Here is a 72,089-nt window from a genome sequence, read left to right as displayed (position 1 = left end):
TTTTAAATAGAGATATTTGCGGCTGAACAGTGAGCGACACACTCAAACTGCTTTTTTTTTAGATACCAAAGGCCCAAAACTGGATAGTACAGCGATTTGACCCGTGGAACTGCGAAACCACACTGGGATGTCGGGCCTACACAAGACTATTTTCAACAGATATATTTTTAGGTCACAACAGTCAGCTAACACTACTGTTTTTCTTTACAGAAAATATACCAAAATCTGAATAATAGAGATTTTTTACCGTGGGATGGCAAAACCACAGTTATTGTTTACTGGGGTATACCAACACTTTTTAAAATAGAGATATTTGCGGCTGAACAGTGAGCGACACACTCAAACTGCTTTTTTTTTTAGATACCAAAGGCCCAAAACTGGATAGTACAGCGATTTGACCCATGGAACTGCGAAACCACACTGGGATGTCGGGCCTACACAAGACTATTTTCAACAGATATATTTTTGTGTCACAACAGTCAGGAGACACTACTCTTTTTCTTTACGGAAAATATACCAAAACCTGAATAATAGAGATTTTTTACCGTGGGATGGCAAAACCACAGTTATTGTTTACTGGGGTATACCACACTTTTTTAAATAGAGATATTTGCGGCTGAACAGTGAGCGACACACTCAAACTGCTTTTTTTTTAGATACCAAAGGCCCAAAACTGGATATTACAGTGATTTGACCCGTGGAACTGCGAAACCACACTGGGATGTCGGGCCTACACAAGACTATTTTCAACAGATATATTTTTGTGTCACAATAGTCAGGAGACGCTACTGTTTTTCTTTATGGAAAAACTACCAAAAGCTGAATAATAGAGATTTTTTACCGTGGGATGGCAAAACCACAGTTATTGTTTACTGGGGTATACCACACTTTTTTAAATAGAGATATTTGCGGCTGAACAGTGAGCGACACACTCAAACTGCTTTTTTTTTAGATACCAAAGGCCCAAAACTGGATAGTACAGCGATTTGACTCGTGGAACTGCGAAACCACACTGGGATGTCGGGCTTACACAAGACTATTTTCAACAGATATATTTTTGTGTCACAACAGTCAGGAGACACTACTGTTTTTCTTTACGGAAAAAACTACCAAAAGCTGAATAATAGAGATTTTTTACCATGGGATGGAAAAACCACAGTTATTGTTTACTGGGGTATACCACACTTTTTTAAATAGAGATATTTGCTGCTGAACAGTGAGCGACACACTCAAACTGCTTTTTTTTTAGATACCAAAGGCCCAAAACTGGATTGTACAGCGATTTGACCCGTGGAGCTGCGAAACCACACTGGGATGTCGGGTCTACACAAGACTATTTTCAACAGATATATTTTTGTGTCACAACACTCAGGAGACAATGCTGTTTTTCTTTACGGAAAAAACTACCAAAAGCTGAATAATAGAGATTTTTTACCGTGGGATGGCAAAACCACAGTTATTGTTTACTGGGGTATACCACACTTTTTTAAATAGAGATATTTGCGGCTGAACAGTGAGCGACACACTCAAACTGCTTTTTTTTCAGATACCAAAGGCCCAAAACTGGATAGTACAGCGATTTGACCCGTGGAACTGCGAAACCACACTGGGATGTCGGGCCTACACAAGACTATTTTCAACAGATATATTTTTGTGTCACAACAGTCAGGAGACACTACTGTTTTTCTTTATGGAAATAACAACCAAAAGCTGAATAATAGAGATTTTTTACCGTGGGATGGCAAAACCACAGTTATTGTTTACTGGGGTATACCACACTTTTTTAAATAGAGATATTTGCGGCTGAACAGTGAGCGACACACTCAAACTGCTTTTTTTTTAGATACCAAAGGCCAAAAACTGGATAGTACAGCGATTTGACCCGTGGAACTGCGAAACCACACTGGGATGTCTGGCCTACACAAGACTGTTTTCAACAGATATATTTTTGTGTCATAACAGTCAGGAGACACTACTGTTTTTCTTTACGGAAAAAACTACCAAAAGCTGAATAATAGAGATTTTTTACCGTGGGATGGCAAAACCACAGTTATTGTTTACTGGGGTATACCACACTTTTTTAAATAGAGATATTTGCGGCTGAACAGTGAGCGACACACTCAAACTGCTTTTTTTTTAGATACCAAAGGCCCAAAACTGGATAGTACAGCGATTTGACCCGTGGAAGTGCGAAACCACACTGGGATGTCGGGCCTACACAAGACTATTTTCAACAGATATATTATTAGGTCACAACAGTCAGCTAACACTACTGTTTTTCTTTACAGAAAATATACCAAAATCTGAATAATAGAGATTTTTTACCGTGGGATGGCAAAACCACAGTTATTGTTTACTGGGGTATACCAACACTTTTTAAAATAGAGATATTTGCGGCTGAACAGTGAGCGACACACTCAAACTGCTTTTTTTTTAGATACCAAAGGCCCAAAACTGGATAGTACAGCGATTTGACCCATGGAACTGCGAAACCACACTGGGATGTCGGGCCTACACAAGACTATTTTCAACAGATATATTTTTGTGTCACAACAGTCAGGAGACACTACTCTTTTTCTTTACGGAAAATATACCAAAACCTGAATAATAGAGATTTTTTACCGTGGGATGGCAAAACCACAGTTATTGTTTACTGGGGTATACCACACTTTTTTAAATAGAGATATTTGCGGCTGAACAGTGAGCGACACACTCAAATTGCTTTTTTTTTAGATACCAAAGGCCCAAAACTGGATATTACAGTGATTTGACCCGTGGAACTGCGAAACCACACTGGGATGTCGGGCCTACACAAGACTATTTTCAACAGATATATTTTTGTGTCACAACAGTCAGGAGACGCTACTGTTTTTCTTTATGGAAAAACTACCAAAAGCTGAATAATAGAGATTTTTTACAGTGGGATGGCAAAACCACAGTTATTGCTTACTGGGGTATACCACACTTTTTTAAATAGAGATATTTGCAGCTGAACAGTGAGCGACACACTCAAACTGCTTTTTTTTTAGATACCAAAGGCCCAAAACTGGATAGTACAGCGATTTGACTCGTGCAACTGCGAAACCACACTGGGATGTCGGGCCTACACAAGACTATTTTCAACAGATATATTTTTGTGTCACAACAGTCAGGAGACACTACTGTTTTTCTTTACGGAAAAAACTAGTAAAAGCTGAATAATAGAGATTTTTTACCGTGGGATGGAAAATCCACAGTTATTGTTTACTGGGGTATACCACACTTTTTTAAATAGAGATATTTGCTGCTGAACAGTGAGCGACACACTCAAACTGCTTTTTTTTTAGATACCAAAGGCCCAAAACTGGATTGTACAGCGATTTGACCCGTGGAGCTGCGAAACCACACTGGGATGTCGGGCCTACACAAGACTATTTTCAACAGATATATTTTTGTGTCACAACAGTCAGAAGACGCTACTGTTTTTCTTTATGGAAAAACTACCAAAAGCTGAATAATAGAGATTTTTTACCGTGGGATGGCAAAACCACAGTTATTGTTTACTGGGGTATACCACACTTTTTTAAATAGAGATATTTGCGGCTGAACAGTGAGCGACACACTCAAACTGCTTTTTTTTTAGATACCAAAGGCCCAAAACTGGATAGTACAGCGATTTGACTAGTGGAACTGCGAAACCACACTGGGATGTCGGGCCTACACAAGACTATTTTCAACAGATATATTTTTGTGTCACAACAGTCAGGAGACACTACTGTTTTTCTTTACGGAAAAAATTAGTAAAAGCTGAATAATAGAGATTTTTTACCGTGGGATGGAAAAACCACAGTTATTGTTTACTGGGGTATACCACACTTTTTTAAATAGAGATATTTGCGGCTGAACAGTGAGCGACACACTCAAACTGCTTTTTTTTTAGATACCAAAGGCCCAAAACTGGATTGTACAGCGATTTGACCCGTGGAGCTGCGAAACCACACTGAGATGTCGGGCCTACACAAGACTATTTTCAACAGATATATTTTTAGGTCACAACAGTCAGCTAACACTACTGTTTTTCTTTACAGAAAATATACCAAAATCTGAATAATAGAGATTTTTTACCGTGGGATGGCAAAACCACAGTTATTGTTTACTGGGGTATACCAACACTTTTTAAAATAGAGATATTTGCGGCTGAACAGTGAGCGACACACTCAAACTGCTTTTTTTTTTAGATACCAAAGGCCCAAAACTGGATAGTACAGCGATTTGACCCATGGAACTGCGAAACCACACTGGGATGTCGGGCCTACACAAGACTATTTTCAACAGATATATTTTTGTGTCACAACAGTCAGGAGACACTACTCTTTTTCTTTACGGAAAATATACCAAAACCTGAATAATAGAGATTTTTTACCGTGGGATGGCAAAACCACAGTTATTGTTTACTGGGGTATACCACACTTTTTTAAATAGAGATATTTGCGGCTGAACAGTGAGCGACACACTCAAACTGCTTTTTTTTTAGATACCAAAGGCCCAAAACTGGATATTACAGTGATTTGACCCGTGGAACTGCGAAACCACACTGGGATGTCGGGCCTACACAAGACTATTTTCAACAGATATATTTTTGTGTCACAACAGTCAGGAGACGCTACTGTTTTTCTTTATGGAAAAACTACCAAAAGCTGAATAATAGAGATTTTTTACCGTGGGATGGCAAAACCACAGTTATTGTTTACTGGGGTATACCACACTTTTTTAAATAGAGATATTTGCGGCTGAACAGTGAGCGACACACTCAAACTGCTTTTTTTTTAGATACCAAAGGCCCAAAACTGGATAGTACAGCGATTTGACTCGTGGAACTGCGAAACCACACTGGGATGTCGGGCCTACACAAGACTATTTTCAACAGATATATTTTTGTGTCACAACAGTCAGGAGACACTACTGTTTTTCTTTACGGAAAAAACTACCAAAAGCTGAATAATAGAGATTTTTTACCATGGGATGGAAAAACCACAGTTATTGTTTACTGGGGTATACCACACTTTTTTAAATAGAGATATTTGCTGCTGAACAGTGAGCGACACACTCAAACTGCTTTTTTTTTAGATACCAAAGGCCCAAAACTGGATTGTACAGCGATTTGACCCGTGGAGCTGCGAAACCACACTGGGATGTCGGGTCTACACAAGACTATTTTCAACAGATATATTTTTGTGTCACAACACTCAGGAGACAATGCTGTTTTTCTTTACGGAAAAAACTACCAAAAGCTGAATAATAGAGATTTTTTACCGTGGGATGGCAAAACCACAGTTATTGTTTACTGGGGTATACCACACTTTTTTAAATAGAGATATTTGCGGCTGAACAGTGAGCGACACACTCAAACTGCTTTTTTTTTAGATACCAAAGGCCCAAAACTGGATAGTACAGCGATTTGACCCGTGGAAGTGCGAAACCACACTGGGATGTCGGGCCTACACAAGACTATTTTCAACAGATATATTATTAGGTCACAACAGTCAGCTAACACTACTGTTTTTCTTTACAGAAAATATACCAAAATCTGAATAATAGAGATTTTTTACCGTGGGATGGCAAAACCACAGTTATTGTTTACTGGGGTATACCAACACTTTTTAAAATAGAGATATTTGCGGCTGAACAGTGAGCGACACACTCAAACTGCTTTTTTTTTAGATACCAAAGGCCCAAAACTGGATAGTACAGCGATTTGACCCATGGAACTGCGAAGCCACACTGGGATGTCGGGCCTACACAAGACTATTTTCAACAGATATATTTTTGTGTCACAACAGTCAGGAGACACTACTCTTTTTCTTTACGGAAAATATACCAAAACCTGAATAATAGAGATTTTTTACCGTGGGATGGCAAAACCACAGTTATTGTTTACTGGGGTATACCACACTTTTTTAAATAGAGATATTTGCGGCTGAACAGTGAGCGACACACTCAAATTGCTTTTTTTTTAGATACCAAAGGCCCAAAACTGGATATTACAGTGATTTGACCCGTGGAACTGCGAAACCACACTGGGATGTCGGGCCTACACAAGACTATTTTCAACAGATATATTTTTGTGTCACAACAGTCAGGAGACGCTACTGTTTTTCTTTATGGAAAAACTACCAAAAGCTGAATAATAGAGATTTTTTACAGTGGGATGGCAAAACCACAGTTATTGCTTACTGGGGTATACCACACTTTTTTAAATAGAGATATTTGCAGCTGAACAGTGAGCGACACACTCAAACTGCTTTTTTTTTAGATACCAAAGGCCCAAAACTGGATAGTACAGCGATTTGACTCGTGCAACTGCGAAACCACACTGGGATGTCGGGCCTACACAAGACTATTTTCAACAGATATATTTTTGTGTCACAACAGTCAGGAGACACTATTGTTTTTCTTTACGGAAAAAACTAGTAAAAGCTGAATAATAGAGATTTTTTACCGTGGGATGGAAAATCCACAGTTATTGTTTACTGGGGTATACCACACTTTTTTAAATAGAGATATTTGCTGCTGAACAGTGAGCGACACACTCAAACTGCTTTTTTTTTAGATACCAAAGGCCCAAAACTGGATTGTACAGCGATTTGACCCGTGGAGCTGCGAAACCACACTGGGATGTCGGGCCTACACAAGACTATTTTCAACAGATATATTTTTGTGTCACAACAGTCAGAAGACGCTACTGTTTTTCTTTATGGAAAAACTACCAAAAGCTGAATAATAGAGATTTTTTACCGTGGGATGGCAAAACCACAGTTATTGTTTACTGGGGTATACCACACTTTTTTAAATAGAGATATTTGCGGCTGAACAGTGAGCGACACACTCAAACTGCTTTTTTTTTAGATACCAAAGGCCCAAAACTGGATAGTACAGCGATTTGACTAGTGGAACTGCGAAACCACACTGGGATGTCGGGCCTACACAAGACTATTTTCAACAGATATATTTTTGTGTCACAACAGTCAGGAGACACTACTGTTTTTCTTTACGGAAAAAATTAGTAAAAGCTGAATAATAGAGATTTTTTACCGTGGGATGGAAAAACCACAGTTATTGTTTACTGGGGTATACCACACTTTTTTAAATAGAGATATTTGCGGCTGAACAGTGAGCGACACACTCAAACTGCTTTTTTTTTAGATACCAAAGGCCCAAAACTGGATTGTACAGCGATTTGACCCGTGGAGCTGCGAAACCACACTGAGATGTCGGGCCTACACAAGACTATTTTCAACAGATATATTTTTGTGTCACAACAGTCAGGAGACAATGCTGTTTTCCTTTACGGAAAAAACTACCAAAAGCTGAATAATAGAGATTTTTTACCGTGGGATGGCAAAACCACAGTTATTGTTTACTGGGGTATACCACACTTTTTTAAATAGAGATATTTGCGGCTGAACAGTGAGCGACACACTCAAACTGCTTTTTTTTTACATACCAAAGGCCCAAAACTGGATAGTACAGTGATTTGACCCGTGGAACTACGAAACCACACTGGGATGTAGGGCTTACACAAGACTATTTTCAACAGATATATTTTTGTGTCACAACAGTCAGGAAACACTACTGTTTTTCTTTACAGAAAATATACCAAAACCTGAATAATAGAGATTTTTTACCGTGGGATGGCAAAACCACGGTTATTGTTTACTGGGGTATACCACACTTTTTTAAATAGAGATATTTGTGGCTGAACAGTGAGCGACACACTCAAACTGCTTTTTTTTTAGATACCAAAGGCCCAAAACTGGATAGTACAGCGATTTGACCCATGGAACTGCGAAACCACACTGGGATGTCAGGCCTACACAAGACTATTTTCAACAGATATATTTTTGTGTCACAACAGTCAGGAGACACTACTCTTTTTCTTTACGGAAAATATACCAAAACATGAATAATAGAGATTTTTTACCGTGGGATGGCAAAAGCACAGTTATTGTTTACTGGGGTATACCACACTTTTTTAAATAGAGATATTTGCATCTGAACAGTGAGCGACACACTCAAACTGCTTTTTTTTTAGATACCAAAGGCCCAAAACTGGATAGCACAGAGATTTGACCCGTGGAACTGCGAAACAACACTGGGATGTCGGGCCTACACAAGACTATTTTCAACAGATATATTTTTGTGTCACAACAGTCAGGAAACACTACTGTTTTTCTTTATAGAAAATATACCAAAACCTGAATAATAGAGATTTTTTACCGTGGGATGGCAAAACCACAGTTATTGTTTACTGGGGTATACCACACTATTTTAAATAGAGATATTTGCGGCTGAACAGTGAGCGACACACTCAAACTGCTTTTTTTTTAGATACCAAAGGCCCAAAACTGGATAGTACAGCGATTTGACCAGTGGCACTGCGAAACCACACTGGGATGTCGGGCCTACACAAGACTATTTTCAACAGATATATTTTTGTGTCACAACAGTCAGGAGACACTACTGTTTTTCTTTATGGAAAAAACTACCAAAAGCTGAATAATAGAGATTTTTTACCGTGGGATGGTAAAACCACAGTTATTGTTTACTGGGGTATACCACACTTTTTTAAATAGAGATATTTGCGGCTGAACAGTGAGCGACACACTCAAACTGCATTTTTTTTAGATACCAAAGGCCCAAAGCTGGATAGTACAGCGATTTGACCCGTGGAACTGCGAAACCACACTGGGATGTCGGGCCTACACAAGACTATTTTCAACAGATTTATTTTTGTGTCACAACAGTCAGGAAACACTACTGTTTTTCTTTACGGAAAATATACCAAAAGCTGAATAATAGAGATTTTTTACCGTGGGATGGCAAAACCACAGTTATTGTTTACTGGGGTATACCACACTTTTTAAAATAAAGATATTTGTGGCTGAACAGTGAGCGACACACTCAAACTGCATTTTTTTTAGATACCAAAAGCCCAAAACTGGATAGTACAGCGATTTGACCCGTGGAACTGCGAAACCACACTGGGATGTCAGGCCCACACAAGACTATTTTCAACAGATATATTTTTGTGTCACAACAGACAGGAAACACTACTCTTTTTCTTTACGGAAAATATACCAAAACCTGAATAATAGAGATTTTTTACCGTGGGATGGCAAAACCACAGTTATTGTTTACTGGGGTATACCACACTTTTTTAAATAGAGATATTTGCGGCTGAACAGTGAGCGACACACTCAAACTGCTTTTTTTTTAGATACCAAAGACCCAAAACTGGATAGTACAGCGATTTGACCCGTGGAACTGAGAAACCACACTGGGATGTCGGGCCTACACAAGACTATTTTCAACAGATATATTTTTGTGTCACAACAGTCAGGAGACACTACTGTTTTTCTTTACGGAAAAAACTACCAAAAGCTGAATAATAGAGATTTTTTACCGTGGGATGGCAAAACCACGGTAATTGTTTACTTTGGTATACCACACTTTTTTAAATAGAGATATTTGCGGCTGAACAGTGAGCGACACACTCAAACTGCTTTTTTTTTAGATACCAAAGTCCCAAAACTGGATAGTACAGCGATTTGACCCGTGGAACTGCGAAACCACACTGGGATGTCGTGCCTACACAAGACTATTTTCAAGAGATATATTTTTGTGTCACAACAGTCAGGAGACACTACTGTTTTTCTTTACGGAAAAAACTACCAAAAGGTGAATAATAGAGATTTTTTACCATGGGATGGCAAAACCACAGTTATTGTTTACTGGGGTATACCACACTTTTTTAAATAGAGATATTTGCGGCTGAACAGTGAGCGACACACTCAAACTGCTTTTTTTTTAGATACCAAAGGCCCAAAACTGGATAGTACAGCGATTTGACCTGTGGAACTGCGAAATCTCAGTGGGATGTCAGGCCTACACAAGACTATTTTCAACAGATATGTTTTTGTGTCACAACAGTCTGGAGACACTACTGTTTTTCTTTACGGAAAAAACTACCAAAAGCTGAATAATAGAGATTTTTTACCGTGGGATGGCAAAACCACAGTTATTGTTTACTGGGGTATACCACACTTTTTAAAATAGAGATATTTGCGGCTGAACAGTGAGCGACACACTCAAACTGCTTTTTTTTTAGATACCGAAGGCCCAAAACTGGATATTTCAGCGATTTGACCCGTGGAACTGCGAAACCACACTGGGATGTCGGGCCTACACAAGACTATTTTCAACAGATATATTTTTGTGTCATAACAGTCAGGAGACACTACTGTTTTTCTTTACGGAAAATATACCAAAACCTGAATGATAGAAATTTTTTACCGTGGGATGGCAAAACCACAGTTATTGTTTACTGGGGTATACCACACTTTTTTAAATAGAGATATTTGCGGCTGAACAGTGAGCGACACACTCAAACTGCTTTTTTTTTAGATACCAAAGGCCCAAAACTGGATAGTACAGCGATTTGACCCGTGGAACTGCGAAACCACACTGGGATGTCGGGACTACACAAGACTATTTTCAACAGATATATTTTTAGGTCACAACAGTCAGGAAACACTGCTGTTTTTCTTTACAGAAAATATACCAAAATCTGAATAATAGAGATTTTTTACCGTGGGATGGCAAAACCACAGTTATTGTTTACTGGGGTACACCAACACTTTTTTAAATAGAGATATTTGCGGCTGAACAGTGAGCGACACACTCAAACTGCTTTTTTTTAGATACCAAAGGCCCAAAACTGGATAGTACAGCGATTTGACCCAGGGAACTGCAAAACCACACTGGGATGTCAGGCCTACACAAGACTATTTTCAACAGATATATTTTTGTGTCACAACAGTCAGGAGACACTACTGTTTTTCTTTACGGAAAAAACTACCAAAAGGTGAATAATAGAGATTTTTTACCATGGGATGGCAAAACCACAGTTATTGTTTACTGGGGTATACCACACTTTTTTAAATAGAGATATTTGCGGCTGAACAGTGAGCGACACACTCAAACTGCTTTTTTTTTAGATACCAAAGGCCCAAAACTGGATAGTACAGCGATTTGACCTGTGGAACTGCGAAATCTCAGTGGGATGTCAGGCCTACACAAGACTATTTTCAACAGATATGTTTTTGTGTCACAACAGTCTGGAGACACTACTGTTTTTCTTTACGGAAAAAACTACCAAAAGCTGAATAATAGAGATTTTTTACCGTGGGATGGCAAAACCACAGTTATTGTTTACTGGGGTATACCACACTTTTTAAAATAGAGATATTTGCGGCTGAACAGTGAGCGACACACTCAAACTGCTTTTTTTTTAGATACCAAAGGCCCAAAACTGGATATTTCAGCGATTTGACCCGTGGAACTGCGAAACCACACTGGGATGTCGGGCCTACACAAGACTATTTTCAACAGATATATTTTTGTGTCATAACAGTCAGGAGACACTACTGTTTTTCTTTACGGAAAATATACCAAAACCTGAATGATAGAAATTTTTTACCGTGGGATGGCAAAACCACAGTTATTGTTTACTGGGGTATACCACACTTTTTTAAATAGAGATATTTGCGGCTGAACAGTGAGCGACACACTCAAACTGCTTTTTTTTTAGATACCAAAGGCCCAAAACTGGATAGTACAGCGATTTGACCCGTGGAACTGCGAAACCACACTGGGATGTCGGGACTACACAAGACTATTTTCAACAGATATATTTTTAGGTCACAACAGTCAGGAAACACTGCTGTTTTTCTTTACAGAAAATATACCAAAATCTGAATAATAGAGATTTTTTACCGTGGGATGGCAAAACCACAGTTATTGTTTACTGGGGTACACCAACACTTTTTTAAATAGAGATATTTGCGGCTGAACAGTGAGCGACACACTCAAACTGCTTTTTTTTAGATACCAAAGGCCCAAAACTGGATAGTACAGCGATTTGACCCAGGGAACTGCAAAACCACACTGGGATGTCAGGCCTACACAAGACTATTTTCAACAGATATATTTTTGTGTCACAACAGTCAGGAGACACTACTCTTTTCCTTTACGGAAAATATACCAAAACCTGAATAATAGAGATTTTTTACCATGGGATGGCAAAACCACAGTTATTGTTTACTGGGGTATACCACACTTTTTTAAATAGAGATATTTGCGGCTGAACAGTGAGCGACACACTCAAACTGCTTTTTTTTTAGATACCAAAGGCCCAAAACTGGATAGTACAGCGATTTGACCCGTGGAACTGCGAAATCTCACTGGGATGTCAGGCCTACACAAGACTATTTTCAACAGATATGTTTTTGTGTCACAACAGTCTGGAGACACTACTGTTTTTCTTTACGGAAAAAACTACCAAAAGCTGAATAATAGAGATTTTTTACCGTGGGATGGCAAAACCACAGTTATTGTTTACTGGGGTATACCACACTTTTTTAAATAGAGATATTTGCGGCTGAACAGTGAGCCACACACTCAAACTGCTTTTTTTTTTAGATACCAAAGGCCCAAAACTGGATATTACAGCGATTTGACCCGTGGAACTCCGAAACCACACTGGGTTGTCGGGCCTACACAAGACTATTTTCAACAGATATATTTTTGTGTCACAACAGTCAGGAGACACTACTGTTTTTCTTTATGGAAAAACTACCAAAAGCTGAATAATACAGATTTTTTACCGTGGGATGGCAAAACCACAGTTATTGTTTACTGGGGTATACTACACTTTTTTAAATAGAGATATTTGCGGCTGAGCAGTGAGCGACACACTCAATCTGCTTTTTTTTTTAGATACCAAAGGCCCAAAACTGGATAGTACAGCGATTTGACACGTGGAACTGCAAAACCACACTGGGATGTCGGGCCTACACAAGACTATTTTCAACAGATATATTTTTGTGTCACAACAGTCAGGAGACACTACTGTTTTTCTTTACGGAAAAAACTACCAAAAGCTGAATAATAGAGATTTTTTACCATGGGATGGCAAAACCACAGTTATTGTTTACTGGGGTATACCACACTTTTTTAAATAGAGATATTTGCAGCTGAACAGTGAGAGACACACTCAAACTGCTTTTTTTTTAGATACCAAAGGCCCAAAACTGGATAGTACAGCGATTTGACCCGTGGAACTGCGAAACCACACTGGGATGTCGGGCCTACACAAGACTATTTTCAACAGATATATTTTTGTGTCACAACAGTCAGGAGACACTGCTGTTTTTCTTTACGGAAAAAACTACCAAAAGCTGAATAATAGAGATTTTTTACCGTGGGATGGCAAAACCACAGTTATTGTTTACTGGGGTATACCACACTTTTTTAAATAGAGATATTTGCGGCTGAACAGTGAGCGACACACTCAAACTGCTTTTTTTTTAGATACCAAAGGCCCAAAACTGGATAGTACAGCGATTTGACCCGTGGAACTGCGAAACCACACTGGGATGTCGGGCCTACACAAGACTATTTTCAACAGATATATTTTTGTGTCACAACAGTCAGGAGACACTACTGTTTTTCTTTATGGAAAAAACTACCAAAAGCTGAATAATAGAGATTTTTTACCGTGGGATGGCAAAATCACAGTTATTGTTTACTGGGGTATACCACACTTTTTTAAATAGAGATATTTGCGGCTGAACAGTGAGCGACACACTCAAACTGTTTTTTTTTTTAGATACCAAAGGCCCAAAACTGGATAGTACAGCGATTTGACCCGTGGAACTGCGAAACCACACTGGGATGTCGGGACTACACAAGACTATTTTCAACAGATATATTTTTAGGTCACAACAGTCAGGAAACACTGCTGTTTTTCTTTACAGAAAATATACCAAAATCTGAATAATAGAGATTTTTTACCGTGGGATGGCAAAACCACAGTTATTGTTTACTGGGGTACACCAACACTTTTTTAAATAGAGATATTTGCGGCTGAACAGTGAGCGACACACTCAAACTGCTTTTTTTTAGATACCAAAGGCCCAAAACTGGATAGTACAGCGATTTGACCCAGGGAACTGCAAAACCACACTGGGATGTCAGGCCTACACAAGACTATTTTCAACAGATATATTTTTGTGTCACAACAGTCAGGAGACACTACTGTTTTTCTTTACGGAAAAAACTACCAAAAGGTGAATAATAGAGATTTTTTACCATGGGATGGCAAAACCACAGTTATTGTTTACTGGGGTATACCACACTTTTTTAAATAGAGATATTTGCGGCTGAACAGTGAGCGACACACTCAAACTGCTTTTTTTTTAGATACCAAAGGCCCAAAACTGGATAGTACAGCGATTTGACCTGTGGAACTGCGAAATCTCAGTGGGATGTCAGGCCTACACAAGACTATTTTCAACAGATATGTTTTTGTGTCACAACAGTCTGGAGACACTACTGTTTTTCTTTACGGAAAAAACTACCAAAAGCTGAATAATAGAGATTTTTTACCGTGGGATGGCAAAACCACAGTTATTGTTTACTGGGGTATACCACACTTTTTAAAATAGAGATATTTGCGGCTGAACAGTGAGCGACACACTCAAACTGCTTTTTTTTTAGATACCAAAGGCCCAAAACTGGATATTTCAGCGATTTGACCCGTGGAACTGCGAAACCACACTGGGATGTCGGGCCTACACAAGACTATTTTCAACAGATATATTTTTGTGTCATAACAGTCAGGAGACACTACTGTTTTTCTTTACGGAAAATATACCAAAACCTGAATGATAGAAATTTTTTACCGTGGGATGGCAAAACCACAGTTATTGTTTACTGGGGTATACCACACTTTTTTAAATAGAGATATTTGCGGCTGAACAGTGAGCGACACACTCAAACTGCTTTTTTTTTAGATACCAAAGGCCCAAAACTGGATAGTACAGCGATTTGACCCGTGGAACTGCGAAACCACACTGGGATGTCGGGACTACACAAGACTATTTTCAACAGATATATTTTTAGGTCACAACAGTCAGGAAACACTGCTGTTTTTCTTTACAGAAAATATACCAAAATCTGAATAATAGAGATTTTTTACCGTGGGATGGCAAAACCACAGTTATTGTTTACTGGGGTACACCAACACTTTTTTAAATAGAGATATTTGCGGCTGAACAGTGAGCGACACACTCAAACTGCTTTTTTTTAGATACCAAAGGCCCAAAACTGGATAGTACAGCGATTTGACCCAGGGAACTGCAAAACCACACTGGGATGTCAGGCCTACACAAGACTATTTTCAACAGATATATTTTTGTGTCACAACAGTCAGGAGACACTACTCTTTTCCTTTACGGAAAATATACCAAAACCTGAATAATAGAGATTTTTTACCATGGGATGGCAAAACCACAGTTATTGTTTACTGGGGTATACCACACTTTTTTAAATAGAGATATTTGCGGCTGAACAGTGAGCGACACACTCAAACTGCTTTTTTTTTAGATACCAAAGGCCCAAAACTGGATAGTACAGCGATTTGACCCGTGGAACTGCGAAATCTCACTGGGATGTCAGGCCTACACAAGACTATTTTCAACAGATATGTTTTTGTGTCACAACAGTCTGGAGACACTACTGTTTTTCTTTACGGAAAAAACTACCAAAAGCTGAATAATAGAGATTTTTTACCGTGGGATGGCAAAACCACAGTTATTGTTTACTGGGGTATACCACACTTTTTTAAATAGAGATATTTGCGGCTGAACAGTGAGCCACACACTCAAACTGCTTTTTTTTTTAGATACCAAAGGCCCAAAACTGGATATTACAGCGATTTGACCCGTGGAACTCCGAAACCACACTGGGTTGTCGGGCCTACACAAGACTATTTTCAACAGATATATTTTTGTGTCACAACAGTCAGGAGACACTACTGTTTTTCTTTATGGAAAAACTACCAAAAGCTGAATAATACAGATTTTTTACCGTGGGATGGCAAAACCACAGTTATTGTTTACTGGGGTATACTACACTTTTTTAAATAGAGATATTTGCGGCTGAGCAGTGAGCGACACACTCAATCTGCTTTTTTTTTTAGATACCAAAGGCCCAAAACTGGATAGTACAGCGATTTGACACGTGGAACTGCAAAACCACACTGGGATGTCGGGCCTACACAAGACTATTTTCAACAGATATATTTTTGTGTCACAACAGTCAGGAGACACTACTGTTTTTCTTTACGGAAAAAACTACCAAAAGCTGAATAATAGAGATTTTTTACCATGGGATGGCAAAACCACAGTTATTGTTTACTGGGGTATACCACACTTTTTTAAATAGAGATATTTGCAGCTGAACAGTGAGAGACACACTCAAACTGCTTTTTTTTTAGATACCAAAGGCCCAAAACTGGATAGTACAGCGATTTGACCCGTGGAACTGCGAAACCACACTGGGATGTCGGGCCTACACAAGACTATTTTCAACAGATATATTTTTGTGTCACAACAGTCAGGAGACACTGCTGTTTTTCTTTACGGAAAAAACTACCAAAAGCTGAATAATAGAGATTTTTTACCGTGGGATGGCAAAACCACAGTTATTGTTTACTGGGGTATACCACACTTTTTTAAATAGAGATATTTGCGGCTGAACAGTGAGCGACACACTCAAACTGCTTTTTTTTTAGATACCAAAGGCCCAAAACTGGATAGTACAGCGATTTGACCCGTGGAACTGCGAAACCACACTGGGATGTCGGGCCTACACAAGACTATTTTCAACAGATATATTTTTGTGTCACAACAGTCAGGAGACACTACTGTTTTTCTTTATGGAAAAAACTACCAAAAGCTGAATAATAGAGATTTTTTACCGTGGGATGGCAAAATCACAGTTATTGTTTACTGGGGTATACCACACTTTTTTAAATAGAGATATTTGCGGCTGAACAGTGAGCGACACACTCAAACTGTTTTTTTTTTTAGATACCAAAGGCCCAAAACTGGATAGTACAGCGATTTGACCCGTGGAACTGCGAAACCACACTGGGATGTCGGGACTACACAAGACTATTTTCAACAGATATATTTTTAGGTCACAACAGTCAGGAAACACTGCTGTTTTTCTTTACAGAAAATATACCAAAATCTGAATAATAGAGATTTTTTACCGTGGGATGGCAAAACCACAGTTATTGTTTACTGGGGTACACCAACACTTTTTTAAATAGAGATATTTGCGGCTGAACAGTGAGCGACACACTCAAACTGCTTTTTTTTAGATACCAAAGGCCCAAAACTGGATAGTACAGCGATTTGACCCAGGGAACTGCAAAACCACACTGGGATGTCAGGCCTACACAAGACTATTTTCAACAGATATATTTTTGTGTCACAACAGTCAGGAGACACTACTGTTTTTCTTTACGGAAAAAACTACCAAAAGGTGAATAATAGAGATTTTTTACCATGGGATGGCAAAACCACAGTTATTGTTTACTGGGGTATACCACACTTTTTTAAATAGAGATATTTGCGGCTGAACAGTGAGCGACACACTCAAACTGCTTTTTTTTTAGATACCAAAGGCCCAAAACTGGATAGTACAGCGATTTGACCTGTGGAACTGCGAAATCTCAGTGGGATGTCAGGCCTACACAAGACTATTTTCAACAGATATGTTTTTGTGTCACAACAGTCTGGAGACACTACTGTTTTTCTTTACGGAAAAAACTACCAAAAGCTGAATAATAGAGATTTTTTACCGTGGGATGGCAAAACCACAGTTATTGTTTACTGGGGTATACCACACTTTTTAAAATAGAGATATTTGCGGCTGAACAGTGAGCGACACACTCAAACTGCTTTTTTTTTAGATACCAAAGGCCCAAAACTGGATATTTCAGCGATTTGACCCGTGGAACTGCGAAACCACACTGGGATGTCGGGCCTACACAAGACTATTTTCAACAGATATATTTTTGTGTCATAACAGTCAGGAGACACTACTGTTTTTCTTTACGGAAAATATACCAAAACCTGAATGATAGAAATTTTTTACCGTGGGATGGCAAAACCACAGTTATTGTTTACTGGGGTATACCACACTTTTTTAAATAGAGATATTTGCGGCTGAACAGTGAGCGACACACTCAAACTGCTTTTTTTTTAGATACCAAAGGCCCAAAACTGGATAGTACAGCGATTTGACCCGTGGAACTGCGAAACCACACTGGGATGTCGGGACTACACAAGACTATTTTCAACAGATATATTTTTAGGTCACAACAGTCAGGAAACACTGCTGTTTTTCTTTACAGAAAATATACCAAAATCTGAATAATAGAGATTTTTTACCGTGGGATGGCAAAACCACAGTTATTGTTTACTGGGGTACACCAACACTTTTTTAAATAGAGATATTTGCGGCTGAACAGTGAGCGACACACTCAAACTGCTTTTTTTTAGATACCAAAGGCCCAAAACTGGATAGTACAGCGATTTGACCCAGGGAACTGCAAAACCACACTGGGATGTCAGGCCTACACAAGACTATTTTCAACAGATATATTTTTGTGTCACAACAGTCAGGAGACACTACTCTTTTCCTTTACGGAAAATATACCAAAACCTGAATAATAGAGATTTTTTACCATGGGATGGCAAAACCACAGTTATTGTTTACTGGGGTATACCACACTTTTTTAAATAGAGATATTTGCGGCTGAACAGTGAGCGACACACTCAAACTGCTTTTTTTTTAGATACCAAAGGCCCAAAACTGGATAGTACAGCGATTTGACCCGTGGAACTGCGAAATCTCACTGGGATGTCAGGCCTACACAAGACTATTTTCAACAGATATGTTTTTGTGTCACAACAGTCTGGAGACACTACTGTTTTTCTTTACGGAAAAAACTACCAAAAGCTGAATAATAGAGATTTTTTACCGTGGGATGGCAAAACCACAGTTATTGTTTACTGGGGTATACCACACTTTTTTAAATAGAGATATTTGCGGCTGAACAGTGAGCCACACACTCAAACTGCTTTTTTTTTTAGATACCAAAGGCCCAAAACTGGATATTACAGCGATTTGACCCGTGGAACTCCGAAACCACACTGGGTTGTCGGGCCTACACAAGACTATTTTCAACAGATATATTTTTGTGTCACAACAGTCAGGAGACACTACTGTTTTTCTTTATGGAAAAACTACCAAAAGCTGAATAATACAGATTTTTTACCGTGGGATGGCAAAACCACAGTTATTGTTTACTGGGGTATACTACACTTTTTTAAATAGAGATATTTGCGGCTGAGCAGTGAGCGACACACTCAATCTGCTTTTTTTTTTAGATACCAAAGGCCCAAAACTGGATAGTACAGCGATTTGACACGTGGAACTGCAAAACCACACTGGGATGTCGGGCCTACACAAGACTATTTTCAACAGATATATTTTTGTGTCACAACAGTCAGGAGACACTACTGTTTTTCTTTACGGAAAAAACTACCAAAAGCTGAATAATAGAGATTTTTTACCATGGGATGGCAAAACCACAGTTATTGTTTACTGGGGTATACCACACTTTTTTAAATAGAGATATTTGCAGCTGAACAGTGAGAGACACACTCAAACTGCTTTTTTTTTAGATACCAAAGGCCCAAAACTGGATAGTACAGCGATTTGACCCGTGGAACTGCGAAACCACACTGGGATGTCGGGCCTACACAAGACTATTTTCAACAGATATATTTTTGTGTCACAACAGTCAGGAGACACTGCTGTTTTTCTTTACGGAAAAAACTACCAAAAGCTGAATAATAGAGATTTTTTACCGTGGGATGGCAAAACCACAGTTATTGTTTACTGGGGTATACCACACTTTTTTAAATAGAGATATTTGCGGCTGAACAGTGAGCGACACACTCAAACTGCTTTTTTTTTAGATACCAAAGGCCCAAAACTGGATAGTACAGCGATTTGACCCGTGGAACTGCGAAACCACACTGGGATGTCGGGCCTACACAAGACTATTTTCAACAGATATATTTTTGTGTCACAACAGTCAGGAGACACTACTGTTTTTCTTTATGGAAAAAACTACCAAAAGCTGAATAATAGAGATTTTTTACCGTGGGATGGCAAAATCACAGTTATTGTTTACTGGGGTATACCACACTTTTTTAAATAGAGATATTTGCGGCTGAACAGTGAGCGACACACTCAAACTGTTTTTTTTTTTAGATACCAAAGGCCCAAAACTGGATAGTACAGCGATTTGACCCGTGGAACTGCGAAACCACACTGGGATGTCGGGCCTACACAAGACTATTTTCAACAGATATATTTTTGTGTCACAACAGTCAGGAAACACTACTGTTTTTCTTTACAGAAAATATACCAAAACCTGAATAATAGAGATTTTTTACCGTGGGATGGCAAAACCACAGTTATTGTTTACTGGGGTATACCACACTTTTAAAAATAGAGATATTTTCGGCTGAACAGTGAGCGACACACTCAAACTGCTTTTTTTTTAGATACCAAAGGCCCAAAACTGGATAGTACAGCGATTTGACCCGTGGAACTGCGAAACCACACTGGGATGTCGGGCCTACACAAGACTATTTTCAACAGATATATTTTTGTGTCACAACAGTCAGGAGACACTACTGTTTTTCTTTATGGAAAAAAATACCAAAAGCTGAATAATAGAGATTTTTTACCGTGGGATGGCAAAATCACAGTTATTGTTTACTGGGGTATACCACACTTTTTTAAATAGAGATATTTGCGGCTGAACAGTGAGCGACACACTCAAACTGCTTTTTTTTTAGATATCAAAGGCCCAAAACTGGATAGCACAGCGATTTGACCCGTGGAACTGCGAAACCACACTGGGATGTCGGGCCTACACAAGACTATTTTCAACAGATATATTTTTGTGTCACAACAGTCAGGAAACACTACTGTTTTTCTTTACGGAAAATATACCAAAACCTCAATAATAGAGATTTTTTACCGAGGGATGGCAAAGCCACAGTTATTGTTTACTGGGGTATACCACACTATTTTAAATAGAGATATTTGCGGCTGAACAGTGAGCGACACACTCAAACTGCTTTTTTTTTAGATACCAAAGGCCCAAAACTGGATAGTACAGCGATTTGACCAGTGGCACTGCGAAACCACACTGGGATGTCGGGCCTACACAAGACTATTCTCAACAGATATATTTTTGTGTCACAACAGTCAGGAGACACTACTGTTTTTCTTTATGGAAAAAACTACCAAAAGCTGAATAATAGAGATTTTTTAACGTGGGATGGCAAAACCACAGTTATTGTTTACTGGGGTATACCACACTTTTTTAAATAGAGACATTTGCGGCTGAACAGTGAGCGACACACTCAAACTCCATTTTTTTTAGATACCAAAGGCCCAAAACTGGATAGCACAGCGATTTGACCCATGGAACTGCTAAACCACACTGGGATGTCGGGCCTACACAAGACTATTTTTAACAGATATATTTTTGTGCCACAACAGTCAGGAGACACTACTGTTTTTCTTTATGGAAAAAACTACCAAAAGCTGAATAATAGAGATTTTTTACCATGGGATGGCAAAACCACAGTTATTGTTTACTGGGGTATACCACACTTTTTTAAATAGAGATATTTGCGGCTGAACAGTGAGCGACACACTCAAACTGCTTTTTTTTTAGATACCAAAGACCCAAAACTGGATAGTACAGCGATTTGACCCGTGGAACTGCGAAACCACACTGGGATGTCGGGCCTACACAAGACTATTTCCAACAGATATATTTTTGTGTCACAACAGTCAGGAAACACTACTGTTTTTCTTTACAGAAAATATACCAAAACCTGAATAATAGAGATTTTTTACCGTGGGATGGCAAAACCACAGTTATTGTTTACTGGGGTATACCACAATTTTTTAAATAGAGATATTTGTGGCTGAACAGTGAGCGACACACGCAAACTGCTTTTTTTTTAGATACCAAAGGCCCAAAACTGGATAGTACAGCGATTTGACCCATGGAACTGCGAAACCACACTGGGATGTCGGGCCTACACAAGACTATTTTCAACAGATATATTTTTGTGTCACAACAGTCAGGAGACACAACTCTTTTTCTTTACGGAAAATATACCAAAACCTGAATAATAGAGATTTTTTACCGTGGGATGGCAAAAGCACAGTTATTGTTTACTGGGGTATACCACACTTTTTTAAATAGAGATATTTGCAGCTGAACAGTGAGCGACACACTCAAACTGCTTTTTTTTTAGATACCAAAGGCCCAAAACTGCATAGTACAGCGATTTGACCCGTGGAACTGCGAAACCACACTGGGATGTCGGGCCTACACAAGATGATTTTCACCAGATATATTTTTGTGTCACAACAGTCAGGAGACACTACTGTTTTTCTTTATGGAAAAAACTACCAAAAGCTGAATAATAGAGATTTTTTACCGTGGGATGGCAAAACCACAGTTATTGTTTACTGGGGTATACCACACTTTTTTAAATAGAGATATTTGCGGCTGAACAGTGAGCGACACACTCAAACTGCTTTTTTTTTAGATACCAAAGGCCCAAAACTGGATAGCACAGTGATTTGACCCGTGGAACTGCGAAACAACACTGGGATGTCGGGCCTACACAAGACTATTTTCAACAGATATATTTTTGTGTTACAACAGTCAGGAAACACTACTGTTTTTCTTTACGGAAAATATACCAAAACCTGAATAATAGAGATTTTTTACCGTGGGATTGCAAAACCACAGTTATTGTTTACTGGGGTATACCACACTATTTTAAATAGAGATATTTGCGGCTGAACAGTGAGTGACACACTCAAACTGCTTTTTTTTTAGATACCAAAGGCCCAAAACTGGATAGTACAGCGATTTGACCAGTGGCACTTCGAAACCACACTGGGATGTCGGGCCTACACAAGACTATTTTCAACAGATATATTTTTGTGTCACAACAGTCAGGAGACACTACTGTTTTTCTTTATGGAAAAAACTACCAAAAGCTGAATAATAGAGATTTTTTACCGTGGGATGGCAAAACCACAGTTATTGTTTACTGGGGTATACCACACTTTTTTAAATAAAGATATTTGCGGCCGAACAGTGAGCGACACACTCAAACTGCATTTTTTTTAGATACCAAAGGCCCAAAACTGGATAGTACAGCGATTTGACCCGTGGAACTGCGAAACCACACTGGGATGTCGGGCCTACACAAGACTATTTTCAACAGATATATTTTTGTGTCACAACAGTCAGGAAACACTACTGTTTTTCTTTATGGAAAAAACTACCAAAAGCTGAATAATAGAGATTTTTTACAGTGGGATGGCAAAACCACAGTTATTGTTTACTGGGGTATACCACACTTTTTTAAATAGAGATATTTGCGGCTGAACAGTGAGCGACACACTGAAACTGCTTTTTTTTTAGATACCAAAGGCCCAAAACTGGATAGTACAGCGATTTGACCCGTGGCACTCCGAAATCACACTGGGATGTCGGGCCTACACAAGACTATTTTCAACAGATATATTTTTGTGTCACAACAGTCAGGAGACACTACTGTTTTTCTTTATTGAAAAAACTACCAAAAGCTGAATAATAGAGATTTTTTACAGTGGGATGGCAAAACCACAGTTATTGTTTACTGGGGTATACCACACTTTTTTAAATAGAGATATTTGTGGCTGAACAGTGAGCGACACACTCAAACTGCATTTTTTTTAGATACCAAAGGCCCAAAACTGGATAGTACAGCGATTTGACCCGTGGAACTGCGAAACCACACTGGGATGTCGGGCCTACACAAGACTATTTTCAACAGATATATTTTTGTGTCACAACAGTCAGGAAACACTACTGTTTTTCTTTACGGAAAATATACCAAAAGCTGAATAATAGAGATTTTTTACCGTGGGATGGCAAAACCACAGTTATTGTTTACTGGGGTATACCACACTTTTTTAAATAGAGATATTTGCGGCTGAACAGTGAGCGACACACTCAAACTGCTTTTTTTTTAGATACCAAAGGCCCAAAACTGGATAGTACAGCGATTTGACCCGTGGAACTGCGAAACCACACTGGGATGTCGGGCCTACACAAGACTATTTTCAACAGATATATTTTTGTGTCACAACAGTCAGGAGACACTACTGTTTTTCTTTATGGAAAAAACTACCAAAAGCTGAATAATAGAGATTTTTTACCATGGGATGGCAAAACCACAGTTATTGTTTCCTGGGGTATACCACACTTTTTTAAATAGAGATATTTGCGGCTGAACAGTGAGCGACACACTCAAACTGCTTTTTTTTTAGATACCAAAGACCCAAAACTGGATAGTACAGCGATTTGACCCGTGGAACTGCGAAACCACACTGGGATGTCGGGCCTACACAAGACTATTTCCAACAGATATATTTTTGTGTCACAACAGTCAGGAAACACTACTGTTTTTCTTTATAGAAAATATACCAAAACCTGAATAATAGAGATTTTTTACCGTGGGATGGCAAAACCACAGTTATTGTTTACTGGGGTATACTACACTTTTTTAAATAGAGATATTTGCGGCTGAGCAGTGAGCGACACACTCAATCTGCTTTTTTTTTTAGATACCAAAGGCCCAAAACTGGATAGTACAGCGATTTGACACGTGGAACTGCAAAACCACACTGGGATGTCGGGCCTACACAAGACTATTTTCAACAGATATATTTTTGTGTCACAACAGTCAGGAGACACTACTGTTTTTCTTTACGGAAAAAACTACCAAAAGCTGAATAATAGAGATTTTTTACCATGGGATGGCAAAACCACAGTTATTGTTTACTGGGGTATACCACACTTTTTTAAATAGAGATATTTGCAGCTGAACAGTGAGAGACACACTCAAACTGCTTTTTTTTTAGATACCAAAGGCCCAAAACTGGATAGTACAGCGATTTGACCCGTGGAACTGCGAAACCACACTGGGATGTCGGGCCTACACAAGACTATTTTCAACAGATATATTTTTGTGTCACAACAGTCAGGAGACACTGCTGTTTTTCTTTACGGAAAAAACTACCAAAAGCTGAATAATAGAGATTTTTTACCGTGGGATGGCAAAACCACAGTTATTGTTTACTGGGGTATACCACACTTTTTTAAATAGAGATATTTGCGGCTGAACAGTGAGCGACACACTCAAACTGCTTTTTTTTTAGATACCAAAGGCCCAAAACTGGATAGTACAGCGATTTGACCCGTGGAACTGCGAAACCACACTGGGATGTCGGGCCTACACAAGACTATTTTCAACAGATATATTTTTGTGTCACAACAGTCAGGAGACACTACTGTTTTTCTTTATGGAAAAAACTACCAAAAGCTGAATAATAGAGATTTTTTACCGTGGGATGGCAAAATCACAGTTATTGTTTACTGGGGTATACCACACTTTTTTAAATAGAGATATTTGCGGCTGAACAGTGAGCGACACACTCAAACTGTTTTTTTTTTTAGATACCAAAGGCCCAAAACTGGATAGTACAGCGATTTGACCCGTGGAACTGCGAAACCACACTGGGATGTCGGGCCTACACAAGACTATTTTCAACAGATATATTTTTGTGTCACAACAGTCAGGAAACACTACTGTTTTTCTTTACAGAAAATATACCAAAACCTGAATAATAGAGATTTTTTACCGTGGGATGGCAAAACCACAGTTATTGTTTACTGGGGTATACCACACTTTTAAAAATAGAGATATTTGCGGCTGAACAGTGAGCGACACACTCAAACTGCTTTTTTTTTAGATACCAAAGGCCCAAAACTGGATAGTACAGCGATTTGACCCGTGGAACTGCGAAACCACACTGGGATGTCGGGCCTACACAAGACTATTTTCAACAGATATATTTTTGTGTCACAACAGTCAGGAGACACTACTGTTTTTCTTTATGGAAAAAAATACCAAAAGCTGAATAATAGAGATTTTTTACCGTGGGATGGCAAAATCACAGTTATTGTTTACTGGGGTATACCACACTTTTTTAAATAGAGATATTTGCGGCTGAACAGTGAGCGACACACTCAAACTGCTTTTTTTTTAGATATCAAAGGCCCAAAACTGGATAGCACAGCGATTTGACCCGTGGAACTGCGAAACAACACTGGGATGTCGGGCCTACACAAGACTATTTTCAACAGATATATTTTTGTGTCACAACAGTCAGGAAACACTACTGTTTTTCTTTACGGAAAATATACCAAAACCTCAATAATAGAGATTTTTTACCGAGGGATGGCAAAGCCACAGTTATTGTTTACTGGGGTATACCACACTATTTTAAATAGAGATATTTGCGGCTGAACAGTGAGCGACACACTCAAACTGCTTTTTTTTTAGATACCAAAGGCCCAAAACTGGATAGTACAGCGATTTGACCAGTGGCACTGCGAAACCACACTGGGATGTCGGGCCTACACAAGACTATTCTCAACAGATATATTTTTGTGTCACAACAGTCAGGAGACACTACTGTTTTTCTTTACAGAAAAAACTACCAAAAGCTGAATGATAGAGATTTTTTACCGTGGGATGGCAAAACTACAGTTATTGTTTACTGGGGTATATCACACTTTTTTAAATAGAGATATTTGCGGCTGAACAGTGAGCGACACACTCAAACTGCTTTTTTTTTAGATACCAAAGGCCCAAAACTGGATAGTACAGAGATTTGACCGGTGGAACTGCGAAACCACACTGGGATGTCGGGCCTACACAAGACTATTTTCAACAGATATATTTTTGTGTCACAACAGTCAGGAAACACTACTGTTTTTCTTTACGGAAAATATACCAAAACCTGAATAATAGAGATTTTTTACCGTGGGATTGCAAAACCACAGTTATTGTTTACTGGGGTATACCACACTTTTTTAAATTGAGATATTTGTGGCTGAACAGTGAGCGACACACTCAAACTGCTTTTTTTTTAGATACCAAAGGCCCAAAACTGGATAGTACAGCGATTTGACCCATGGAACTGCGAAACCACACTGGGATGTCGGGCCTACACAAGACTATTTTCAACAGATATATTTTTGTGTCACAACAGTCAGGAGACACTACTGTTTTTCTTTACGGAAAAATCTACCAAAAGCTGAATAATAGAGATTTTTTACCGTGTGATGGCAAAACCACAGTTATTGTTTACTGGGGTATGCCACACTTTATAAATAGAGATATTTGCGGCTGAACATTGAGCGACACACTCAAACTGCTTTTTTTTTAGATACCAAAGGCCCAAAACTGGATAGTACAGCGATTTGACCCGTGGAACTGCGAAACCACACTGGGATGTCGGGCCTACACAAGACTATTTTCAACAAATATATTTTTGTGTCACAACAGTCAGGAAATACTACTGTTTTTTTTTACGGAAAATATACCAAAATCTGAATAATAGAGATTTTTTACCGTGGGATTGCAAAACCACAGTTATTGTTTACTGGGGTATACCACACTTTTTTAAATACAGATATTTGCGGCTGAACAGTGATCGACACACTCAAACTGCTTTTTTCTAGATACCAAAGGCCCAAAACTGGATAGTACAGCGATTTGATCCATGGACCTGCTAAACCATACTGGGATGTCGGGCCTACATAAAACTATTTTCAACAGATATATTTTTGTGACACAACAGTCAGGAGACACTACTGTTCTTCTTTACGGAAAAAACTACCAAAAGCTGAATAATAGAGATTTTTTACCGTGGGATGGCAAAACCACAGTTATTGTTTACTGGGGTATACCACACTTTTTAAAATAGAGATATTTGCGGCTGAACAGTGAGCGACACACTCAAACTGCTTTTTTTTTAGATACCAAAGGCCCAAAACTGGATAGTACAGCGATTTGACCCGTGGAACTGCGAAACCACACTGGGATGTCGAGCCTACACAAGACTATTTTCAACAGATATATTTTTGTGTCACAACAGTCAGGAAACACTAATGTTTTTCTTTACGGAAAATATACCAAAAGCTGAATAATAGAGATTTTTTACCGTGGGATGGCAAAACCACAGTTATTGTTTACTGGGGTATACCACACTTTTTTAAATAGAGATATTTGCGGCTGAACAGTGAGTGACAAACTGAAACTGTTTTTTTTTAGATACCAAAGGCCCAAAACTGGATAGTACAGCGATTTGACCAGTGGCACTCCGAAACCACACTGGGATGTCGGGTGTACACAAGACTATTTTCAACAGATATATTTTTGTGTCACAACAGTCAGGAGACACTACTGTTTTTCTTTATGGAAAAAACTACCAAAAGCTGAATGATAGAGATTTTTTACAGTGGGATGGCAAAACCACAGTTATTGTTTACTGGGGTATACCACACTTTTTTAAATAGAGATATTTGCGGCTGAACAGTGAGCGACACACTGAAACTGCTTTTTTTTTAGATACCAAAGGCCCAAAACTGGATAGTACAGCGATTTGACCGGTGGAACTGCGAAACCACACTGGGATGTCGGGCCTACACAAGACTATTTTCAACAGATATATTTTTGTGTCACAACAGTCAGGAGACACTACTGTTTTTCTTTACGGAAAAAACTACCAAAAGCTGAATAATAGAGATTTTTTACCGTGTGATGGCAAAACCACAGTTATTGTTTACTGGGGTATACCACACTTTTTTATATAGAGATATTTGCAGCTGAACATTGAGCGACACACTCAAACTGCTTTTTTTTTTTAGATACCAAAGGCCCAAAACTGGATAGTACAGCGATTTGACGCGTGGAACTTCGAAACCACACTGGGATGTCGGGCCTACACAAGACTATTTTCAACAGATATATTTTTGTGTCACAACAGTCAGGAGACACTACTGTTTTTCTTTACGGAAAGTATACTAAAACCTGAATAATAGAGATTTTTTACCGTGGGATGGCAAAAAAACAGTTATTGTTTACTGGGGTATACCACACTTTTTTAAATAGAGATATTTGCGGCTGAACAGTGAGCGACAAACTCAAACTGCTTTTTTTTTAGATAACAAAGGCCCAAAACTGGATAGTACAGCGATTTGACCCGTGGAACTGCGAAACCACACTGGGATGTCGGGCCTACACAAGACTATTTTCAACAGATATATTTTTGTGTCACAACAGTCAGGAGACACTACTGTTTTTCTTTACGGAAAAAACTACCAAAAGCTGAATAATAGAGATTTTTTACCGTGTGATGGCAAAACCACAGTTATTGTTTACTGGGGTATACCACATTTTATAAATAGAGATATTTGCGGCTGAACATTGAGCGACACACTCAAACTGCTTTTTTTTTAGATACCAAAGGCCCAAAACTGGATAGTACAGCGATTTGACCCGTGGAACTGCGAAACCACACTGGGATGTCGGGCCTACACAAGACTATTTTCAACAGATATATTTTTGTGTCACAACAGTCAGGAAAAACTACTGTTTTTCTTTACGGAAAATATACCAAAACCTGAATAATAGAGATTTTTTACCGTGGGATTGCAAAACCACAGTTATTGTTTACTGGGGTATACCACACTTTTTTAAATAGAGATATTTGCGGCTGAACAGTGATCGACACACTCAAACTGCTTTTTTCTAGATACCAAAGGCCCAAAACTGGATAGTACAGCGATTTGACCCATGGAGCTGCTAAACCATACTGGGATGTCGGGCCTACACAAAACTATTTTCAACAGATATATTTTTGTGCCACAACAGTCAGGAGACACTACTGTTTTTCTTTACGGAAAAAACTACCAAAAGCTGAATGATAGAGATTTTTTACCGTGGGATGGCAAAACCACAGTTATTGTTTACTGGGGTATACCACACTTTTTTAAATAGAGATATTTGCGGCTGAACAGTGAGCGACACACTCAAACTGCTTTTTTTTTTAGATACCAAAGGCCCAAAACTGGATAGTACAGCGATTTGACCCGTAGTACTGCGAAACCACACTGGGATGTCGGGCCTACACAAGACTATTTTCAACAGATATATTTTTGTGTCACAACAGTCAGGAGACACTACTGTTTTTCTTTATGGAAAAAACTACCAAAAGCTGAGTAATAGAGATTTTTTACCTTGGGATGGCAAAACCACAGTTATTGTTTCCTGGGGTATACCACACTTTTTTAAATAGAGATATTTGCGGCTGAACAGTGAGCGACACACTCAAACTGCTTTTTTCTTAGATACCAAAGGCCCAAAACTGGATAGTACAGCAATTTGACCCATGGAACTGCGAAACCGCACTGGGATGTCGGGCCTACACAAGACTATTTTCAACAGAAATATTTTTGTGTCACAACAGTCAGGAAACACTACTGTTTTTCTTTACGGAAAATATACCAAAAGCTGAATAATAGAGATTTTTTACCGTGGGATTGCAAAACCACAGTTATTGTTTACTGGGGTATACCACACTTTTTAAATAGAGATATTTGCGGCTGAACAGTGATCGACACACTTAAACTGCTTTTTTTTTAGATACCAAAGGCCCAAAACTGGATAGTACAGCGATTTGACCCATGGAACTGCGAAACCACACTGGGATGTCGGGCGTACACAAGACTATTTTCAACAGATATATTTTTGTGTCACAACAGTCAGGAGACACTACTGTTTTTCTTTACGGAAAAAACTACCAAAAGCTGAATGATAGAGATTTTTTACCGTGGGATGGCAAAACCACAGTTATTGTTTACTGGGGTATACCACACTTTTTTAAATAGAGATATTTGCGGCTGAACAGTGAGCGACACACTGAAACTGCTTTTTTTTTAGATACCAAAGGCCCAAAACTGGATAGTACAGCGATTTGACCGGTGGAACTGCGAAACCACACTGGGATGTCGGGCCTACACAAGACTATTTTCAACAGATATATTTTTGTGTCACAACAGTCAGGAGACACTACTGTTTTTCTTTACGGAAAAAACTACCAAAAGCTGAATAATAGAGATTTTTTACCGTGTGATGGCAAAACCACAGTTATTGTTTACTGGGGTATACCACACTTTTTTATATAGAGATATTTGCGGCTGAACATTGAGCGACACACTCAAACTGCTTTTTTTTTTAGATACCAAAGGCCCAAAACTGGATAGTACAGCGATTTGACGCGTGGAACTTCGAAACCACACTGGGATGTCGGGCCTACACAAGACTATTTTCAACAGATATATTTTTGTGTCACAACAGTCAGGAGACACTACTGTTTTTCATTACGTAAAGTATACTAAAACCTGAATAATAGAGATTTTTTACCGTGTGATGGCAAAACCACAGTTATTGTTTACTGGGGTATACCACACTTTATAAATAGAGATATTTGCGGCTGAACATTGAGCGACACACTCAAACTGCTTTTTTTTTAGATACCAAAGGCCAAAACTGGATAGTACAGTGATTTGACCCGTGGAACTGCGAAACCACACTGGGATGTCGGGCCTACACAAGACTATTTTCAACAGATATATTTTTGTGTCACAACAGTCAGGAAACACTACTGTTTTTCTTTACGGAAAATATACCAAAACCTGAATAATAGAGATTTTTTACCGTGGGATTGCAAAACCACAGTTATTGTTTACTGGGGTATACCACACTTTTTTAAATTGAGATATTTGTGGCTGAACAGTGAGCGACACACTCAAACTGCTTTTTTTTAGATACCAAAGGCCGAAAACTGGATAGTACAGCGATTTGACCCATGGAACTGCGAAACCACACTGGGATGTCGGGCCTACACAAGACTATTTTCAACAGTTATATTTTTGTGTCACAACAGTCAGGAGACACTACTGTTTTTCTTTACGGAAAAATCTACCAAAAGCTGAATAATAGAGATTTTTTACCGTGTGATGGCAAAACCACAGTTATTGTTTACTGTGGTATACCACACTTTATAAATAGAGATATTTGCGGCTGAACATGGAGCGACACACTCAAACTGCTTTTTTTTTAGATACCAAAGGCCCAAAACTGGATAGTACAGCGATTTGACCCGTGGAACTGCGAAACCACACTGGGATGTCGGGCCTACACAAGACTATTTTCAACAGATATATTTTTGTGTCACAATAGTCAGGAAACACTACTGTTTTTCTTTACGGAAAATATACCAAAATCTGAATAATAGAGATTTTTTACCGTGGGATTGCAAAACCACAGTTATTGTTTACTGGGGTATACCACACTTTTTTAAATACAGATATTTGCGGCTGAACAGTGATCGACACACTCAAACTGCTTTTTTCTAGATACCAAAGGCCCAAAACTGGATAGTACAGCGATTTGACCCATGGAACTGCTAAACCATACTGGGATGTCGGGCCTACACAAAACTATTTTCAACAGATATATTTTTGTGCCACAACAGTCAGGAGACACTACTGTTTTTCTTTACGGAAAAAACTACCAAAAGCTGAATGATAGAGATTTTTTACCGTGGGATGGCAAAACCACAGTTATTGTTTACTGGGGTATACCACACTTTTTTAAATAGAGATATTTGCGGCTGAACAGTGAGCGACACACTCAAACTGCTTTTTTTTTTAGATACCAAAGGCCCAAAACTGGATAGTACAGCGATTTGACCGGTGGAACTGCGAAACCACACTGGGATGTCGGGCCTACACAAGACTATTTTCAACAGATATATTTTTGTGTCACAACAGTCAGGAGACAATACTGTTTTTCTTTACGTAAAAAACTACCAAAAGCTGAATAATAGAGATTTTTTACCGTGTGATGGCAAAACCACAGTTATTGTTTACTGGGGTATACCACACTTTATAAATAGAGATATTTGCGGCTGAACAGTGAGCGACACACTCAAACTGCTTTTTTTTTTAGATACCAAAGGCCCAAAACTGGATAGTACAGCGATTTGACCCGTGGCACTGCGAAACCACACTGGGATGTCGGGCCTACACAAGACTATTTTCAACAGATATATTTTTGTGTCACAACAGTCAGGAGACACTACTGTTTTTCTTCATGGAAAAAACTACCAAAAGCTGAATAATAGAGATTTTTTACCGTGGGATGGCAAAACCACAGTTATTGTTTACTGGGGTATACCACACTTTTAAAATAGAGATATTTGCGGCTGAACAGTGAGCGACACACTCAAACTGCTTTTTTTTTAGATACCAAAGGCCCAAAACTGGATAGTACAGCGATTTGACCCGTGGAACTGCGAAACCACACTGGGATGTCGAGCCTACACAAGACTATTTTCAACAGATATATTTTTGTGTCACAACAGTCAGGAAACACTAATGTTTTTCTTTACGGAAAATATAAAAAAACCTGAATAATAGAGATTTTTTACCGTGGGATGGCAAAACCACAGTTATTGTTTACTGGGGTATACCACACTTTTTTAAATAGAGATATTTGCGGCTGAACAGTGAGCTACACACTGAAACTGCTTTTTTTTTAGATACCAAAGTCCCAAAACTGGATAGTACAGCGATTTGACCGGTGGAACTGCGAAACCACACTGGGATGTCGGGCCTACACAAGACTATTTTCAACAGATATATTTTTGTGTCACAACAGTCAGGAGACACTACTCTTTTTCTTTACGGAAAAAACTACCAAAAGCTGAATAATAGAGATTTTTTACCGTGTGATGTCAAAACCACAGTTATTGTTTACTGGGGTATACCACACTTTTTTATATAGAGATATTTGCGGCTGAACATTGAGCGACACACTCAAACTGCTTTTTGTTTAGATAACAAAGGCCCAAAACTGGATAGTACAGCGATTTGACCCGTGGAACTGCGAAACCACACTGGGATGTCGGGCCTACACAAGACTATTTTCAACAGATATATTTTTGTGTCACAACAGTCAGGAAACACTACTGTTTTTCTTTACGGAAAATATACCAAAACCTGAATAATAGAGATTTTTTACCGTGGGATTGCAAAACCACAGTTATTGTTTACTGGGGTATACCACACTTTTTTAAATAGAGATATTTGCGGCTGAACAGTGATCGACACACTCAAACTGCTTTTTTCTAGATACCAAAGGCCCAAAACTGGATAGTACAGCGATTTGACCCATGGAACTGCTAAACCATACTGGGATGTCGGGCCTACACAAAACTATTTTCAACAGATATATTTTTGTGCCACAACAGTCAGGAGACACTACTGTTTTTCTTTACGGAAAAAACTACCAAAAGCTGAATGATAGAGATTTTTTACCGTGGGATGGCAAAACCACAGTTATTGTTTACTGGGGTATACCACACTTTTTTAAATAGAGATATTTGTGGCTGAACAGTGAGCGACACACTCAAACTGCTTTTTTTTAGATACCAAAGGCCCAAAACTGGATAGTACAGCGATTTGACCCATGGAACTGCGAAACCACACTGGGATGTCGGGCCTACACAAGACTATTTTCAACAGATATATTTTTGTGTCACAACAGTCAGGAAACACTACTGTTTTTCTTTACGGAAAATATACCAAAACCTGAATAATAGAGATTTTTTACCGTGGGATTGCAAAACCACAGTTATTGTTTACTGGGGTATACCACACTTTTAAATAGAGATATTTGCGGCTGAACAGTGATCGACACACTCAAACTGCTTTTTTTTAGATACCAAAGGCCCAAAACTGGATAGTACAGTGATTTGACCCATGGAACTGCGAAACCACACTGGGATGTCGGGCCTACACAAGACTATTTTCAACAGATATATTTTTGTGTCACAACAGTCAGGAGACACTACTGTTTTTCTTTACGGAAAAAACTACCAAAAGCTGAATGATAGAGATTTTTTACCGTGGGATGGCAAAACCACAGTTATTGTTTACTGGGGTATACCACACTTTTTTAAATAGAGATATTTGCGGCTGAACAGTGAGCGACACACTGAAACTGCATTTTTTTTAGATACCAAAGGCCCAAAACTGGATAGTACAGCGATTTGACCGGTGGAACTGCGAAACCACACTGGGATGTCGGGCCTACACAAGACTATTTTCAACAGATATATTTTTGTGTCACAACAGTCAGGAGACACTACTGTTTTTCTTTACGGAAAAAACTACCAAAAGCTGAATAATAGAGATTTTTTACCGTGTGATGTCAAAACCACAGTTATTGTTTACTGGGGTATACCACACTTTTTTATATAGAGATATTTGCGGCTGAACATTGAGAGACACACTCAAACTGCTTTTTTTTTAGATACCAAAGGCCCAAAACTGGATAGTACAGCGATTTGACGCGTGGAACTTCGAAACCACACTGGAATGTCGGGCCTACACAAGACTATTTTCAACAGATATATTTTTGAGTCACAACAGTCAGGAGACACTACTGTTTTTCTTTACGGAAAGTATACTAAAACCTGAATAATAGAGATTTTTTACCGTGGGATGGCAAAAAAACAGTTATTGTTTACTGGGGTATACCACACTTTTTTAAATAGAGATATTTGCGGCTGAACAGTGAGCGACACACTCAAACTGCTTTTTGTTTAGATAACAAAGGCCCAAAACTGGATAGTACAGCGATTTGACCCGTGGAACTGCGAAACCACACTGGGATGTCGGGCCTACACAAGACTATTTTCAACAGATATATTTTTGTGTCACAACAGTCAGGAAACACTACTGTTTTTCTTTACGGAAAATATACCAAAACCTGAATAATAGAGATTTTTTATCGTGGGATTGCAAAACCACAGTTATTGTTTACTGGAGTATACCACACTTTTTTAAATAGAGATATTTGCGGCTGAACAGTGATCGACACACTCAAACTGCTTTTTTCTAGATACCAAAGGCCCAAAACTGGATAGTACAGCGATTTGACCCATGGAACTGCTAAACCATACTGGGATGTCGGGCCTACACAAAACTATTTTCAACAGATATATTTTTGTGCCACAACAGTCAGGAGACACTACTGTTTTTCTTTACGGAAAAAACTACCAAAAGCTGAATGATAGAGATTTTTTACCGTGGGATGGCAAAACCACAGTTATTGTTTACTGGGGTATACCACACTTTTTTAAATAGAGATATTTGTGGCTGAACAGTGAGCGACACACTCAAACTGCTTTTTTTTAGATACCAAAGGCCCAAAACTGGATAGTACAGCGATTTGACCCATGGAACTGCGAAACCACACTGGGATGTCGGGCATACACAAGACTATTTTCAACAGATATATTTTTGTGTCACAACAGTCAGGAAACACTACTGTTTTTCTTTACGGAAAATATACCAAAACCTGAATAATAGAGATTTTTTACCGTGGGATTGCAAAACCACAGTTATTGTTTACTGGGGTATACCACACTTTTAAATAGAGATATTTGCGGCTGAACAGTGATCGACACACTCAAACTGCTTTTTTTTAGATACCAAAGGCCCAAAACTGGATAGTACAGTGATTTGACCCATGGAACTGCGAAACCACACTGGGATGTCGGGCCTACACAAGACTATTTTCAACAGATATATTTTTGTGTCACAACAGTCAGGAGACACTACTGTTTTTCTTTACGGAAAAAACTACCAAAAGCTGAATGATAGAGATTTTTTACCGTGGGATGGCAAAACCACAGTTATTGTTTACTGGGGTATACCACACTTTTTTAAATAGAGATATTTGCGGCTGAACAGTGAGCGACACACTGAAACTGCTTTTTTTTTAGATACCAAAGGCCCAAAACTGGATAGTACAGCGATTTGACCGGTGGAACTGCGAAACCACACTGGGATGTCGGGCCTACACAAGACTATTTTCAACAGATATATTTTTGTGTCACAACAGTCAGGAGACACTACTGTTTTTCTTTACGGAAAAAACTACCAAAAGCTGAATAATAGAGATTTTTTACCGTGTGATGGCAAAACCACAGTTATTGTTTACTGGGGTATACCACACTTTTTTATATAGAGATATTTGCGGCTGAACATTGAGCGACACACTCAAACTGCTTTTTTTTTAGATACCAAAGGCCCAAAACTGGATAGTACAGCGATTTGACGCGTGGAACTTCGAAACCACACTGGGATGTCGGGCCTACACAAGACTATTTTCAACAGATATATTTTTGTGTCACAACAGTCAGGAGACACTACTGTTTTTCTTTACGGAAAGTATACTAAAACCTGAATAATAGAGATTTTTTACCGTGGGATGGCAAAAAAACAGTTATTTTTTACTGGGGTATACCACACTTTTTTAAATAGAGATATTTGCGGCTGAACAGTGAGCGACACACTCAAACTGCTTTTTTTTTAGATAACAAAGGCCCAAAACTGGATAGTACAGCGATTTGACCCGTGGAACTGCGAAACCACACTGGGATGTCGGGCCTACACAAGACTATTTTCAACAGATATATTTTTGTGTCACAACAGTCAGGAGACACTACTGTTTTTCTTTACGGAAAAAACTACCAAAAGCTGAATAATTGAGATTTTTTACCGTGTGATGGCAAAACCACAGTTATTGTTTACTGGGGTATACCACATTTTATAAATAGAGATATTTGCGGCTGAACATTGAGCGACACACTCAAACTGCTTTTTTTTTAGATACCAAAGGCCCAAAACTGCATAGTACAGCGATTTGACCCGTGGAACTGCGAAACCACACTGGGATGTCGGGCCTACACAAGACTATTTTCAACAGATATATTTTTGTGTCACAACAGTCAGGAAACACTACTGTTTTTCTTTACGGAAAATATACCAAAACCTGAATAATAGAGATTTTTTACCGTGGGATTGCAAAACCACAGTTATTGTTTACTGGGGTATACCACACTTTTTTAAATAGAGATATTTGCGGCTGAACAGTGATCGACACACTCAAACTGCTTTTTTCTAGATACCAAAGGCCCAAAACTGGATAGTACAGCGATTTGACCCATGGAACTGCTAAACCATACTGGGATGTCGGGCCTACACAAAACTATTTTCAACAGATATATTTTTGTGCCACAACAGTCAGGAGACACTACTGTTTTTCTTTACGGAAAAAACTACCAAAAGCTGAATGATAGAGATTTTTTACCGTGGGATGGCAAAACCACAGTTATTGTTTACTGGGGTATACCACACTTTTTTAAATAGAGATATTTGCGGCTGAACAGTGAGCGACACACTCAAACTGCTTTTTTTTTTAGATACCAAAGGCCCAAAACTGGATAGTACAACGATTTGACCCGTAGTACTGCGAAACCACACTGGGATGTCGAGCCTACACAAGACTATTTTCAACAAATATATTTTTGTGTCACAACAGTCAGGAAACACTACTGTTTTTCTTTACGGAAAATATACCAAAACCTGAATAATAGAGATTTTTTACCGTGGGATGGCAAAACCACAGTTATTGTTTACTGGGGTATACCACACTTTTTTAAATAGAGATATTTGCGGCTGAACAGTGAGCGACAAACTGAAACTGCTTTTTTTTTAGATACCAAAGGCCCAAAACTGTATAGTACAGCGATTTGACCCGTGGCACTCCGAAACCACACTGGGATGTCGGGCCTACACAAGACTATTTTCAACAGATATATTTTTGTGTCACAACAGTCAGGAGACACTACTGTTTTTCTTTATGGAAAAAACTACCAAAAGCTGAATAATCGAGATTTTTTACCGTGGGATGGCAAAACCACAGTTATTGTTTACTGGGGTATACCACACTTTTTTAAATAGAGATATTTGTGGTTGAACAGTGAGCGACACACTCAAACTGCTTTTTTTTAGATACCAAAGGCCCAAAACTGGATAGTACAGCGATTTGACCCATGGAACTGCGAAACCACACTGGGATGTCGAGCCTACACAAGACTATTTTCAACAAATATATTTTTGTGTCACAACAGTCAGGAAACACTACTGTTTTTCTTTACGGAAAATATACCAAAACCTGAATAATAGAGATTTTTTACCGTGGGATGGCAAAACCACAGTTATTGTTTACTGGGGTATACCACACTTTTTTAAATAGAGATATTTGCGGCTGAACAGTGAGCGACAAACTGAAACTGCTTTTTTTTTAGATACCAAAGGCCCAAAACTGTATAGTACAGCGATTTGACCCGTGGCACTCCGAAACCACACTGGGATGTCGGGCCTACACAAGACTATTTTCAACAGATATATTTTTGTGTCACAACAGTCAGGAAACACTACTGTTTTTCTTTACGGAAAATATACCAAAACCTGAATAATAGAGATTTTTTACCGTGGGATTGCAAAACCACAGTTATTGTTTACTGGGGTATACCACACTTTTTTAAATAGAGATATTTGCGGCTGAACAGTGATCGACACACTCAAACTGCTTTTTTCTAGATACCAAAGGCCCAAAACTGGATAGTACAGCGATTTGACCCATGGAACTGCTAAACCATACTGGGATGTCGGGCCTACACAAAAATATTTTCAACAGATATATTTTTGTGCCACAACAGTCAGGAGACACTACTGTTTTTCTTTACGGACAAAACTTCCAAAAGCTGAATGATAGAGATTTTTTACCGTGGGATGGCAAAACCACAGTTATTGTTTACTGGGGTATACCACACTTTTTTAAATAGAGATATTTGTGGCTGAACAGTGAGCGACACACTCAAACTGTTTTTTTTTTTAGATACCAAAGGCCCAAAACTGGATAGTACAGCGATTTGACCCGTGGTACTGCGAAACCACACTGGGATGTCGGGCCTACACAAGACTATTTTCAACAGATATATTTTTGTGTCACAACAGTCAGGAGACACTACTGTTTTTCTTTATGGAAAAAACTACCAAAAGCTTAGTAATAGAGATTTTTTACCTTGGGATGGCAAAACCACAGTTATTGTTTACTGGGGTATACCACACTTTTTTAAATAGAGATATTTGCGGCTGAACAGTGAGCGACACACTCAAACTGCTTTTTTTTTAGATACCAAAGGCCCAAAACTGGATAGTACAGCGATTTGACCCGTGGAACTGCGAAACCACACTGGGATGTCGAGCCTACACAAGACTATTTTCAACAGATATATTTTTGTGTCACAACAGTCAGGAAACACTACTGTTTTTCTTTACGGAAAATATACCAAAACCTGAATAATAGAGATTTTTTACCGTGGGATGGCAAAACCACAGTTATTGTTTACTGGGGTATACCACACTTTTTTAAATAGAGATATTTGCGGCTGAACAGTGATCGACAAACTGAAACTGCTTTTTTTTTAGATACCAAAGGCCCAAAACTGTATAGTACAGCGATTTGACCCGTGGCACTCCGAAACCACACTGGGATGTCGGGCGTACACAAGACTATTTTCAACAGATATATTTTTGTGTCACAACAATCAGGAGACACTACTGTTTTTCTTTATGGAAAAAACTACCAAAAGCTGAATAATAGAGATTTTTTACCGTGGGATGGCAAAACCACAGTTATTGTTTACTGGGGTATACCACACTTTTTTAAATAGAGATATTTGTGGCTGAACAGTGAGCGACACACTCAAACTGCTTTTTTTTAGATACCAAAGGCCCAAAACTGGATAGTACAGCGATTTGACCCATGGAACTGCGAAACCACACTGGGATGTCGGGCCTACACAAGACTATTTTCAACAGATATATTTTTGTGTCACAACAGTCAGGAAACAATACTGTTTTTCTTTACGGAAAATATACCAAAACCTGAATAATAGAGATTTTTTACCGTGGGATTGCAAAACCACAGTTATTGTTTACTGGGGTATACCACACTTTTAAATAGAGATATTTGCGGCTGAACAGTGATAGACACACTCAAACTGCTTTTTTTTAGATACCAAAGGCCCAAAACTGGATAGTACAGCGATTTGACGCATGGAACTGCGAAACCACACTGGGATGTCGGGCCTACACAAGACTATTTTCAACAGATATATTTTTGTGTCACAACAGTCAGGAGACACTACTGTTTTTCTTTACGGAAAAAACTACCAAAAGCTGAATGATAGAGATTTTTTACCGTGGGATGGCAAAACCACAGTTATTGTTTACTGGGGTATACCACACTTTTTTAAATAGAGATATTTGCGGCTGAACAGTGAGCGACACACTGAAACTGCTTTTTTTTAGATACCAAAGGCCCAAAACTGGATAGTACAGCGATTTGACCGGTGGAACTGCGAAACCACACTGGGATGTCGGGCCTACACAAGACTATTTTCAACAGATATATTTTTGTGTCACAACAGTCAGGAGACACTACTGTTTTTCTTTACGGAAAAAACTACCAAAAGCTGAATAATAGAGATTTTTTACCGTGTGATGGCAAAACCACAGTTATTGTTTACTGGGGTATACCACACTTTTTTATATAGAGATATTTGCGGCTGAACATTGAGCGACACACTCAAACTGCTTTTTTTTTAGATACCAAAGGCCCAAAACTGGATAGTACAGCGATTTGACGCGTGGAACTTCGAAACCACACTGGGATTTCGGGCCTACACAAGACTATTTTCAACAGATATATTTTTGTGTCACAACAGTCAGGAGACACTACTGTTTTTCTTTACGGAAAGTATACTAAAACCTGAATAATAGAGATTTTTTACCGTGGGATGGCAAAAAAACAGTTATTGTTTACTTGGTTATACCACACTTTTTTAAATAGTGATATTTGCGGCTGAACAGTGAGCGACACACTCAAACTGCTTTTTTTTTAGATACCAAAGGCCCAAAACTGGATAGTACAGCGATTTGACCCGTGGAACTGCGAAACCACACTGGGATGTCGGGCCTACACAAGACTATTTTCAACAGATATATTTTTGTGTCACAACAGTCAGGAGACACTACTGTTTTTCTTTACGGAAAAAACTACGAAAAGCTGAATAATAGAGATTTTTTACCGTGTGATGGCAAAACCACAGTTATTGTTTACTGGGGTATACCACATTTTATAAATAGAGATATTTGCGGCTGAACATTGAGCGACATACTCAAACTGCTTTTTTTTTAGATACCAAAGGCCCAAAACTGGATAGTACAGCGATTTGACCCGTGGAACTGCGAAACCACACTGGGATGTCGGGCCTACACAAGACTATTTTCAACAGATATATTTTTGTGTCACAACAGTCAGGAAACACTACTGTTTTTCTTTACGGAAAATATACCAAAACCTGAATAATAGAGATTTTTTACCGTGGGATTGCAAAACCACAGTTATTGTTTACTGGGGTATACCACACTTTTTTAAATAGAGATATCTGCGGCTGAACAGTGATCGACACACTCAAACTGCTTTTTTCTAGATACCAAAGGCCCAAAACTGGATAGTACAGCGATTTGACCCATGGAACTGCTAAACCATACTGGGATGTCGGGCCTACACAAAACTATTTTCAACAGATATATTTTTGTGCCACAACAGTCAGGAGACACTACTGTTTTTCTTTACGGAAAAAACTACCAAAAGCTGAATGATAGAGATTTTTTACCGTGGGATGGCAAAACCACAGTTATTGTTTACTGGGGTATACCACACTTTTTTAAATAGAGATATTTGCGGCTGAACAGTGAGCGACACACTCAAACTGCTTTTTTTTTAGATACCAAAGGCCCAAAACTGGATAGTACAGCGATTTGACCCGTGGTACTGCGAAACCACACTGGGATGTTGGGCCTACACAAGACTATTTTCAACATATATATTTTTGTGTCACAACAGTCAGGAGACACTACTGTTTTTCTTTATGGAAAAAACTACCAAAAGCTGAGTAATAGAGATTTTTTACCGTGGGATGGCAAAACCACAGTTATTGTTTACTGGGGTATACCACACTTTTTTAAATAGAGATATTTGCGGCTGAACAGTGAGCGACACACTCAAACTGCTTTTTTTTTAGATACCAAAGGCCCAAAACTGTTTAGTACAGCGATTTGACCCGTGGCACTCCGAAACCACACTGGGATGTCGGGCCTGCACAAGACTATTTTCAACAGATATATTTTTGTGTCACAACAGTCAGGAGACACTACTGTTTTTCTTTATGGAAAAAACTACCAAAAGCTGAATAATAGAGATTTTTTACCGTGGGATGGCAAAACCACAGTTATTGTTTACTGGGGTATACCACACTTTTTTAAATAGAGATATTTGTGGCTGAACAGTGAGCGACACACTCAAACTGCTTTTTTTTAGATACCAAAGGCCCAAAACTGGATAGTACAGCGATTTGACCCATGGAACTGCGAAACCACACTGGGATGTCGGGCCTACACAAGACTATTTTCAACAGATATATTTTTGTGTCACAACAGTCAGGAAACACTACTGTTTTTCTTTACGGAATATATACCAAAACCTGAATAATAGAGATTTTTTACCGTGGGATTGCAAAACCACAGTTATTATTTACTGGGGTATACCACATTTTTTTATATAGAGATATTTGCGGCTGAACATTGAGCGACACACTCAAACTGCTTTTTTTTTAGATACCAATGGCCCAAAACTGGGTAATACAGCGATTTGACGCGTGGAACTTCGAAACCACACTGGGATGTCGGGCCTACACAAGACTATTTTCAACAGATATATTTTTGTGTTACAACAGTCAGGAGACACTACTGTTTTTCTTTACGGAAAGTATACTAAAACCTGAATAATAGAGATTTTTTACCGTGGGATGGCAAAAAAACAGTTATTGTTTACTGGGGTATACCACACTTTTTTAAATAGAGATATTTGCGGCTGAACAGTGAGCGACACACTCAAACTGCTTTTTTTTTAGATACCAAAGGCCCAAAACTGGATAGTACAGCGATTTGACCCGTGGAACTGCGAAACCACACTGGGATGTCGGGCCTACACAAGACTATTTTCAACAGATATATTTTTGTGTCACAACAGTCAGGAGACACTACTGTTTTTCTTTACGGAAAAAACTACCAAAAGCTGAATAATAGAGATTTTTTACCGTGTGATGGCAAAACCACAGTTATTGTTTACTGGGGTATACCACATTTTATAAATAGAGATATTTGCGGCTGAACATTGAGCGACACACTCAAACTGCTTTTTTTTTAGATACCAAAGGCCCAAAACTGGATAGTACAGCGATTTGACCCGTGGAACTGCGAAACCACACTGGGATGTCGGGCCTACACAAGACTATTTTCAACAGATATATTTTTGTGTCACAACAGTCAGGAAACACTGTTTTTCTTTACGGAAAATATACCAAAACCTGAATAATAGAGATTTTTTACCGTGGGATGGCAAAACCACAGTTATTGTTTACTGGGGTATACCACACTTTTTTAAATAGAGATATTTGCGGCTGAACAGTGATCAACACACTCAAACTGCTTTTTTCTAGATACCAAAGGCCCAAAACTGGATAGTACAGCGATTTGACCCATGGAACTTCTAAACCATACTGGGATGTCGGGCCTACACAAAAATATTTTCAACAGATATATTTTTGTGCCACAACAGTCAGGAGACACTACTGTTTTTCTTTACGAACAAAACTACCAAAAGCTGAATGATAGAGATTTTTTACCGTGTGATGGCAAAACCACAGTTATTGTTTACTGGGGTATACCAAATTTTATAAATAGAGATATTTGCGGCTGAACATTGAGCGACATACTCAAACTGCTTTTTTTTTAGATACCAAAGGCCCAAAACTGGATAGTACAGCGATTTGACCCGTGGAACTGCGAAACCACACTGGGATGTCGGGCCTACACAAGACGATTTTAAACAGATATATTTTTGTGTCACAACAGTCAGGAAACACTACTGTTTTTCTTTACGGAAAATATACCAAAACCTGAATAATAGAGATTTTTTACCGTGGGATTGCAAAACCACAGTTATTGTTTACTGGGGTATACCACACTTTTTTAAATAGAGATATCTGCGGCTGAACAGTGATCGACACACTCAAACTGCTTTTTTCTAGATACCAAAGGCCCAAAACTGGATAGTACAGCGATTTGACCCATGGAACTGCTAAACCATACTGGGATGTCGGGCCTACACAAAACTATTTTCAACAGATATATTTTTGTGCCACAACAGTCAGGAGACACTACTGTTTTTCTTTACGGAAAAAACTACCAAAAGCTGAATGATAGAGATTTTTTACCGTGGGATGGCAAAACCACAGTTATTGTTTACTGGGGTATACCACACTTTTTTAAATAGAGATATTTGCGGCTGAACAGTGAGCGACACACTCAAACTGCTTTTTTTTTTAGATACCAAAGGCCCAAAACTGGATAGTACAGCGATTTGACCCGTGGTACTGCGAAACCACACTGGGATGTCGGGCCTACACAAGACTATTTTCAACAGATATATTTTTGTGTCACAACAGTCAGGAGACACTACTGTTTTTCTTTATGGAAAAAACTACCAAAAGCTGAGTAATAGAGATTTTTTACCTTGGGATGGCAAAACTACAGTTATTGTTTACTGGGGTATACCACACTTTTTTAAATAGAGATATTTGCGGCTGAACAGTGAGCGACACACTCAAACTGCTTTTTTTTTAGATGCCAAAGGCCCAAAACTGGATAGTACAGCGATTTGACCCGTGGAACTGCGAAACCACACTGGGATGTCGAGCCTACACAAGACTATTTTCAACAGATATATTTTTGTGTCACAACAGTCAGGAAACACTACTGTTTTTCTTTACGGAAAATATACCAAAACCTGAATAATAGAGATTTTTTACCGTGGGATGGCAAAACCACAGTTATTGTTTACTGGGGTATACCACAATTTTTTAAATAGAGATATTTGCGGCTGAACAGTGATTGACAAACTGAAACTGCTTTTTTTTTAGATACCAAAGGCCCAAAACTGTATAGTACAGCGATTTGACCCGTGGCACTCCGAAACCACACTGGGATGTCGGGCGTACACAAGACTATTTTCAACAGATATATTTTTGTGTCACAACAATCAGGAGACACTACTGTTTTTCTTTATGGAAAAAACTACCAAAAGCTGAATAATAGAGATTTTTTACCGTGGGATGGCAAAACCACAGTTATTGTTTACTGGGGTATACCACACTTTTTTAAATAGAGATATTTGTGGCTGAACAGTGAGCGACACACTCAAACTGCTTTTTTTTAGATACCAAAGGCCCAAAACTGGATAGTACAGCGATTTGACCCATGGAACTGCGAAACCACACTGGGATGTCGGGTCTACACAAGACTATTTTCAACAGATATATTTTTGTGTCACAACAGTCAGGAAACAATACTGTTTTTCTTTACGGAAAATATACCAAAACCTGAATAATAGAGATTTTTTACCGTGGGATTGCAAAACCACAGTTATTGTTTACTGGGGTATACCACACTTTTAAATAGAGATATTTGCGGCTGAACAGTGATCGACACACTCAAACTGCTTTTTTTTAGATACCAAAGGCCCAAAACTGGATAGTACAGCGATTTGACCCATGGAACTGCGAAACCACACTGGGATGTCGGGCCTACACAAGACTATTTTCAACAGATATATTTTTGTGTCACAACAGTCAGGAGACACTACTGTTTTTCTTTACGGAAAAAACTACCAAAAGCTGAATAATAGAGATTTTTTACCGTGGGATTGCAAAACCACAGTTATTGTTTACTGGGGTATACCACACTTTTTTAAATAGAGATATTTGCGGCTGAACAGTGATCGACACACTCAAACTGCTTTTTTCTAGATACCAAAGGCCTAAAACTGGATAGTACAGCGATTTGACCCTTGGAACTGCTAAACCATACTGGGATGTCGGGCCTACACAAAACTATTTTCAACAGATATATTTTTGTGCCACAACAGTCAGGAGACACTACTGTTTTTCTTTACGGAAAAAACTACCAAAAGCTGAATGATAGAGATTTTTTACCGTGGGATGGCAAAACCACAGTTATTGTTTACTGGGGTATACCACACTTTTTTAAATAGAGATATTTGCGGCTGAACAGTGAGCGACACACTCAAACTGCTTTTTATTTAGATACCAAAGGCCCAAAACTGGATAGTACAGCGATTTGACCCGTGGTACTGCGAAACCACACTGGGATGTTGGGCCTACACAAGACTATTTTCAACAGATATATTTTTGTGTCACAACAGTCAGGAGACACTACTGTTTTTCTTTATGGAAAAAACTACCAAAAGCTGAGTAATAGAGATTTTTTACCGTGGGATGGCAAAACCACAGTTATTGTTTACTGGGGTATACCACACTTTTTTAAATAGAGATATTTGCGGCTGAACAGTGAGCGACACACTCAAACTGCTTTTTTTTTAGATACCAAAGGCCCAAAACTGGATAGTACAGCGATTTGACCCGTGGAACTGCGAAACCACACTGGGATGTCGAGCCTACACAAGACTATTTTCAACAGATATATTTTTGTGTCACAACAGTCAGGAAACACTACTGTTTTTCTTTACGGAAAATATACCAAAACCTGAATAATAGAGATTTTTTACCGTGGGATGGCAAAACCACAGTTATTGTTTACTGGGGTATACCACACTTTTTTAAATAGAGATATTTGCGGCTGAACAGTGAGCGACAAACTGAAACTGCTTTTTTTTTAGATACCAAAGGCCCAAAACTGTATAGTACAGCGATTTGACCCGTGGCACTCCGAAACCACACTGGGATGTCGGGCCTACACAAGACTATTTTCAACAGATATATTTTTGTGTCACAACAGTCAGGAGACACTACTGTTTTTCTTTACGGAAAAAACTACCAAAAGCTGAATAATAGAGATTTTTTACCGTGGGATGGCAAAACCACAGTTATTGTTTACTGGGGTATACCACACTTTTTTAAATAGAGATATTTGTGGCTGAACAGTGAGCGACACACTCAACTGCTTTTTTTTAGATACCAAAGGCCCAAAACTGGATAGTACAGCGATTTGACCCATGGAACTGCGAAACCACACTGGGATGTCGGGCCTACACAAGACTATTTTCAACAGATATATTTTTGTGTCACAACAGTCAGGAAACACTACTGTTTTTCTTTACGGAAAATATACCAAAACCTGAATAATAGAGATTTTTTACCGTGGGATTGCAAAACCACAGTTATTGTTTACTGGGGTATACCACACTTTTTAAATAGAGATATTTGCGGCTGAACAGTGATCGACACACTCAAACTGCTTTTTTTTAGATACCAAAGGCCCAAAACTGGATAGTACAGCGATTTGACCCATGGAACTGCGAAACCACACTGGGATGTCGGGCCTACACAAGACTATTTTCAACAGATATATTTTTGTGTCACAACAGTCAGGAGACACTACTGTTTTTCTTTACGGAAAAAACTACCAAAAGCTGAATGATAGAGATTTTTTACCGTGGGATGGCAAAACCACAGTTATTGTTTACTGGGGTATACCACACTTTTTTAAATAGAGATATTTGCAGCTGAACAGTGAGCGACACACTGAAACTGCTTTTTTTTAGATACCAAAGGCCCAAAACTGGATAGTACAGCGATTTGACCGGTGGAACTGCGAAACCACACTGGGATGTCGGGCCTACACAAGACTATTTTCAACAGATATATTTTTGTGTCACAACAGTCAGGAGACACTACTGTTTTTCTTTACGGAAAAAACTACCAAAACCTGAATAATAGAGATTTTTTACCGTGTGATGGCAAAACCACAGTTATTGTTTACTGGGGTATACCACACTTTTTTATATAGAGATATTTGCGGCTGAACATTGAGCGACACACTCAAACTGCTTTTTTTTTAGATACCAAAGGCCCAAAACTGGATAGTACAGCGATTTGACCCGTGGAGCTGCGAAACCATACTGGGATGTCGGGCCTACACAAGACTATTTTCAACAGATATATTTTTGTGTCACAACAGTTAGGAAACACTACTGTTTTTCTTTACGGAAAATATACCAAAACCTGAATAATAGAGATTTTTTACCGTGGGATTGCAAAACCACAGTGATTGTTTACTGGGGTATACCACACTTTTTTAAATAGAGATATTTGCGGCTGAACAGTGATCGACACACTCAAACTGCTTTTTTCTAGATACCAAAGGCCCAAAACTGGATAGTACAGCGATTTGACCCATGGAACTGCTAAACCATACTGGGATGTCGGGCCTACACAAAACTATTTTCAACAGATATATTTTTGTGCCACAACAGTCAGGAGACACTACTGTTTTTCTTTACGGAAAAAACTACCAAAAGCTGAATGATAGAGATTTTTTACCGTGGGATGGCAAAACCACAGTTATTGTTTACTGGGGTATACCACACTTTTTTAAATAGAGATATTTGCGGCTGAACAGTGAGCGACACACTCAAACTGCTTTTTTTTTTAGATACCAAAGGCCCAAAACTGGATAGTACAGCGATTTGACCCGTGGTACTGCGAAACCACACTGGGATGTTGGGCCTACACAAGACTATTTTCAACAGATATATTATTGTGTCACAACAGTCAGGAGACACTACTGTTTTTCTTTATGGAAAAAACTACCAAAAGCTGAGTAATAGAGATTTTTTACCGTGGGATGGCAAAACCACAGTTATTGTTTACTGGGGTATACCACACTTTTTTAAATAGAGATATTTGCGGCTGAACAGTGAGCGACACACTCAAACTGCTTTTTTTTTAGATACCAAAGGCCCAAAACTGGATAGTACAGCGATTTGACCGGTGGAACTGCGAAACCACACTGGGATGTCGGGCCTACACAAGACTATTTTCAACAGATATATTTTTGTGTCACAACAGTCAGGAGACACTACTGTTTTTCTTTACGGAAAAAACTACCAAAACCTGAATAATAGAGATTTTTTACCGTGTGATGGCAAAACCACAGTTATTGTTTACTGGGGTATACCACACTTTTTTATATAGAGATATTTGCGGCTGAACATTGAGCGACACACTCAAACTGCTTTTTTTTTAGATACCAAAGGCCCAAAACTGGATAGTACAGCGATTTGACGCGTGGAACTTCGAAACCACACTGGGATGTCGGGCCTACACAAGACTATTTTCAACAGATATATTTTTGTGTCACAACAGTCAGGAGACACTACTGTTTTTCTTTACGGAAAAAACTACCAAAAGCTGAATAATAGAGATTTTTTACCGTGTGATGGCAAAACCACAGTTATTGTTTACTGGGGTATACCACATTTTATAAATAGAGATATTTGCGGCTGAACATTGAGCGACACACTCAAATTGCTTTTTTTTTAGATACCAAAGGCCCAAAACTGGATAGTACAGCGATTTGACCCGTGGAGCTGCGAAACCACACTGGGATGTCGGGCCTACACAAGACTATTTTCAACAGATATATTTTTGTGTCACAACAGTTAGGAAACACTACTGTTTTTCTTTACGGAAAATATACCAAAACCTGAATAATAGAGATTTTTTACCGTGGGATTGCAAAACCACAGTTATTGTTTACTGGGGTATACCACACTTTTTTAAATAGAGATATTTGCGGCTGAACAGTGATCGACACACTCAAACTGCTTTTTTCTAGATACCAAAGGCCCAAAACTGGATAGTACAGCGATTTGACCCATGGAACTGCTAAACCATACTGGGATGTCGGGCCTACACAAAACTATTTTCAACAGATATATTTTTGTGCCACAACAGTCAGGAGACACTACTGTTTTTCTTTACGGAAAAAACTACCAAAAGCTGAATGATAGAGATTTTTTACCGTGGGATGGCAAAACCACAGTTATTGTTTACTGGGGTATACCACACTTTTTTAAATAGAGATATTTGCGGCTGAACAGTGAGCGACACACTCAAACTGCTTTTTTTTTTAGATACCAAAGGCCCAAAACTGGATAGTACAGCGATTTGACCCGTGGTACTGCGAAACCACACTGGGATGTTGGGCCTACACAAGACTATTTTCAACAGATATATTTTTGTGTCACAACAGTCAGGAGACACTACTGTTTTTCTTTATGGAAAAAACTACCAAAAGCTGAGTAATAGAGATTTTTTACCGTGGGATGGCAAAACCACAGTTATTGTTTACTGGGGTATACCACACTTTTTTAAATAGAGATATTTGCGGCTGAACAGTGAGCGACACACTCAAACTGCTTTTTTTTTAGATACCAAAGGCCCAAAACTGGATAGTACAGCGATTTGACCCGTGGAACTGCGAAACCACACTGGGATGTCGAGCCTACACAAGACTATTTTCAACAGATATATTTTTGTGTCACAACAGTCAGGAAACACTACTGTTTTTCTTTACGGAAAATATACCAAAACCTGAATAATAGAGATTTTTTACCGTGGGATGGCAAAACCACAGTTATTGTTTACTGGGGTATACCACACTTTTTTAAATAGAGATATTTGCGGCTGAACAGTGAGCGACATACTGAAACTGCTTTTTTTTAGATACCAAAGGCCCAAAACTGTATAGTACAGCGATTTGACCTGTGGCACTCCCAAACCACACTGGGATGTCGGGCCTACACAAGACTATTTTCAACAGATATATTTTTGTGTCACAACAGTCAGGAGACACTACTGTTTTTCTTTACGGAAAAAACTACCAAAAGCTGAATAATAGAGATTTTTTACCGTGGGATGGCAAAACCACAGTTATTGTTTACTGGGGTATACCACACTTTTTTAAATAGAGATATTTGTGGCTGAACAGTGAGCGACACACTCAAACTGCTTTTTTTTAGATACCAAAGGCCCAAAACTGGATAGTACAGCGATTTGACCCATGGAACTGCGAAACCACACTGGGATGTCGGGCCTACACAAGACTATTTTTAACAGATATATTTTTGTGTCACAACAGTCAGGAAACACTACTGTTTTTCTTTACGGAAAATATACCAAAACCTGAATAATAGAGATTTTTTACCGTGGGATTGCAAAACCACAGTTATTGTTTACTGGGGTATACCACACTTTTTAAATAGAGATATTTGCGGCTGAACAGTGATCGACACACTCAAACTGCTTTTTTTTAAATACCAAAGGCCCAAAACTGGATAGTACAGCGATTTGACCCATGGAACTGCGAAACCACACTGGGATGTCGGGCCTACACAAGACTATTTTCAACAGATATATTTTTGTGTCACAACAGTCAGGAGACACTACTGTTTTTCTTTACGGAAAAAACTACCAAAAGCTGAATGATAGAGATTTTTTACCGTGGGATGGCAAAACCACAGTTATTGTTTACTGGGGTATACCACACTTTTTTAAATAGAGATATTTGCAGCTGAACAGTGAGCGACACACTGAAACTGCTTTTTTTTAGATACCAAAGGCCCAAAACTGGATAGTACAGCGATTTGACCGGTGGAACTGCGAAACCACACTGGGATGTCGGGCCTACACAAGACTATTTTCAACAGATATATTTTTGTGTCACAACAGTCAGGAGACACTACTGTTTTTCTTTACGGAAAAAACTACCAAAAGCTGAATAATAGAGATTTTTTACCGTGGGATGGCAAAACCACAGTTATTGTTTACTGGGGTATACCACACTTTTTTATATAGAGATATTTGCGGCTGAACAGTGAGCGACACACTCAAACTGCTTTTTTTTTAGATACCAAAGGCCCAAAACTGGATAGTACAGCGATTTGACCCGTGGAACTGCGAAACCACACTGGGATGTCGGGCCTACACAAGACTATTTTCAACAGATATATTTTTGTGTCACAACAGTCAGGAGACACTACTGTTTTTCTTTACGGAAAGTATACTAAAACCTGAATAATAGAGATTTTTTACCGTGGGATGGCAAAACCACAGTTATTGTTTACTGAGGTATACCACACTTTTTTAAATAGAGATATTTGCGGCTGAACAGTGAGCGACACACTCAAACTGCTTTTTTTTTAGATACCAAAGGCCCAAAACTGGATAGTACAGCGATTTGACCCGTGGAACTGCGAAACCACACTGGGATGTCGGGCCTACACAAGACTATTTTCAACAGATATATTTTTGTGTCACAACAGTCAGGAGACACTACTGTTTTTCTTTACGGAAAAAACTACCAAAAGCTGAATGATAGAGATTTTTTACCGTGGGATGGCAAAACCACAGTTATTGTTTACTGGGGTATACCACACTTTTTTAAATAGAGATATTTGCGGCTGAACAGTGAGCGACACACTCAAACTGCTTTTTTTTTTAGATACCAAAGGCCCAAAACTGGATAGTACAGCGATTTGACCCGTGGCACTGCGAAACCACACTGGGATGTCGGGCCTACACAAGACTATTTTCAACAGATATATTTTTGTGTCACAACAGTCAGGAGACACTACTGCTTTTCTTTACGGAAAGTATACTAAAACCTGAATAATAGAGATTTTTTACCGTGGGATGGCATAACCACAGTTATTGTTTACTGGGGTATACCACACTTTTTTAAATAGAGAAATTTGCGGCTGAACAGTGAGCGACACACTCAAAGTGCTTTTTTTTTAGATACCAAAGGCCCAAAACTGGATAGTACAATGATTTGACCCGTGGAACTGCGAAACCACACTGGGATGTCGGGCCTACACAAGACTATTTTAAACAGATATATTTTTGTGTCACAACAGTCAGGAGACACTACTGTTTTTCTTTACGGAAAATATACCAAAAGTTGAATAATAGAGATTTTTTACCATGGGATGGCAAAACCACAGATATTGTTTACTGGGGTATACCACACTTTTTTAAATAGAGATATTTGCGGCTGAACAGTGTGTGACACACTCAAACTGCTTTTTTTTTAGATACCAAAGGCCAAAACTGGATAGTACAGCGATTTGACCCATGGAACTGCAAAACCACACTGGGATGTCGGGCCTACACAAGACTATTTTCAACAGATATATTTTTGTGTCGCAACAGTCAGGAGACACTACTGTTTTTCTTTACGGAAAATATACCAAAACCTGAATAATAGAGGTTTTTTACCGTGGGATGGCAAAACCACAGTTATTGTTTACTGGGGTTTACCACACTTTTTTAAATAGAGAAATTTGCGGCTGAACAGTGTGCGACACACTCAAACTGCTTTTTTTTTAGTTACCAAAGGCCCAAAACTGGATAGTATAGCGATTTGACCTATGGAACTGCGAAACCACACTGGGATGTCGGGCCTACACAAGACTATTTTCAACAGATATATTTTTGTGTCACAACAGTCAGGAGACACTACTGTTTTTCTTTACGGAAAAAACTACCAAATGCTGAATAATAGAGATTTTTTACCGTGGGATGGCAAAACCACAGTTATTGTTTACTGGGGTATACCACACTTTTTTAAGTAGAGATATTTGCGGCTGAACAGTGAGCGACACACTCAAACTGTTTTTTTTTTTAGATACCAAAGGCCCAAAACTGGATAGTACAGCGATTTGACCGGTGGAACTGCGAAACCACACTGGGATGTCGGGCCTACACAAGACTATTTTCAACAGATATATTTTTGTGTCACAACAGTCAGGAGACACTACTGTTTTTCTTTACGGAAAGTATACTAAAACCTGAATAATAGAGATTTTTTACTGTGGGATGGCAAAACCACAGTTATTGTTTACTGGGGTATACCACACTTTTTTAAATAGAGATATTTGCGGCTGAACAGTGTGCGACACACTCAAACTTAATTTTTTTCAGATACCAAAGGCCCAAAACTGGATAGTACAGCGATTTGACCCATGGAACTGCGAAACCACACTGGGATGTCGGGCCTACACAAGACTATTTTCAACAGATATATTTTTGTGTCGCAACAGTCAGGAGACACTACTGTTTTTCTTCACGGAAAATATACCAAAACCTGAATAATAGAGGTTTTTTACTGTGGGATGGCAAAACCACAGTTATTGTTTACTGGGGTATATCACACTTCTTTAAATAGAGATATTTGCGGCTGAACAGTGTGCGACACACTCAAACTGCTGTTTTTTTAGATACCAAAGGCCCAAAACTGGATAGTACAGCGATTTGACCTATGGAACTGCGAAACCACACTGGGATGTCGGGCCTACACAAGACTATTTTCAGCAGATATATTTTTGTGTCACAACAGTCAGGAGACACTACTGTTTTTCTTTACGGAAAAAACTACCAAAAGCTGAATAATAGAGATTTTTTACCGTGGGATGGCAAAACCACAGTTATTGTTTACTGGGGTATACCACACTTTTTTAAATAGAGATATTTGCAGTTGAACAGTGAAAGACACACTCAAACTGCCTTTTTTTAAGATACCAAAGGCCCAAAACTGGATAGTACAGCGATTTGACCCGTGGAACTGCGAAACCACACTGGGATGTCGGGCCTACACAAGACTATTTTCAACAGATATATTTTTGTGTCACAACAGTCAGGAAACACTACTGTTTTTCTTTACAGAAAATATACCAAAACCTGAATAATAGAGATTTTTTACGGTGGGATGGCAAAACCACAGTTATTGTTTACTGGGGTATACCACACTTTTTTAAATAGAGATATTTGCGGCTGAACAGTGAGCGACACACTCAAACTGATTTTTTTTTAGATACCAAAGGCCCAAAACTGGATAGTACAGCGATTTGACCCATGGCACTCCGAAACCACACTGGGATGTCGGGCCTACACAAGACTATTTTCAACAGATATATTTTTGCGTCACAACAGTCAGGAGACACTACTGTTTTTCTTTACGGAAAAAACTACCAAAAGCTGAATGATAGAGATTTTTTACCGTGGGATGGCAAAACCACAGTTATTGTTTACTGGGGTATACCACACTTTTTTAAATAGAGATATTTGCGGCTGAACATTGAGCGACACACTCAAACTGCTTTTTTTTTAGATACCAAAGGCCCAAAACTGGATAGTACAGCGATTTGACCCATGGAACTGCGAAACCACACTGGGATGTCGGGCCTACACAAGACTATTTTCAACAGATATATTTTTGTGTCACAACAGTCAGGAGACACTACTGTTTTTCTTTACGGAAAGTATACTAAAACCTGAATAATAGAGATTTTTTACTGTGGGATGGCAAAACCACAGTTATTGTTTACTGGGGTATACCACGCTTTTTTAAATAGAGATATTTGCGGCTGAACAGTGAGCGACACACTCAAACTGCTTTTTTTTTAGATACCAAAGGCCCAAAACTGGATAGTACAGCGATTTGACCCGTGGAACTGCGAAACTACACTGGGATGTCGGGCCTACACAAGACTATTTTCAACAGATATATTTTTGTGTCACAACAGTCAGGAGACACTACTGTTTTTCTTTACGGAAAATATACCAAAGCCTGAATGATAGAGATTTTTTACGGTGGGATGGCAAAACCACAGTTATTGTTTACTGGGGTATACCACACTTTTTTAAATAGAGATATTTGTGGCTGAACAGTGTGCGACACACTCAAACTGCTTTTTTTTTAGATACCAAAGGCCCAAAACTGGATAGTACAGCGATTTGACCCATGGAACTGCGAAACCACACTGGGATGTCGGGCCTACACAAGACTATTTTCAACAGATATATTTTTGTGTCGCAACAGTCAGGAGACACTACAGTTTTTCTTTACGGAAAATATACCAAAACCTGAATAATAGAGGTTTTTTACCGTGGGATGGCAAAACAACAGTTATTGTTTACTGGGGTATACCACACTTTTTTAAATAGAGATATTTGCAGTTGAACAGTGAAAGACACACTCAAACTGCCTTTGTTTAAGATACCAAAGGCCCAAAACTGGATAGTACAGCGATTTGACCCGTGGAACTGCGAAACCACACTGGGATGTCGGGCCTACACAAGACTATTTTCAACAGATATATTTTTGTGTCACAACAGTCAGGAAACACTACTGTTTTTCTTTACGGAAAATATACCAAAACCTGAATAATAGAGATTTTTTACGGTGGGATGGCAAAACCACAGTTATTGTTTACTGGGGTATACCACACTTTTTTAAATAGAGATATTTGCGGCTGAACAGTGAGCGACACACTCAAACTGATTTTTTTTTAGATACCAAAGGCCCAAAACTGGATAGTACAGCGATTTGACCCATGGCACTCCGAAACCACACTGGGATGTCGGGCCTACACAAGACTATTTTCAACAGATATATTTTTGCGTCACAACAGTCAGGAGACACTACTGTTTTTCTTTACGGAAAAAACTACCAAAAGCTGAATGATAGAGATTTTTTACCGTGGGATGGCAAAATCACAGTTATTGTTTACTGGGGTATACCACACTTTTTTAAATAGAGATATTTGCGGCTGAACAGTGAGCGACACACTCAAACTGCTTTTTTTTAGATACCAAAGGCCCAAAACTGGATAGTACAGCGATTTGACCCATGGAACTGCGAAGCCACACTGGGATGTTGGGCCTACACAAGACTACTTTCAACAGATATTTTTTTGTGTCACAACAGTCAGGAGAAACTACTGTTTTTATTTACGGAAAAAAGTACCAAAAGCTGAATAATAGAGATTTTTTACCGTGGGATGGCAAAACCACAGTTATTGTTTACTGGGGTATACCACACTTTTTTAAATAGAGATATTTGCGGCTGAACAGTGAGCGACACACTCAAACTGCTTTTTTTTTAGATACCAAAGGCCCAAAACTGGATAGTACAGCGATTTGACCCGTGGAACTGCGAAACCACACTGGGATGTCGGGCCTACACAAGACTATTTTCAACAGATATATTTTTGTGTCACAACAGGCAGGAGACACTACTGTTTTTCTTTACGGAAAATATACCAAAACCTGAATGATAGAGATTTTTTACCGTGGGAAGGCAAAACCACAGTTATTGTTTACTGGGGTATACCACACTTTTTTAAATAGAGATATTTGCGGCTGAACAGTGAGCGACACACTCAAACTGATTTTTTTTTAGATACCAAAGGCCCAAAACTGGATAGTACAGCGATTTGACCCATGGCACTCCGAAACCACACTGGGATGTCGGGCCTACACAAGACTATTTTCAACAGATATATTTTTGCGTCACAACAGTCAGGAGACACTACTGTTTTTCTTTACGGAAAAAACTACCAAAAGCTGAATGATAGAGATTTTTTACCGTGGGATGGCAAAATCACAGTTATTGTTTACTGGGGTATACCACACTTTTTTAAATAGAGATATTTGCGGCTGAACAGTGAGCGACACACTCAAACTGCTTTTTTTTAGATATGAAAGGCCCAAAACTGGATAGTACAGCGATTTGACCCATGGAACTGCGAAACCACACTGGGATGTTGGGCCTACACAAGACTACTTTCAACAGATATTTTTTTGTGTCACAACAGTCAGGAGAAACTACTGTTTTTCTTTACGGAAAAAAGTACCAAAAGCTGAATAATAGAGATTTTTTACCGTGGGATGGCAAAACCACAGTTATTGTTTACTGGGGTATACCACACTTTTTTAAATAGAGATATTTGCGGCTGAACAGTGAGCGACACACTCAAACTGCTTTTTTTTTTAGATACCAAAGGCCCAAAACTGGATAGTACAGCGATTTGACCCGTGGAACTGCGAAACCACACTGGGATGTCGGGCCTACACAAGACTATTTTCAACAGATATATTTTTGTGTCACAACAGGCAGGAGACACTACTGTTTTTCTTTACGGAAAATATACCAAAACCTGAATGATAGAGATTTTTTACCGTGGGAAGGCAAAACCACAGTTATTGTTTACTGGGGTATACCACACTTTTTTAAATAGAGATATTTGCGGCTGAACAGTGTGCGACACACTCAAACTGCTTTTTTTTTAGATACCAAACGCCCAAAACTGGATAGTACAGCGATTTGACCTATGGAACTGCGAAACCACACTGGGATGTCGGGCCTACACAAGACTATTTTCAGCAGATATATTTTTGTGTCACAACAGTCAGGAGACACTACTGTTTTTCTTTACGGAAAAAACTACCAAAAGCTGAATAATAGAGATTTTTTGCTCTGGGATGGCAAAACCACAGTTATAGTTTACTGGGGTATACCACACTTTTTTGAATAGAGATATTTGCTGCTGAACAGTGAGCGACACACTCAAACTGCTTTTTTTTTAGATACCAAAGGCCCAAAACTGGATAGTACAGCGATTTGACCCGTGGAACTGCGAAACTACACTGGGATGTCGGGCCTACACAAGACTATTTTCAACAGATATATTTTTGTGTCACAACAGTCAGGAGACACTACTGTTTTTCTTTACGGAAAATATACCAAAGCCTGAATGATAGAGATTTTTTACGGTGGGATGGCAAAACCACAGTTATTGTTTACTGGGGTATACCACACTTTTTTAAATAGAGATATTTGCGGCTGAACAGTGAGCGACACACTCAAACTGCTTTTTTTTCAGATGCCGAAGGCCCAAAACTGGATAGTACAGCGATTTGACCGGTGGAACTGCGAAACCACACTGGGATGTCGGGCCTACACAAGACTATTTTCAACAGATATATTTTTGTGTCACAACAGTCAGGAGACACTACTGTTTTTCTTTACGGAAAATATACCAAAACCTGAATGATAGAGATTTTTTACCGTGGGAAGGCAAAACCACAGTTATTGTTTACTGGGGTATACCACACTTTTTTAAATAGAGATATTTGCGGCTGAACAGTGAGCGACACACTCAAACTGATTTTTTTTTAGATACCAAAGGCCCAAAACTGGATAGTACAGCGATTTGACCCATGGCACTCCGAAACCACACTGGGATGTCGGGCCTACACAAGACTATTTTCAACAGATATATTTTTGCGTCACAACAGTCAGGAGACACTACTGTTTTTCTTTACGGAAAAAACTACCAAAAGCTGAATGATAGAGATTTTTTACCGTGGGATGGCAAAATCACAGTTATTGTTTACTGGGGTATACCACACTTTTTTAAATAGAGATATTTGCGGCTGAACAGTGAGCGACACACTCAAACTGCTTTTTTTTAGATATGAAAGGCCCAAAACTGGATAGTACAGCGATTTGACCCATGGAACTGCGAAACCACACTGGGATGTTGGGCCTACACAAGACTACTTTCAACAGATATTTTTTTGTGTCACAACAGTCAGGAGAAACTACTGTTTTTCTTTACGGAAAAAAGTACCAAAAGCTGAATAATAGAGATTTTTTACCGTGGGATGGCAAAACCACAGTTATTGTTTACTGGGGTATACCACACTTTTTTAAATAGAGATATTTGCGGCTGAACAGTGAGCGACACACTCAAACTGCTTTTTTTTTTAGATACCAAAGGCCCAAAACTGGATAGTACAGCGATTTGACCCGTGGAACTGCGAAACCACACTGGGATGTCGGGCCTACACAAGACTATTTTCAACAGATATATTTTTGTGTCACAACAGGCAGGAGACACTACTGTTTTTCTTTACGGAAAATATACCAAAACCTGAATGATAGAGATTTTTTACCGTGGGAAGGCAAAACCACAGTTATTGTTTACTGGGGTATACCACACTTTTTTAAATAGAGATATTTGCGGCTGAACAGTGTGCGACACACTCAAACTGCTTTTTTTTTAGATACCAAACGCCCAAAACTGGATAGTACAGCGATTTGACCTATGGAACTGCGAAACCACACTGGGATGTCGGGCCTACACAAGACTATTTTCAGCAGATATATTTTTGTGTCACAACAGTCAGGAGACACTACTGTTTTTCTTTACGGAAAAAACTACCAAAAGCTGAATAATAGAGATTTTTTGCTCTGGGATGGCAAAACCACAGTTATAGTTTACTGGGGTATACCACACTTTTTTGAATAGAGATATTTGCTGCTGAACAGTGAGCGACACACTCAAACTGCTTTTTTTTTAGATACCAAAGGCCCAAAACTGGATAGTACAGCGATTTGACCCGTGGAACTGCGAAACTACACTGGGATGTCGGGCCTACACAAGACTATTTTCAACAGATATATTTTTGTGTCACAACAGTCAGGAGACACTACTGTTTTTCTTTACGGAAAATATACCAAAGCCTGAATGATAGAGATTTTTTACGGTGGGATGGCAAAACCACAGTTATTGTTTACTGGGGTATACCACACTTTTTTAAATAGAGATATTTGCGGCTGAACAGTGAGCGACACACTCAAACTGCTTTTTTTTCAGATGCCGAAGGCCCAAAACTGGATAGTACAGCGATTTGACCGGTGGAACTGCGAAACCACACTGGGATGTCGGGCCTACACAAGACTATTTTCAACAGATATATTTTTGTGTCACAACAGTCAGGAGACACTACTGTTTTTCTTTACGGAAAGTATACTAAAACCTGAATAATATAGATTTTTTACCGTGGGATGGCAAAACCACAGCTATTGTTTACTGGGGTATACCACACTTTTTTAAATAGAGATATTTGCGGCTGAACAGTGAGCGACACACTCAAACTGCTTTTTTTTTAGATACCAAAGGCCCAAAACTGGATAGTACAGCGATTTGACCCGTGGAACTGCGAAACCACACTGGCATGTCGGGCCTACACAAGACTATTTTCAACAGATATATTTTTGTGTCACAACAGTCAGGAGACACTACTGTTTTTCTTTACGGAAAATATACCAAAACCTGAATGATAGAGATTTTTTACCGTGGGAAGGCAAAACCACAGTTATTGTTTACTGGGGTATACCACACTTTTTTAAATAGAGATATTTGCGGCTGAACAGTGAGCGACACACTCAAACTGCTTTTTTTTTAGATGCCAAAGGCCCAAAACTGGATAGTACAGCGATTTGACCCGTGGAACTGCGAAACCACACTGGGATGTCGAGCCTACACAAGACTATTTTCAACAGATATATTTTTGTGTCACAACAGTCAGGAAACACTACTGTTTTTCTTTACGGAAAATATACCAAAACCTGAATAATAGAGATTTTTTACCGTGGGATGGCAAAACCACAGTTATTGTTTACTGGGGTATACCACACTTTTTTAAATAGAGATATTTGCGGCTGAACAGTGAGCGACATACTGAAACTGCTTTTTTTTAGATACCAAAGGCCCAAAACTGTATAGTACAGCGATTTGACCTGTGGCACTCCCAAACCACACTGGGATGTCGGGCCTACACAAGACTATTTTCAACAGATATATTTTTGTGTCACAACAGTCAGGAGACACTACTGTTTTTCTTTACGGAAAAAACTACCAAAAGCTGAATAATAGAGATTTTTTACCGTGGGATGGCAAAACCACAGTTATTGTTTACTGGGGTATACCACACTTTTTTAAATAGAGATATTTGTGGCTGAACAGTGAGCGACACACTCAAACTGCTTTTTTTTAGATACCAAAGGCCCAAAACTGGATAGTACAGCGATTTGACCCATGGAACTGCGAAACCACACTGGGATGTCGGGCCTACACAAGACTATTTTTAACAGATATATTTTTGTGTCACAACAGTCAGGAAACACTACTGTTTTTCTTTACGGAAAATATACCAAAACCTGAATAATAGAGATTTTTTACCGTGGGATTGCAAAACCACAGTTATTGTTTACTGGGGTATACCACACTTTTTAAATAGAGATATTTGCGGCTGAACAGTGATCGACACACTCAAACTGCTTTTTTTTAAATACCAAAGGCCCAAAACTGGATAGTACAGCGATTTGACCCATGGAACTGCGAAACCACACTGGGATGTCGGGCCTACACAAGACTATTTTCAACAGATATATTTTTGTGTCACAACAGTCAGGAGACACTACTGTTTTTCTTTACGGAAAAAACTACCAAAAGCTGAATGATAGAGATTTTTTACCGTGGGATGGCAAAACCACAGTTATTGTTTACTGGGGTATACCACACTTTTTTAAATAGAGATATTTGCAGCTGAACAGTGAGCGACACACTGAAACTGCTTTTTTTTAGATACCAAAGGCCCAAAACTGGATAGTACAGCGATTTGACCGGTGGAACTGCGAAACCACACTGGGATGTCGGGCCTACACAAGACTATTTTCAACAGATATATTTTTGTGTCACAACAGTCAGGAGACACTACTGTTTTTCTTTACGGAAAAAACTACCAAAAGCTGAATAATAGAGATTTTTTACCGTGGGATGGCAAAACCACAGTTATTGTTTACTGGGGTATACCACACTTTTTTATATAGAGATATTTGCGGCTGAACAGTGAGCGACACACTCAAACTGCTTTTTTTTTAGATACCAAAGGCCCAAAACTGGATAGTACAGCGATTTGACCCGTGGAACTGCGAAACCACACTGGGATGTCGGGCCTACACAAGACTATTTTCAACAGATATATTTTTGTGTCACAACAGTCAGGAGACACTACTGTTTTTCTTTACGGAAAGTATACTAAAACCTGAATAATAGAGATTTTTTACCGTGGGATGGCAAAACCACAGTTATTGTTTACTGAGGTATACCACACTTTTTTAAATAGAGATATTTGCGGCTGAACAGTGAGCGACACACTCAAACTGCTTTTTTTTTAGATACCAAAGGCCCAAAACTGGATAGTACAGCGATTTGACCCGTGGAACTGCGAAACCACACTGGGATGTCGGGCCTACACAAGACTATTTTCAACAGATATATTTTTGTGTCACAACAGTCAGGAGACACTACTGTTTTTCTTTACGGAAAAAACTACCAAAAGCTGAATGATAGAGATTTTTTACCGTGGGATGGCAAAACCACAGTTATTGTTTACTGGGGTATACCACACTTTTTTAAATAGAGATATTTGCGGCTGAACAGTGAGCGACACACTCAAACTGCTTTTTTTTTTAGATACCAAAGGCCCAAAACTGGATAGTACAGCGATTTGACCCGTGGCACTGCGAAACCACACTGGGATGTCGGGCCTACACAAGACTATTTTCAACAGATATATTTTTGTGTCACAACAGTCAGGAGACACTACTGCTTTTCTTTACGGAAAGTATACTAAAACCTGAATAATAGAGATTTTTTACCGTGGGATGGCATAACCACAGTTATTGTTTACTGGGGTATACCACACTTTTTTAAATAGAGAAATTTGCGGCTGAACAGTGAGCGACACACTCAAAGTGCTTTTTTTTTAGATACCAAAGGCCCAAAACTGGATAGTACAATGATTTGACCCGTGGAACTGCGAAACCACACTGGGATGTCGGGCCTACACAAGACTATTTTAAACAGATATATTTTTGTGTCACAACAGTCAGGAGACACTACTGTTTTTCTTTACGGAAAATATACCAAAAGTTGAATAATAGAGATTTTTTACCATGGGATGGCAAAACCACAGATATTGTTTACTGGGGTATACCACACTTTTTTAAATAGAGATATTTGCGGCTGAACAGTGTGTGACACACTCAAACTGCTTTTTTTTTAGATACCAAAGGCCAAAACTGGATAGTACAGCGATTTGACCCATGGAACTGCAAAACCACACTGGGATGTCGGGCCTACACAAGACTATTTTCAACAGATATATTTTTGTGTCGCAACAGTCAGGAGACACTACTGTTTTTCTTTACGGAAAATATACCAAAACCTGAATAATAGAGGTTTTTTACCGTGGGATGGCAAAACCACAGTTATTGTTTACTGGGGTTTACCACACTTTTTTAAATAGAGAAATTTGCGGCTGAACAGTGTGCGACACACTCAAACTGCTTTTTTTTTAGTTACCAAAGGCCCAAAACTGGATAGTATAGCGATTTGACCTATGGAACTGCGAAACCACACTGGGATGTCGGGCCTACACAAGACTATTTTCAACAGATATATTTTTGTGTCACAACAGTCAGGAGACACTACTGTTTTTCTTTACGGAAAAAACTACCAAATGCTGAATAATAGAGATTTTTTACCGTGGGATGGCAAAACCACAGTTATTGTTTACTGGGGTATACCACACTTTTTTAAGTAGAGATATTTGCGGCTGAACAGTGAGCGACACACTCAAACTGTTTTTTTTTTTAGATACCAAAGGCCCAAAACTGGATAGTACAGCGATTTGACCGGTGGAACTGCGAAACCACACTGGGATGTCGGGCCTACACAAGACTATTTTCAACAGATATATTTTTGTGTCACAACAGTCAGGAGACACTACTGTTTTTCTTTACGGAAAGTATACTAAAACCTGAATAATAGAGATTTTTTACTGTGGGATGGCAAAACCACAGTTATTGTTTACTGGGGTATACCACACTTTTTTAAATAGAGATATTTGCGGCTGAACAGTGTGCGACACACTCAAACTTAATTTTTTTCAGATACCAAAGGCCCAAAACTGGATAGTACAGCGATTTGACCCATGGAACTGCGAAACCACACTGGGATGTCGGGCCTACACAAGACTATTTTCAACAGATATATTTTTGTGTCGCAACAGTCAGGAGACACTACTGTTTTTCTTCACGGAAAATATACCAAAACCTGAATAATAGAGGTTTTTTACTGTGGGATGGCAAAACCACAGTTATTGTTTACTGGGGTATATCACACTTCTTTAAATAGAGATATTTGCGGCTGAACAGTGTGCGACACACTCAAACTGCTGTTTTTTTAGATACCAAAGGCCCAAAACTGGATAGTACAGCGATTTGACCTATGGAACTGCGAAACCACACTGGGATGTCGGGCCTACACAAGACTATTTTCAGCAGATATATTTTTGTGTCACAACAGTCAGGAGACACTACTGTTTTTCTTTACGGAAAAAACTACCAAAAGCTGAATAATAGAGATTTTTTACCGTGGGATGGCAAAACCACAGTTATTGTTTACTGGGGTATACCACACTTTTTTAAATAGAGATATTTGCAGTTGAACAGTGAAAGACACACTCAAACTGCCTTTTTTTAAGATACCAAAGGCCCAAAACTGGATAGTACAGCGATTTGACCCGTGGAACTGCGAAACCACACTGGGATGTCGGGCCTACACAAGACTATTTTCAACAGATATATTTTTGTGTCACAACAGTCAGGAAACACTACTGTTTTTCTTTACAGAAAATATACCAAAACCTGAATAATAGAGATTTTTTACGGTGGGATGGCAAAACCACAGTTATTGTTTACTGGGGTATACCACACTTTTTTAAATAGAGATATTTGCGGCTGAACAGTGAGCGACACACTCAAACTGATTTTTTTTTAGATACCAAAGGCCCAAAACTGGATAGTACAGCGATTTGACCCATGGCACTCCGAAACCACACTGGGATGTCGGGCCTACACAAGACTATTTTCAACAGATATATTTTTGCGTCACAACAGTCAGGAGACACTACTGTTTTTCTTTACGGAAAAAACTACCAAAAGCTGAATGATAGAGATTTTTTACCGTGGGATGGCAAAACCACAGTTATTGTTTACTGGGGTATACCACACTTTTTTAAATAGAGATATTTGCGGCTGAACATTGAGCGACACACTCAAACTGCTTTTTTTTTAGATACCAAAGGCCCAAAACTGGATAGTACAGCGATTTGACCCATGGAACTGCGAAACCACACTGGGATGTCGGGCCTACACAAGACTATTTTCAACAGATATATTTTTGTGTCACAACAGTCAGGAGACACTACTGTTTTTCTTTACGGAAAGTATACTAAAACCTGAATAATAGAGATTTTTTACTGTGGGATGGCAAAACCACAGTTATTGTTTACTGGGGTATACCACGCTTTTTTAAATAGAGATATTTGCGGCTGAACAGTGAGCGACACACTCAAACTGCTTTTTTTTTAGATACCAAAGGCCCAAAACTGGATAGTACAGCGATTTGACCCGTGGAACTGCGAAACTACACTGGGATGTCGGGCCTACACAAGACTATTTTCAACAGATATATTTTTGTGTCACAACAGTCAGGAGACACTACTGTTTTTCTTTACGGAAAATATACCAAAGCCTGAATGATAGAGATTTTTTACGGTGGGATGGCAAAACCACAGTTATTGTTTACTGGGGTATACCACACTTTTTTAAATAGAGATATTTGTGGCTGAACAGTGTGCGACACACTCAAACTGCTTTTTTTTTAGATACCAAAGGCCCAAAACTGGATAGTACAGCGATTTGACCCATGGAACTGCGAAACCACACTGGGATGTCGGGCCTACACAAGACTATTTTCAACAGATATATTTTTGTGTCGCAACAGTCAGGAGACACTACAGTTTTTCTTTACGGAAAATATACCAAAACCTGAATAATAGAGGTTTTTTACCGTGGGATGGCAAAACAACAGTTATTGTTTACTGGGGTATACCACACTTTTTTAAATAGAGATATTTGCAGTTGAACAGTGAAAGACACACTCAAACTGCCTTTGTTTAAGATACCAAAGGCCCAAAACTGGATAGTACAGCGATTTGACCCGTGGAACTGCGAAACCACACTGGGATGTCGGGCCTACACAAGACTATTTTCAACAGATATATTTTTGTGTCACAACAGTCAGGAAACACTACTGTTTTTCTTTACGGAAAATATACCAAAACCTGAATAATAGAGATTTTTTACGGTGGGATGGCAAAACCACAGTTATTGTTTACTGGGGTATACCACACTTTTTTAAATAGAGATATTTGCGGCTGAACAGTGAGCGACACACTCAAACTGATTTTTTTTTAGATACCAAAGGCCCAAAACTGGATAGTACAGCGATTTGACCCATGGCACTCCGAAACCACACTGGGATGTCGGGCCTACACAAGACTATTTTCAACAGATATATTTTTGCGTCACAACAGTCAGGAGACACTACTGTTTTTCTTTACGGAAAAAACTACCAAAAGCTGAATGATAGAGATTTTTTACCGTGGGATGGCAAAATCACAGTTATTGTTTACTGGGGTATACCACACTTTTTTAAATAGAGATATTTGCGGCTGAACAGTGAGCGACACACTCAAACTGCTTTTTTTTAGATACCAAAGGCCCAAAACTGGATAGTACAGCGATTTGACCCATGGAACTGCGAAGCCACACTGGGATGTTGGGCCTACACAAGACTACTTTCAACAGATATTTTTTTGTGTCACAACAGTCAGGAGAAACTACTGTTTTTATTTACGGAAAAAAGTACCAAAAGCTGAATAATAGAGATTTTTTACCGTGGGATGGCAAAACCACAGTTATTGTTTACTGGGGTATACCACACTTTTTTAAATAGAGATATTTGCGGCTGAACAGTGAGCGACACACTCAAACTGCTTTTTTTTTAGATACCAAAGGCCCAAAACTGGATAGTACAGCGATTTGACCCGTGGAACTGCGAAACCACACTGGGATGTCGGGCCTACACAAGACTATTTTCAACAGATATATTTTTGTGTCACAACAGGCAGGAGACACTACTGTTTTTCTTTACGGAAAATATACCAAAACCTGAATGATAGAGATTTTTTACCGTGGGAAGGCAAAACCACAGTTATTGTTTACTGGGGTATACCACACTTTTTTAAATAGAGATATTTGCGGCTGAACAGTGAGCGACACACTCAAACTGATTTTTTTTTAGATACCAAAGGCCCAAAACTGGATAGTACAGCGATTTGACCCATGGCACTCCGAAACCACACTGGGATGTCGGGCCTACACAAGACTATTTTCAACAGATATATTTTTGCGTCACAACAGTCAGGAGACACTACTGTTTTTCTTTACGGAAAAAACTACCAAAAGCTGAATGATAGAGATTTTTTACCGTGGGATGGCAAAATCACAGTTATTGTTTACTGGGGTATACCACACTTTTTTAAATAGAGATATTTGCGGCTGAACAGTGAGCGACACACTCAAACTGCTTTTTTTTAGATATGAAAGGCCCAAAACTGGATAGTACAGCGATTTGACCCATGGAACTGCGAAACCACACTGGGATGTTGGGCCTACACAAGACTACTTTCAACAGATATTTTTTTGTGTCACAACAGTCAGGAGAAACTACTGTTTTTCTTTACGGAAAAAAGTACCAAAAGCTGAATAATAGAGATTTTTTACCGTGGGATGGCAAAACCACAGTTATTGTTTACTGGGGTATACCACACTTTTTTAAATAGAGATATTTGCGGCTGAACAGTGAGCGACACACTCAAACTGCTTTTTTTTTTAGATACCAAAGGCCCAAAACTGGATAGTACAGCGATTTGACCCGTGGAACTGCGAAACCACACTGGGATGTCGGGCCTACACAAGACTATTTTCAACAGATATATTTTTGTGTCACAACAGGCAGGAGACACTACTGTTTTTCTTTACGGAAAATATACCAAAACCTGAATGATAGAGATTTTTTACCGTGGGAAGGCAAAACCACAGTTATTGTTTACTGGGGTATACCACACTTTTTTAAATAGAGATATTTGCGGCTGAACAGTGTGCGACACACTCAAACTGCTTTTTTTTTAGATACCAAACGCCCAAAACTGGATAGTACAGCGATTTGACCTATGGAACTGCGAAACCACACTGGGATGTCGGGCCTACACAAGACTATTTTCAGCAGATATATTTTTGTGTCACAACAGTCAGGAGACACTACTGTTTTTCTTTACGGAAAAAACTACCAAAAGCTGAATAATAGAGATTTTTTGCTCTGGGATGGCAAAACCACAGTTATAGTTTACTGGGGTATACCACACTTTTTTGAATAGAGATATTTGCTGCTGAACAGTGAGCGACACACTCAAACTGCTTTTTTTTTAGATACCAAAGGCCCAAAACTGGATAGTACAGCGATTTGACCCGTGGAACTGCGAAACTACACTGGGATGTCGGGCCTACACAAGACTATTTTCAACAGATATATTTTTGTGTCACAACAGTCAGGAGACACTACTGTTTTTCTTTACGGAAAATATACCAAAGCCTGAATGATAGAGATTTTTTACGGTGGGATGGCAAAACCACAGTTATTGTTTACTGGGGTATACCACACTTTTTTAAATAGAGATATTTGCGGCTGAACAGTGAGCGACACACTCAAACTGCTTTTTTTTCAGATGCCGAAGGCCCAAAACTGGATAGTACAGCGATTTGACCGGTGGAACTGCGAAACCACACTGGGATGTCGGGCCTACACAAGACTATTTTCAACAGATATATTTTTGTGTCACAACAGTCAGGAGACACTACTGTTTTTCTTTACGGAAAGTATACTAAAACCTGAATAATATAGATTTTTTACCGTGGGATGGCAAAACCACAGCTATTGTTTACTGGGGTATACCACACTTTTTTAAATAGAGATATTTGCGGCTGAACAGTGAGCGACACACTCAAACTGCTTTTTTTTTAGATACCAAAGGCCCAAAACTGGATAGTACAGCGATTTGACCCGTGGAACTGCGAAACCACACTGGCATGTCGGGCCTACACAAGACTATTTTCAACAGATATATTTTTGTGTCACAACAGTCAGGAGACACTACTGTTTTTCTTTACGGAAAATATACCAAAACCTGAATGATAGAGATTTTTTACCGTGGGAAGGCAAAACCACAGTTATTGTTTACTGGGGTATACCACACTTTTTTAAATAGAGATATTTGCGGCTGAACAGTGAGCGACACACTCAAACTGCTTTTTTTTTAGATGCCAAAGGCCCAAAACTGGATAGTACAGCGATTTGACCGGTGGAACTGCGAAACCACCCTGTTATGTCGGGCCTACACAAGACTATTTTCAACAGATATATTTTTGTGTCACAACAGTCAGGAGACACTACTGTTTTTCTTTACGGAAAGTATACTAAAACCTGAATAATAGAGATTTTTTACCGTGGGATGGCAAAACCACAGTTATTGTTTACTGGGGTATACCACACTTTTTTAAATAGAGATATTTGCGGCTGAACAGTGTGCGACACACTCAAACTGCTTTTTTTTTAGATACCAAAGGCCCAAAACTGGATAGTACAGCGATTTGACCCATGGAACTGCGAAACCACACTGGGATTTCGGGCCTACACAAGACTATTTTCAACAGATATATTTTTGTGTCGCAACAGTCAGGAGACACTACTGTTTTTCTTTACGGAAAATATACCAAAACCTGAATAATAGAGGTTTTTTACCGTGGGATGGCAAAACCACAGTTATTGTTTACTGGGGTATACCACACTTCTTTAAATAGAGATATTTGCGGCTGAACAGTGTGCGACACACTCAAACTGCTTTTTTTTTAGATACCAAAGGCCCAAAACTGGATAGTACAGCGATTTGACCTATGGAACTGCGAAACCACACTGGGATGTCGGGCCTACACAAGACTATTTTCAGCAGATATATTTTTGTGTCACAACCGTCAGGAGACACTATTGTTTTTCTTTACGGAAAAAACTACCAAAAGCTGAATAATAGAGATTTTTTACCGTGGGATGGCAAAACCACAGTTATTGTTTACTGGGGTATACCACACTTTTTTAAATAGAGATATTTGCGGTTGAACAGTGAAAGACACAGTCAAACTGCCTTTTTTTAAGATACCAAAGGCCCAAAACTGGATAGTACAGCGATTTGACCCATGGAACTGCGAAACCACACTGGGATGTCGGGCCTACACAAGAATATTTTCAACAGATATATTTTTGTGTCACAACAGTCAGGAAACACTACTGTTTTTCTTTACGGAAAATATACCAAAACCTGAATAATAGAGAATTTTTACCGTGGGATGACAAAACCACAGTTATTGTTTACTGGGGTATACCACACTTTTTTAAATAGAGATATTTGCGGCTGAACAGTGAGCGACACACTCAAACTGCTTTTTTTTCAGATGCCGAAGGCCC

This window comes from Phyllobates terribilis, unplaced genomic scaffold (assembly GCF_046119375.1).
Source record: "Phyllobates terribilis strain yellow unplaced genomic scaffold, ASM4611937v1 Scaffold_1__5_contigs__length_1240528914, whole genome shotgun sequence".
Lineage (NCBI taxonomy): Eukaryota > Metazoa > Chordata > Amphibia > Anura > Dendrobatidae > Phyllobates > Phyllobates terribilis.
Note: the sequence above shows the minus strand (reverse complement) of the source record.